Source organism: Aquarana catesbeiana, linkage group LG08 (genome assembly GCF_042186555.1).
Source record: "Aquarana catesbeiana isolate 2022-GZ linkage group LG08, ASM4218655v1, whole genome shotgun sequence".
Classification (NCBI taxonomy): domain Eukaryota; kingdom Metazoa; phylum Chordata; class Amphibia; order Anura; family Ranidae; genus Aquarana; species Aquarana catesbeiana.
Window position 1 is genome coordinate 264712752 of NC_133331.1, and position 72089 is coordinate 264784840.

General features: G+C 45.0%; 1 protein-coding gene across 1 annotated transcript; it reads right to left on the reverse strand.

Annotated features, from left to right (window-relative positions):
* Positions 1 to 14480: 14480 nt before the first annotated feature.
* LOC141106403 (cobalamin binding intrinsic factor-like) lies at positions 14481 to 59293 on the reverse strand. The gene is made up of 9 exons (XM_073597164.1): positions 59016 to 59293; positions 58734 to 58922; positions 50342 to 50491; positions 47422 to 47574; positions 43798 to 43970; positions 34454 to 34637; positions 30251 to 30395; positions 18014 to 18132; positions 14481 to 15100 (listed from the first exon to the last, which is right to left on the reverse strand). The coding sequence occupies exons 1-9, from the start codon at positions 59086 to 59088 to the stop codon at positions 15039 to 15041; spliced, it is 1248 nt and encodes a 415-aa protein (XP_073453265.1). The 5' UTR covers positions 59089 to 59293; the 3' UTR covers positions 14481 to 15038.
* Between the last annotated feature and the right edge of the window lie 12796 nt (positions 59294 to 72089).

The window sequence follows — 72089 nt, forward strand, 5'->3', positions numbered from 1 at the left end:
TGTAACCAGATGTCCTTCCTCATTCTTTATGGGGCCAATATGGTCTGTCCTCCCTTTTTTACTGTTTACATACTTAAAGAATTTCTTGGGATTTTTTTTGCTCTCCTCTGCTATGTGTCTTTCATGTTCTATCTTAGCCATCCTAATTGCACCCTTACATTTCTTATTGCATTCTTTATAAATTCTGAATGCTGTGGATGATCCCTCAACCTTGTATTTTTTGAAGGCCTTCTCCTTTGCTTTTATATGCATTTTTACATTGGAGTTAAGCCATCCAGGATGTTTGTTCGCTCTTTTAAATTTATTACCCAATGGGATACATTGGCTAATGCCCTTATTTAATATGCTCTTAAAGCAAACCCATCTCTCCTCTGTATTCTTTGTTCCTAATATTTTATCCCAATTTATGCCTTTTAGCAAGGTTTGTAGTTTAGGGAAGTTGGCTCTTTTGAAATTCAGTGTCTTTGTGTTCCCTTCATGTCTCCTATTTGTGTGATTTATACTGAAACTAATTGACCTGTGATCGCTGTTACCTAAATTGCCCCGTATTTCCACATCTGTTATCAGGTCTGTATTGTTGGTAATCAGTAGATCTAGTAATGTTTTATTTCTAGTTGGTGCGTCTACCATCTGACCCATAAAATTGTCCTGCAAGACATTAAGGAACTGGCGAGCCTTAAATGAATGCGCGGTTCCCTCCGCCCAGTCTATGTCTGGATAATTAAAATCCCCCATTATGATAACACTTCCCATCCTTGCTGCTAATCCAATTTGTGATAGGAGATCCGTCTCCACTTCCTCCCTCAGGTTAGGGGGCCTATAGCATACTCCCAGTATTATTTTCCCCTTAGCTTCATCCCTTTGGAGCTCTACCCATAAAGATTCCACCTCCTCCCTAGCCCCCTCAGTGATGTCATCTCTCACATTCACTTGTACATTATTCTTGATATATAGGCATACCCCTCCCCCTTTTTTACCCTCTCTATCCTTGCGGTATAGGGTATACCCTTGAATGTTTGCCAGCCAATCATGAGAGCTGTTGAACCAGGTCTCTGAAATTCCCACAAAATCCAAATCCTCCTTTTACAACAGTATCTCTAGTTCACCCATCTTGTCCGCCAGGCTCCTGGCATTGGTGAACATGCCACATAGTTTAGACCGGTCGCATATTGTCCTCGTATTGGGTGTTTCAAGATTGCAACTTGGACTTGCTACTATACTCACCTTGTGTTTTTGTGCTTTGGTTAACCTACCACTAATGCCCCCAATACTACCCTCTGGAATATCTTCCGCGCTGGCTATCACTGTCTCTGGACCCTCCCCCCCATCGCCTAGTTTAAAAACCCCTCTAACTTTTTGGCCATCTTCATTCCCAGCAGATCTGCACCCTCCTCATTTAGGTGCAGTCCGTCCCTTCTATAGTACCGGTTACCGACTGAGAAGTCGGCCCAGTCCTCCAGGAACCCCAAACCCCTCCTTACTACACCAGCTCTTCAGCCACTTGTTTACTTCCCTAATCTCCCTCTGCCTCTCTGGTGTGGCAGTTCATCTAGTGATACAAAATACAGTGCAATAGCGCATTTCCCAAAAGATTCTTCTTTATCAATGGAGATCCATGCAATACTTTTTTAGCAATTTTCCCCCCAATCTGATTGCACTCACCGGAGCTCCCTGCCCCTGCAGGGGTATGAGCGTGTGATGTCTGCCTTTAATCGCTCCAATCCCACCGGTGTCAATATCCTTCCACTTGGCCCAGTTCAGGTGAACCTCTCGTTGAGGAGGGGAGGGGGACTCACTGCCCCTAACTGCAGCACATATCCCAACCAGGAATCCACTGAGCCTCCCTGTGTTCCAGCAGAGCTGATTGATGCTGATGGGGGAGGGGATAAGCACATTGCAGGGGCAGGGAGCTCCGGTGAGTGCAATCAGATTGGGGGGAAAATTGCTAAAAAAGTATTGCATGGATCTCCATTGATAAAGAAGAATCTTTTGGGAAATGCGCTATTGCACTGTATTTTGTATCATTAGATGAACTATTTGGGACTGCATTTTTATATTTTTATATTTTTATATATATATATTTTGGATATATCTCTGATACACATTTTTTTGATACACTCGCCTTTATGGACTGGGTTTAATTTTCAACGTTTTTTCACATAATTGTAGTGTGTGTGGTGCACTACTAAACCTTTTCAACTTTAACACCTGTCACTTTGCAGTTGATTAACACATGCCTTACTATTTAGAAAAATAAGGATGGTGGTTGCTCAATATATATATTGATGTATTTGAACTTCTATAAGGATTTATCACTTTACAATATATATTAGTTTTTGGTCCATTCACATTTCTTTGATATAATTTATTTCCGTCATTTTATAACATTTATTTTTATTTTTATTCATTATTTATTATTTTTATTATTTAATTTTCTATTTATGTAGGATTGTATCACGCACCAAAGCACTTGTCACTTTAAAAACACTCACTTTCACACTCTTTGTTTTACACAGCGCCATCCCCTATATTCTGATTTCACTCTTTGCATTGCCCGATCAGTACAGATATTTCCAATCTCTTGGTCTGACCATGCCCCTATCCTAATTACACTTGACCTAGGAACTCCTAACCGTAGGCCCTACAACTGGCAGTTGAATAAATTACTCACCCAACACCTCCCCTCGCAAACAGAATTGGGAATCACCCTAAAATTTTATTTTGATGAAAACAACACCCCTGACGTTTCCCTCCCCACACTTTGGGAAGCCCATCAGTCAGTCCTCCGAGGTCAGTGCTTTGCATTATCTTCTGCTATGTAGAAAAATTCATGGGCCACAAAACTACAAACTGAAAGAGAACTTAAAGTCCTGGAGCACCGGTTGCAACTTTCCCCTTACTTATCCCTACTCAAGAAAATAACCAGCTTACACGCAACCCTTAGCGACTTAGCACTGGGTCGAGTGGAAAAAGCCTTGATCAGACTGAAAAAGTTATATTACGGTAAGGGTAACAAGGCGACACTCCCTTCTGGCTAGGAATCAGAGTGACAGTTCTCATATGATGACACTGCACCAGATTAGAAATAAATCTGGATTTTTACTGTCCCACCCTCAAGAGATTACTCATTCTTTTGCAGAATTCTACACTGATCTCTATAACAATGCCGGGATCCCTTGTAACCCTCCCTCTCACGACTTAGCTCATCGCATCCAACAATATCTTGAGCAGAGTGGGATCTCTCAACTCCAATCCTCGGACCTCTCATCCCTAAACGCACCTATTACTGAAGAAGAAATTGAGCTGACTGTTAAATCCCTACATCCCATAAAGCCCTGGGCCCAGATGAACTATCCTATGAGTATTACAAATCCTTTCTCCCTCTGTTAATCCCTTACATGTGTAAACTTTTCAATGCCTTTCTCCAAGACACCCCCATTCCACCGGACATGCAATGATCCTTTATCACCTTGATCCCAAAGCCAGATAAAGATCCCTCCCTATGTGCCAGCTACAAACCCATTGCCCTTTTGAATTCAGACCTCAAAATTTTCACCAAACTTCTTTCGATCCTCTTGAATGTTGTCCTTCCCTCCCTCATTCACAAAGACCAGGTGGGCTTTGTCCCACTCCGCCAAGCGGGTGACAATACTAGAAAGGTCATAGATCTGATTGATGTGGCGAATAGGGCCAGCTCAGCATCCTTGGTACTCAGCTTGGATGCAGAAAAGGCTTTAAATCGCCTTGGATGGCCCTTCCTGTTTGCCACGTTACATCACATTGGGTTCAGAGGACCCTTCCTGCGAGCGATCCAACATCTTTATTCCAACCCTTCGTCTCAAGTTAAAACTCCCTTTGCCCTCTCCTTCTCAGTGGCTAATGGCACCCGGCAGGGATGCCCGCTTTCACCCCTACTATTTGCACTGTATGTTGAACCCCTGGCTGCCTCTATTTGCAGAAATCTGGACATTCGGGGCATCCCAGTTAGAGGCAGGGAATTTAAAATCTCACTGTTTGCTGATGATGTTATCCTCACCCTGACACAACCTAGGATTTCCCTCCCGAATTTACATGTGGAACTTGATCGTTATGGTGCCCTCTTGGGATACAAAATAAACGCGTCTAAATCAAAGGCCCTACCGGTTAACATCCCCGAAGCTGAAGTTGATCACCTAAAAGGCCAATTTCCCCTAGAGTAGGAAACTAACTGCCTTAAAATACCTGGGGATATATATCACCCCAAAGTTCGCTATCCTGTATCAGGAAAATCCCCCACCCCACTTTCGTTCAATCAGAGCTATGCTACTGCAGTGGAAGAAACATCATATCTCCCTCTTTGGGTGCATCACCTCAATCAAGATCTCCATCCTCCCAAAACTTTTGTACCTGTTTCAAACATTGCCAATCCCCGTTCCTTTTTTTTTTTTTTCAAAATATTTTATTAGGTTTTCACAAAAGTAAACAAGTGAAACAAATATATGCACACGTTACAGGTTGACAATGGATAAAGTAGATAGGTACAACATATTTGGTTATTGTTCATATCACATAACATTGTAGTAATGGCAGTAAAAGTCGGCAAATAGTGAACCTGTTATGGACCGTAGGTAGGGATGAAAATAGAAAATTAAAGTGAGAGATAATAATAACAACATCTGGTTTGGGGTAACAGTCGAAGATGGGAGTTGCATTATGCCTAAGATATCCCTGTGGTGTAAGATAACACATCTATATGTAATTTTCCCGGTCGAATAATCTCCACTCCTACACCCGAACACCCCTATATGGGCGCTGACTGTGTCCGGGTGAAGGGGTAGATGGAAATGTTAGTCAGTGAAGTCGTAGTTAAGGCCGGGGAACTTGTTCCGATGTAGTGTTATCTTCCCCAGCGTATCGAGTCGTGTTTGTCACACCTGTGGGGGTGTGGAGTTTGCAGGGAGCAGTTGATGTAGTGATGTGGAAAGAGAGGATGGGAGGGGAGGGAGGAAGACGGAGAGTAATGGTTATTGAGTGGTGACTTATGGGCTTAGGTAGTCGGTTATGTGTTAGTAGATCCTCCTGGGTCTGAGGGGTGAGGGGTGGTTGAACTAGACTGTAATTGGGACGATTTAAAGTGAATCCAGCATGCCCAGATGTTCGTGTATTTGGTTGGCGTATCTGCCGTTTGGTGAATAAGGCTTTCCATTTCAGCCACTCTGTCAACCCGTTGAAACCATTCTGTTATGGTGGGGGGGGATGTGGTTCTCCAGTGTACTGGGATACATAGGTTTGCCGCGTTGATGAGGTGTAGCACCAGGGATCTCCTATACGTGTGTTGTGGGAGAGAGGTATGGTGGAGTAAATATTGTGCCGGGGTGAAGTCAGGAGTGTATGTTGTTATCTGAGAAATTAATCGATGGATTTCGGACCAGAAGGTCTGGATGAGAGGGCAGTCCCACCAAATATGGAGTAGTGTGCCTCTCGATGCTTTGCAACGCCAGCATAGGGGAGGGAATTTAGGTTGATACCTATGGATCCTGTCGGGGGTCCTATACCATTTTGTAAAGAGTTTGTATCTGTTTTCTTGAGTAGAAATGTTGCAGGAACCCTTATGCATATGATGGAGAGCTCGTTGCCACTCCTCTTCGGAGAGGTCTATGTTCAAGTCCTGTTCCCACCTTCTAATTAAGACATCAGTTTTGATTTCGTCTGTTGGAAATAGGAGTTTATATAGTGATGAGATAAGGTGTCTCTGGGGTTCGGAATTGTTACATAGTAGTTCAAAAGGTGTAAGATCTCTGTACAGGTTAGCCGTGGGTTTGAGGCTATAGGTGAAGTGGCGTATTTGCAAGAATTTGTAGAAGGGAATGTGGTAGTCTGGGAATGTAGAAGTAAGGTCATGGAGCGTCAAGAAATTTCCATTTCGGAACATTTGATGTAGCTTGAGTTGTGGTCTGTTGGGGTCTGTTGTTGGGTGGAGGGTGTGTACTCCTGGGGTAAACTCTGGATTGTTTTCCAGAGGTGTCATGGGGCCGGGAAAAGGTTTCAATTTTAGTGGATTGCAGGCTGCTTTGAAATTTATTAATGTGGAGTGGATGAATGGGTTTAGTTTGGCTTGTGTTGGTATTGATTTTGGGTTGATCCACGGTAACGCACGTATTGGTATCGGGGTGGAGGCGTTCTCGATATAGACCCAGTCCTTGCTAGTATCATTGGCATGCCAGTCCACAATTCTAGCTAGGTGGCATACCCAATAATATTTTTGCATGTCTGGAATGTTTAATCCCCCTTGCGACTTAGGGTACGTTAGTCTTTTCCAATTTAATCTGGGCTGTTTGGAGGACCATATAAAGTTTCTACAGAGCTTTTTTAATGTGGAGAAGAAGGCAAGGGGAATTTGGATGGGTATGGTCTGAAATAAATATAACAGTCTGGGGAGCACGTTCATTTTTAGGACAGCTGTCCTTCCAAACCAAGAAAACGTCCCCGAGGTCCATTTATGTAAGTCTGTTCGTATAGTATTTAGGATAGGTAGGAAATTCAGCTTATAGATCTCTGTTAGTTTGGAGGGTATTTTAATGCCTAGATATGTGAGAGCCTGAGGTTCCCAGCTGAAAGGAAAATTTTGCGTGCATTGGGCAACTATTTCGGTGGATAAGGAGACGTTAAGGGCTTTGGACTTAGCTAGGTTGATTTGCAGGTTGGATAGAGATTTGAATGTGGCAAAATCTTTGAGAAGGTTAGGCAAGGTAGTGATTGGGTCCGTTAGAAATAGCAGGACATCATCCGCATATGCCGCAAGTTTAAATTGTTTATGGTCCACTTCCACCCCTTTAATATTTGGGTTTTCTTTGAGTTTGCGGAGGAGTGGTTCCATCGTGAGAATGAAGATTAAGGGGGACAGGGGGCAGCCCTGTCGTGTTCCGTTGGAGACGGAGAAGGCGTCCGACAGGTGTCCATTCACTCTTATTTTTGCAGTGGGTGAGGAATACAAAGCCATAATCATATGGATCAGTTGGTGTGGGAGGCCTATAGCGTATAATGTGGCTTCCATATAGTCCCAAGCAACCCTGTCGAACGCCTTCTCCGCGTCCAAGGACAAGAAAAAGCCTTTAACGTTGTTGGTGGTCATCCAGTACTGAATGTCTAGGGCTTTAGTGGTGTTATCCCGGGCTTCCCTTCCCGGGACAAAGCCCACTTGGTCTGTGGATATTAGTTTGGGGATTAGTGGTAATAGACGGTTGGCAATAGCTTTGGCGTATACTTTAATATCCACATTAAGAAGGGAAATTGGGCGGTAGTTGGAGACCCTGGTAGAATCCTTACCTGGTTTGGGAATAAGTGTTATGTGAGCTTCTAATATGTCTTTGGAAGCCGTACTATGGGGCGAGAGGTTGTTCAGTGCCTTAACTAAGGGGGGTATGAGAATATCAGAGAAAGATTTATAATACGCTACAGAAAGCCCATCAGGTCCCGGGCTTTTACCTGGTTTCATCTGCTTTAGTGCTAGAGTGGTTTCTTCTGTTGTCAATGGGGAGTCTAGTGTGGCGGTGTCTTCTGTCGTGAGGGGGGTGGGAGCGTATTGGGAGAGGAATGCTTGAATTGTTGTCCGTCTATCCTCTGGAGTCTCTGCTTGTGAGGCGAGTCGAAGGTTATAGAGGTCTGTGAAGTAGGTCACAAATTGTTTCGCTATGTCTCCAGAAGTGACGGACGGTTTGCCTGAAGGGTCTTTGATTGTGTGTATGGTCTGGGCCGCACGTTTCGCCCGCAGGGCTCTCGCAAAGAGCTTACCCGATTTGTTGCCGTATTCATAAAAGCATTTTTGTTGCAACGTATACTTGCGCTTAAGTCTGGAGTGTAATTCGTTTAATAGTTCAGTTCTGGCTTGTGTCAGCGCTGTGAGTGCGTCAAATGCCAGCGATTTTTTATGTTTTTGTTCAAGTTGAGAGATGCGTGTAGTCAGTTCTTCCAGTTTAGCTTTTCTGAGCTTATTTCGGTGTGCTGCTATTGAAATGAGCGTGCCCCGTACAACGCATTTATGTGCGGCCGAGACCACGTCTGGCGAGGTATCACCCGGTTCGTTGTCTGTGAAGAAATTTGTGAGGTGTTGGGAAACCTTATTTGAGATATCTAGATCTGCAAGTAAGGAGTTGTCTAGTCTCCAGATGTGTGGACGTACCAGTTTGCTGGGAATGTGAAGGGACATTGTTATTGGGTTATGGTCTGACAGAACCATTGGTTCAATAGAGGTGTGTTTCAGCAGAGGGAGATCGTCTTGGGATATAAAAAAATAGTCGATTCGTGAATATTTAGAGTGTGGCGTAGAGAAGAATGTGTAATCTTTTTCGTTAGGGTTCATAGTGCGCCAGGTGTCATGCACTAGCAGTTCACTAAGTTGTTGTTTTATGGCACGGAGGGCTCTGTACGTGATGGAGGAGTGGCCGTTAGAGGTGTCAAAAGCTGGGTTGAGGGGTACGTTGAAATCGCCTCCGATTATTAGTGTGCCCGAGCTGAAAGCCGCGAGTGATTGTAATGTATCCCGAAAAAAGGACACTTGGTGCGCATTCGGGGTGTATAGATTGGCAATCGTGATTCTTTTCCCGAATAGGGTGCCTTTTAGGAAGAGGAAGCGTCCTTGTGGGTCAATAAGTGTGCCTGAGACAATAAATGGGCAATCTTTAGCTATGAGAATGCAGACACCTTTTGATTTCGCGCTGTCGTTGGTGGCATGGTAGATTGTGGGAAATCGTTTGCTGTGTAGTCTAGGGATAGCATCTGTTCTGAAGTGTGTTTCTTGGATTAAGGCTATGTGTGATTTAGACTTATGTAGCGAGGCGAGTAGGAGAGAACGTTTTTCGGGCGTGTTTAGGCCCCGGATATTGATTGAGAGGAGATTTAGGGGAGGGTGTGATTCCGACCCAGTGTTTGTCGTTCGATTTGTGTCCATTATTTCCGTCGGAGTCAAGAGTAAAGGATAGAGATGAACAAGTAAAAATTAAAAAGGAAGGAGTTGGGGAAAGGGGAGGTGTGGTCAGGGAAGAGTTTCTTTTATTTGTAGGGGAGAGTAAGGTTATGTTTGACGTCTAGGAACTCTGTAGAGTAACCGATGAGTCCACTGGGATAATGAGGTATCCCGTGTCCTCACTTTATAGTAAGGGATCGGTAATATACAGCTCGGGGGCTGCGCACGACCCGCTACAAACAGGCCTGTACACAACTCCAAAGCTGTGTGGGGGTTGAAGTAAGCCCGACACGAGAGAGCTGGCAGAGGTATAGAGGGAATGAGTGAGTGTCCCGCCACCGCACTGCCGTCGGGCAGATTAAGGGTAAATGGAGGGGTGTGAAAAGAGCCTGTAGGAGAAGAGTGTACCACTCATGCCAACGAGAATGTGCATACAAGCATCCATATAAATATCCAATGATAAACTATAACATTAATAACCGTTCTTGTAGGAAGGAACAAAATGGGTAGTTTCTTCAGTATCAACCTCTGCAAGGTATCTAGGCAGACCACGGGGGCCACTTCCGTGCCAGAATGAAAATGCCCTGGATAATCACAGGAGCGCGTCACGGCATATCATGCAGGGGTGCTAATACTGAGGAAGTTGAAAGGATTCCACGTCCTGAACAGCTGAAAATACTGGTCAAGCGTGGAACAACCATCAATGGCCCATGAACATAAGTGTATCATCCATGTAAAAAACATCAACACATAATAAGCTAAACTCAGGGCGTACTTGTAAGTTATGTCGTCTAAAGTTGCTCGAGTCCGTGGCTACCTAAGAAATATACCCTGTATATATTAGGATACCCCCTCCCTCTCAATGTCCCTGGGGACTGAAGAACTAGGGACATAATGTTAGCATATAATGAATTTGGATCATAAGACCTTAAATGTGTCCTGGGTGCCGTCTTGGGGCGTGTATGGTATATGGCCAAATACCTTGTATGGTCCGATGCTCACTCCAACTGCAGGTTTTGTGGTAAAAATGGGTAAAAGTGGGAGTGGGTCTTTGTAAACGCACGGAGTGAGGGGAGAGATCCCGCAAGTGCCATGCAGGCTGTTTGACAGAGAGGAGTCGTTGCTGCATTGAGGTTCTAAGCCGTGGGTGTATGTGCCGAGCATCTCTGTAGGTGATATTTCCGGAGTGATCTTCCGTGGAGCGTAAGTCGTCCGGAGATTCAGGATGACGTAGCGCGTTGGCAGGTGACTAGTGCGAGGTTGGTCACGGGTATCCTTATGAAGGTTCCGGTAATCGTCCTTCCGTGCGGTTCCGATGTCAACGGGTGCTAATCTGCGTGTCAAGTAAGCCGTAAGGGTTGTGACAGGGGTCGCAGTGTTGGATTACTTCCGTCGCTGTGGCGGTGAGTATGTCAGAGTTCCTGTTCCGCCGGATGAGGGCAAGGGAGTTTCCGTATCCTATGCGAGGTTCCCCTCGTACGTCCGGTGTGCGTTGCATTCTGGTTGTTGTAGTTTGTCGCTCGCGCTATGTGAAGCCCGTGAAAGAGGCACGTTAGTTAGAGGTCCTTTTGGGTCCAAACAATAAACTGATTTAACTCATACATGGCATGTGTACTCACTGTTTGTCCTGTAATAGGGCGATAGCGTTAGGGGGAGGCACATATATGAGAGGCTTGTCCAAAACTTAGCGTCCAGGAACAGTAGTGGAAAACAAAGAGAGCTTAACGGGGCTCAACAGAAGAAGAGGGTCACTGTGAAAATGCAATGAGGTATTGCCCTGAGGTATTAGCGATCTCTTCTGGCCCTTCTGGAAGAAGGCGAATCGGCTGAGCTGAGGTTGCGGTGCTGGGAGCTGCGAGTGTCATGGTATGTTGAGGCGGAGGGTGATCTTCTCCTCCTGTGCCCTGTATTCGCGGTTTCCATAGGCGTTTCATGGTGCTGCTCTCTCCGCACAGCTGAGCGTCGAAAGTCCGCATACCAGTTAGGTACTTCCACAGCGGGAATATTGAGGGTCTCATAGAAGTGGGGAAGATCCTCCGGTACTTTGAGAAAAGCAGTGCGACCTTGTGATGTGGCAGCCAGGCAGAAGGGGAACTTCCATTTGTAGTTTATGTCTCTGGTGCGGAGGGTGTCCAGCAGGGGTTTCAGATCCCTCCTGTGTTGCAGAGTGATGCCTGAGAGATCCTGGAATATCTGGGTAGGTTTCCCCTCGTGTATTAGCTGTGGAATGCCTCTAGCCTGTCTAAGAATGTCCTCTTTGACTTTATAGTCAATCAAGCAGCAGATTATATCCCTGGGTGGGTCAGTGTCCCTTCCTTTAGGTCTCAGTGCGCGATGGATTCGTTCAAATTCCACAGGCGTCTGGAGGGGCCTGTGTAGAATGCCATTGAATAGGCTGGTTATCGATGGGGTCAGTTGATCTCCTTCAATCGATTCCGGGAGCCCCCGGACCCTCAGATTGTGTCTTCTGCCCCGGTTATCGAGATCCTCGAGGTGTCTCTGCATGTCCCTCATCTGTAGGGTATGTGCATCTACGTGGCGGGTGGTTTTGCGCAGTTGAAGGTTTTGTTGTTCGGCCATTTGTTCCGCTGTGGTAACTCTGTCAGACAGGGTACGGAATTCCAGGCGGAGGTCTGCTATGGCCGCCGACAGAGTGTCTTTTATATCAGTGGCTATCATCCGCAGATCATGTATGGTTAATTGGTGGTGGGGTTGTTCCTCTGGTAAAAGTTCCCCCGGCAGGCTTACCGGCGGGGCGAGAGACGGCGCTCCCTGCTGAGAGGACATTGCGGCCTGTGAGCTCCTGTGGCGGGATGACGCCATGTTGCTTCTGCCCGTCCGGAACATTTCGGGGATATTGTGGTCCGTGTGTTCCGAGTGTCCCCTCGGGGAACGGGAACGGTAGGCTGAGGTGTTCCTGGATGCAGTCCCCATGTTGTGTGACGGTTTTCGTTCGGCTGAGCCTACGGTAAATGAAGGTTAGGTCGTGCGATGGCGGGAGCTGAGGAATTAAGCAGCCATCTCCGTGTCAGGCCAGGCCACGCCCCCATCCCCGTTCCTTATGAACACCTGAGAAAGTGACAAGCTAACCTGATCCAATATGTTTGGAATCATAAAAGACATAAGATACCCCGTTCAGTACTCATGGCAGCACGCTCAGATGGGGATCTAACCTTATAAAATACTACCAAGTGACTCAGTTGCACGCAATAGCCTCATGGTTTACCCAGCAATCTTACAACAAATGGACGGTAATTGAAAAACTATGGCTTGCTCCTGTACACCTGAACAATTTACTTTGGAGTGCGGATTTGGAGGTAGACCCTAGCCGTTTGCTGGGATCCATGTCCCAACTCCGGCAGCTCTGGCGCAAAATATCGCCTCAGCATGAGCTGTCATCCAAAAAAATCATTGATGACCTAATTTATCTGCAGCCCCAAAGTGCCAGATAGCCTCACTCACCAGATGTCCTCGCCATGGACGTCACGGAATTTATTCTATTTTGGGAATTTAGTAGACCCTAGGTCTCGCAAATTATTGCCATTTGCTGAACTTCAGGATAAATTTGATCTGCCTCGCCAGGTGATTTACAGGTATCTGCAAATTTGCCACTATGCCCTAACTATAACCCCAAACCTGCAATTCCCCCCCATCCCCCTTTGAAAACTTAATTCTAGCAGGCTCAGCCCAGAAGGGTTTAATTTCCAATATATTTTGGATACTGAATGCCTACTCCATAACTGTGCAGGGCAAACACGTTTACATGCTTCGTTGGGAGAGGGCACTCGGTGAGGAAATCCCCACAGAGACCTAGCAGGTGATCTGGTCCCAAGCAGCTAAAAGCTCTTTTTGAACACTATACAAGGAAAACGCCTATAAAAATCCTCTATTTTTGGTACATGACCCCAGATGTGCTCCATGCCATCTACCCCACTAGCTCCGACCGCTGCTGGCATTGCCATGGGGACAAAGGTACCCTCCTTCATATCTAATGAAGCTGCCACTGATTACTCTATTCTGGAACTCGGTTCAAGAGCTGCTGAACCACGTTTTTGAGGTACCTGTCCCCATGACACCGAAATTCTTTTTACTAGGCTTCTCACCACTGAAAATTCTCAAACACTATAAAAAGCTATTAAGTCACATCGTCACAGCTGCACGTTGCATTGTTGCTCTTAACTGGAAGCGACGCTCCCCGCCTTTCCCTGATGAGCTGTACGCTAGAGTCAAAGATGTGGAACTGATGGAGAAAATGACTGCCAGGATGCAGGACAGAATGGAGGCCCACAATAAGGTGTGGGAGTTGTGGCACCTCCAGGAGGACCCACCCTGAACATGTAGGTGAGCTAATATGATGACCTCTTACTTTCTTTTTCTCCCTTCTCTCTCTTCTCTTCTTGTTTTATTTATTTTTTTGTGATTTTTATTATATTGCACTAGCTGATATATACTATTATTTAGCGTCATAATGCATGAGCAGCGATATTTCTACACCAGAAGTTTTACTGGTATTATCTTTACGTACATCACACAGCACTATAACTGATTATACAACAGTTATGATGTATAATGCGTTACCTTCTTCTGAATGCATGTATCTTCTGTATTTTCTTTGTATTGAAATACAAACAATAAAATTGTTATTTTGAAAAAAAAAAACTGACAGGTGTTCTAATCCCTCTCCTCTCTATCCAAAACTAAAGGAAAAGTTTTGCATTTAGTTATACTTTAAAGCATCTTTAAGGCCCCCATGTGTCCAGTGTTCCTCTTCCTAACACTCAAGCGTGGGACATTACTTGTTTGTAAGTGTACACTGATTGTTAGCAAAACTCTCTATGTATATTCAGTTAAATGTTGAATTATTTAACCTAAACTGGTTGCAAAGGCTGAAGGTTTTTACACATTCTGTGTGCTGCTCCCCCCACAGCCCCACTAATACTCACCTGAGTCCCCTCTGGATTCATTGATGTGCACGGGAGCCTCGGCTGTCCCGGGTGTCTCTCTCCATATTGGCCGAGACAGCAGCAGGAGCCATTGGCTCCCACTGCTGTTAATCACAGCCAGTCAGCCAATGATGAGAGAGTGGGGCGCAGGGCCGAGCCGCAACTCTATGTGTCTTATGGATACAGAGTGGGGGCTCAGGAGCAAGCACACACCAGTGCCCCCATAGCAAGCGGCTTGCTAGTGGGGGTACTGGTCAAGGGGGAGGAGCCAGGAGCACAGACGGGAGACATGAGAAGAGAAGGATCGGGCTGGTCTGTGCAAAAACCATTACACAGAGCAGGTAAGTAAAAAAAATATATAAAATAAAAAAACATGTTATAAAGAACCTTTCATCTCAATTTAAGATTCTGCAGTGAGCATGTTTTCCCACCCAGATCAGTGTTGGTAATCTATAATTGTTCATTGTATGTAATGCTCCCAGTATGGAGAATTTACACTCAGTTTTTTTTTTTTTTTAACATTTCTCATCAGTTTTGTATGTATTGCAGTTTCACAACATAAAGAACAAATTCAGTAAATGCAACTACAAGAAAAGTAAAGTTTCTTCTCGTTTATTGAAGAGTTAAAGCGGAACACAGCCTTATCTGAGCACCACAAACTAAAAAACACTATTTAATGCATTTTTAATATTCAAAGCAATATCATCCACCCATGTCTCCATGCTTTATTTTGTTGAGAAATCACTTTGAAAAACACTCCCCTAGCATTTCTAGCTGTGGCCATCTTAAGTAAGGGCAGATGATTCATTTAGCATTTACCTCCTGGAATCCATCTGCCCTTAGCTCAGTCATGCAGGCAGGTGGGTGCTTAGCTCAGAAAGTCCCTTCTCCACTTCTCCAAATGAAAGAATAAAATGCCCATGAAGACTCCTGGGATGTATGACATCACTTGCCTAGGCCAGAAACCAGGAAGCAACTGAAGACATGTAAAAACAGTTTAAAACAAGTAAACATAATATACCTTCCTATCTATTTAATGTTAGCAGCATAAGGAATACAAAATAGCTGATTAAAGAAGAACTAAACTCTCCAAAATTTGTTAAGCCAGCTGCCCAGCTGTACATATAGAGATACATACTATAAGGCCAATATAATCAGTATTTGCTGAAGATGGCGGTGATATGGTCGTTATTCTTGGGTATGTAGCTACTGACACCTAGAAAAGCAAAATAGAACGTTGTAAAGTAAGCTTACACATTCATAACTTAAACTTTAAAGGACAACAGGACCCCCCCCCCCCTCCATCCCAAGACTTATATTGATCTGTCCCCACCCCTCTACTGCCCACTTTTAGCCACATGGCCTCATCACTAGAAGCCTCCCAGTTCTGCTCCTTCCTTAAATCTCCATTCAATTCTATAGAGAGGCTGTCCACTTTTGGGACAAATAATAGACAACCTTTCCATAGGAATGAATGGACAGCTCCCACACACTAGGAGAGCCACACAGCTTTACGTATATATTTCCACTGCTTTTTTTAAATAAGCTGTGGGACTACTCAATGAGCCCTATTGCATTACATGCAGCTGTGACTCTTTAATCTCCATGACTGGCATTTGTGGGGAATGATACCAAGACTTCCGCACTGAATATATCCTGTTGAAATTAAGCTTAAGCTAATCCTTGCAAAGTGTAACTCATCGATGTCACACCCCTAAACAGCCTGTGTACTGGATCAGTGGATGGAACGTGGCCTCAGCCTAAACTCCAACCAGTCCACGACCTCTAATGCATTTCACCCCACGCAAAGGGCATAGTCATAGAGGTTGACTAAGCCTTGTGGGCGGGGCAAAATGCATCAGTAAGCATGGTCCAGGAGGAGCCTAGGCTAAGGCCACTTTTCATCCACTGATTCAGTACACAGGCTGATTGACTAAGCCCTATTGCGTTTACAGCATGAGCAATCCATGTTTAGCTCATTATTTATCTTATGTATGCTGCCATTTTGGCATCAGGAAAATGGAAACTTATATCAAATACTTACAGTAATTTTGTTTTTCTGGTGCCAATCCATGGCAGCATACAAACCCTCCCTTTTTTTTTCTTGTTCTTTGTATGGAGAATGGGGGAGGTATCTCTCAGTCAGACTTTTATACTTGTGGAGGCTTTGGAGGGGTCCTGGTGCTCTTGCATGCATGCATTCTGTGCCATATGTAGTAAGTTGCCTTACTTGATATGTTTCCCTATATACATGTTATGTGCATTTATGTGTTTATGACGCTTATTACTGTTTATATTTTTAGACTGTTGTCCAGTCTGTTGCTCTTGAGAATCCCCATATGAAGACCCTTGAGTCAAAACGCATAGGAATACCCACAATTCTTTTTGGGATCTAGAGCCATTTCTTGTTATGAAGAAAGTCCTATTATTCTGTGCAAAATATGTATTCACTGTTGCATTTATTTTATTATTGTCTTAAAGTGATTGTAAGGGATCATTTTTTTGTTTAAAATAACAAACATATCATACTTACCTCCACTGTGCAGCTCGTCTTGCACAGAGTGGCCCTGAACCTGCTCTTCTTGGGTCCCCCGATGGCTCTTGTGGCTCCTCTCCACATCAGGTAACCACCTCAGAGAAGTGCTTCTCCGAATGGGGTTACCCTGTGGGCGCGCTCCCGAGTCCAGCATTCGGCGTCCATAGACACAAATGCCGGACTCGGCCCCGCCCCCCTGACGCCCCCATCATTGGATTTGATTGACAACAGCGGGAGCCAATGATTGCGCTGCTATCAATCAAGCCAATCAGGACACGAGACACCAGCTAGAACTGGAAAAAAAGAGGGTTCAGATAAGTAAAACGGGGAGCACTGGGGGGCTGCTGCACTGCAATAGGTTTTTCTCCTCAATGCATAGAATGCATTGAGGTGAAAAACCATGAAGGTTTACAACCCCTTTAAGATTGTATTTAATAAAAACTATATTTGTATTTTTTATATATTTGTCATAGTGGTACCTTTCCAAAAGTCCCTTCCATAAACCTTCTTTCTGTATCTACTTACCGAGATGTGGCACCATCATGGATACCAAACTGGGCATTTAGCATTTTTGATTTCAGACTTCTATAGATTTAAACAGGTCCTGTGGGTGTTGATAGGGGCAGAGCTATAGCATGTATATTGCCATGGATTGGCATCAGGAAAGGAAAATTACCATAAGTATTAGATACAGTTTCCTGTTTTTTGCCCTCTTTGTCCCAATGGGGTGATTTACCCTCCCTTCCTGTCCAATAGCCAAAACAGGAATCAGGAGGAAATCCCTGCAAATTAAGGGAATTTCTTGGGGACCACCAGGTCACCAAAACTAGTGTCCCCATTGGAAGATTTCACCAATATTACTTTTCTGGGGACTACCCAAAATTTGGGATTTTCTTTTTCTTTCACTTTCAATGATAAACAGAGGGAGGATGAATCACCCTAACAGGGACACAGACAGCAATAAAAACTGACAGGTGTTCTAATTTCTCTCCATTCTATCCAAAACGAAAAATAAAGTTTTGCCTTTAGTTACTGTATATATTCGAGTATAAGCCGACTCGAATATAAGCCGAGGCACTTAATTTTACCACAAAAAACTGGGAAAATGTATTGACCCGAGTATAAGCCTGGGGTGAGAAATGCAGCAGCTACTGTAAGTGGAAAAGAGGGTCAACAATGCCGATCTGCAGTCTCACTCTGCCCATCTGCATGCCTCACTGTGTCCTGTGCCCATCTCCCTGCCTGTGTCCATCTGCAGCCTCGTGTACCTTGATCTCCAGAACACCGGGGCTGTGACATGCAGTCAGTGTAGTCGGCGGCTGTAAGATTTTTGTGGGTGAGACTGCTGTTTGTCTTATTGTGGAACTACTAAACTGCGGATCTTCTGGTCCCTGTTTGTTATTGTGCATAGTCTTTTAGTTCCTGGGATGCCACCTAAAACATTTTTAGGTGAGTCAGTACCCCTTTGAATTTGGACACTGTTGGAGTACTCACATGTCCTGGGCTGGATCCTGATTTTATGTATAGTTTAATCTGCATTTCTACTCAGACCCGTAATAAATGATGGCACTCCTAAGTCTACTGACTACTCACCTACATCCAGTGGTGTGCTACCGTTAAGGAACTGCCAGTATGTCTTATCATTGGTGCTTCCAGCAAGGTGGTTAATGGCCGTGATGAAAACTCCCCAAGAGGAATTTTGTGACTCGAAGCTGAGGCATAACAAGGCAGATAAAAGTTAAGTGTTCAGGGATACAACGCTTTTATATACATAGTTAAGTTAAAGCACAGTAAAGTTGTCTTATAACAGAAGGTATTCAAAAGTCTCATGCCATTATATAAATGCTCTATAAAACATAGCAACCAGTGTAGCCTCAACGCATCTGGTATGAATAAACCCTTAAATTTGTTGCAGAGGAAACCTTAACAGATGGATGCTTAATTCATTTTTTTCCCATGAAGATCCCTCAGGACATCTATACATCTAGCCATCTCCAAAGGTCATAATGACGATGGAGCACCTGTCAAGGACTATACTCACCGAGGCCGAGATGCCGAGAGCGGCTCGCCCTTACGACCACGCGCACCCGACCCCTGGAGGTGATACAGGGAGCTGGGAGCACGCGGAGGCACGGGCTTCCAGTGGAGACTGAATTCCCGAAGGAAGTCCGTGTAGCCGTTGGGCACTAGAGGAGCTGCAAAACAAGTGGTTAACTGGAACTGGGGTATCAGGTCGGGTAAGTCCGTTATTCAGGCAGAGATCAGGACCGGGGTATCCGGCAAGAACAAGTCCGTGTAACAGGCTGAGATCAGGGGTATCAGGCAGGCAGAGGGTAATCCGTTAAACAAGCAGAGGTCAGAGGTATCAGGCAGGCAGAGGGTAATCCGTTAAACAAGCAGAGGTCAGAGGTATCAGGCAGGCAGAGAGTAATCCGTTTCACTAGCAGAGGTCAGGGGTATCAGGCAGGCAGAGAGATTAGTCCGTTACACAAGCAGAGGTCAGGGGTATCAGGCAGACAAGAGTAATCCGTTTCACAGGCAGAGTTAGCACAGGGAACACACTAGGAAGCAGGGAATATCAGGCACAGGGGACAGGGTACAGCTGACGACAAACCAGCAACCCGACTGGGTGCTGGAGCCGTCAGAAGTAGCCCACCGGCGAGCGCGTCAGCGTGACGCACCGCCGGGCACCCGCACGGCCACGGCGCGCACACGGGGACCGCCGTGCACCCGCGCGCGCCGCACCATTGGGCCGCGAACGGGTGTACGGCGCAGCGTGAGTCCCCCGCGCATGCGCCGTGGAGCCCGGCGGATGGAGGCGGCTTGTGCCTCCTGACAGTGCCCCCCTCCTAAGGGCGGACACTGGACACCCAGACTGGACATCACCTCTGGGTGGTCTCGGTGGAAAGCTTGAATTAAGCGTGGTGCATGTAGGTTCTTTGCGGGTTCCCAAGAGTTGTCCTCAGGTGGATAACCCTTCCACTGGATCAGATACTGCAGTTGTCTGCCCTTCTTCCTACAGTTAAGGATGGACTCCACCTCAAACTCATTCTCTCCATCCACCCTAACTGGTGGCGGAGGAAGCTCCCCTCTTTCCGGAAAAGTGCTGTCCATCACGGGCTTCAGTAAGGACACGTGGAAGACAGGGTGGATTCTGTAAGTCTTTGGTAATGCTAGCTCCATAGCCACAGGGTTGATAATCCTTTTGATGGGGAAAGGACCAATGAACTTGGGTCCCAATTTTCGCGAAGGCACGGATAGTTTAAGGTTGGTAGTGGATAACCAGACCTCTTCTCCTAGTTTAAAAGTTGGATTCTCCCTCCTGCCCCGATCATACTGCTCCTTGTAATCCGTTTGAGCCCTCTGCAACATGTCTTGAATCCTCTGGAAATTTGCTTGTAAAGAGGCTATTCTGTCATGAACCGCAGGGACTGCTATCTCAGGGACATCGTTGGACAGAAAGGTGGGATGGAATCCACAATTTGCCCAGAAAGGCGTTTGGTTGGTAGCAGCGTGAACAGAATTGTTATACGCGAACTCTGCATATGGGAGAAGGCTTGCCCAATCATCTTGAGATCCCGAGCAGAAACACCGCAGATATTGCTCTAGAGTCTGGTTCGTCCTCTCCGTTTGGCCGTTACTCTGAGGGTGGTAAGCTGATGAGAGGCAGACTTTGATATTTAAGGCTTTGCAGAGCTCCCTCCAAAATTTGGACGTAAATTGTACACCCCTGTCTGATACGATGTTCTTTGGTACTCCATGGAGCCTGATGATTTCCTTTAGAAAAATATTGGCGGTCTCTAAGGCCGAGGGGGTGCCCTTCATGGGCAAAAAATGGGCCATCTTGGAGAGACGGTCAACCACGACAAAAATAGTGGTAAAACCCCCCGAGGCTGGCAGATCCACTATAAAATCCATGGAGACGTCAGACCATGGTCGTTCGGGGATCGGTAGAGGTCTTAGTAAACCCCAGGACTTGGCGTTTCGACCCTTGTTCCGCTGACACGGAGGGCAGGATGCCACATATTCTTTGCAATCCCGTCTCCACCCAGGCCACCAAAAGGAACGAGAGACCAGCTCGGACGTCTTCCTTACTCCAAAATGCCCTGCGAGTTTATGGTCATGGCACATCTGAAGGGTTAGTGACCGTGTCTCCCGAGGTACAAAAATTTTTCCACGGATCCAAAAGAAATTACCATTTCTTTCCAAGGATTGCACCTCTGGTTCCATGCAAGAGTTGGATGATGATTTGATGGATGACATCAAATCCACTTGTGTCACCCCAAGGAAGTTTTGGGAAGAGAGGATTGTACCAGGTTCTGAAGTTTGGGACTCTGCTGAGAACATCCGTGAGAGTGCGTCTGCCTTTCCATTCTTTGAGCCAGGTCTATAGGATATGTGGAAGTTGAAGCGAGAGAAAAAGAGAGCCCAGCGGGCTTGTCTAGGTTTTAGTCGTTTTGCTGTCCGTAAGTATTCTAGGTTTTTATGATCTGTAAAGATCATTACCGGATGCAATGCGCCTTCGAGCAGATACCTCCACTCTTCTAGAGCGAATTTAATAGCCAGCAGCTCCCTGTCACCCACATCATAGTTTAACTCGGGCGGGCTGAGTTTCCGAGAAGCGAATGCAACGGGATGAAGGATGGCCTTGGGCCCTTGTCTTTGAGAGAGAATTGCTCCCGTGGCAATTTCCGAAGCATCCACCTCCAAGACATATGGCTGAGAAGGATCAGGATGGTGAAGAATTGGAGCCGAACTAAACAGATCCTTTAATTTCAGAAAGGCCTCTTGTGCGGCCTCACTCCACCGGAAAGAGTTGTGCTGACGGGTTAGCTGGGTGATAGGTGCTACAATGGTCGAGAATCCGCTAATGAACTTCCGATAAAAGTTAGCGAATCCGATGAATCGTTGAACCCCTTTCTTATCGGATGGAGCTGGCCAATCTTGGATGGCTTGTATCTTTTGGGGATCCATTGCGATCCCGTCGGCCGATATGATGAACCCCAGGAATTGTACCACTGACCTCTCGAATTCACACTTCTCCACTTTCAGATAAAGCTTGTGCTGTTTTAATATGGTGAGGACTTTTTTGACATGCCCCTTGTGTAGCTCAATCGTGGAAGAGAAAATGAGTATGTCATCTAGATAGACAACAAGGAAGTCATCCAGGTATTCTCGGAATATGTCGTTAACCAGGTGCTGGAAGGTGGCTGGAGCATTGCATAGCCCGAATGGCATCACCAGGTACTCGAAGTGTCCAAACCTGGACCTGAACGCTGTCTTCCATTCATCCCCGGCTCTGATTCTAACAAGGTTATAGGCACCCCGCAGGTCTAATTTGGAAAAGACCTTGGCAGATCGGAATCGTTGGAATAGCTCCGGGATGAGTGGTAGTGGGTACCTGTTCTTAATGGTGATATTATTAAGCTGCCGGTAGTCCACACAAGGTCTAAGGGACCCATCTTTTTTCCCGACAAAGAATATCCCTGCTCCAGCAGGTGAGGATGAAGGACGGATAAAACCCTTTTCCAGGTTCTCGTCGATGTACTGTCTGAGCGCCTCCAGTTCAGTCTCGGAGAGAGGGAATATACAACCGAACGGAATTACTGATCCTGGCAACAGGTCGATCGGACAGTCATAAGGCCGATGAGGTGGTAGGCGATCAGCCATTTGTTTATTAAAGACCTCCTGGAACTCCAGATATTCAGAGGGAATCTGCTGAAGTTTGTCTGATGAGGTAGTAACCGTAGCACACACCTTCGGGGTTAACGGGAGGCAATGCTCAGAGCAGTATGGAGAGGAGAAGGACACCAACTTGGTGCTCCATTGGATCTGCGGATCATGAGCTTGTAACCAGGGCAGACCGAGGATGACTGGGAAGATGGGAGAATGGATGAGGTCGAGCCGTAGGAGTTCCTGATGCCCGGAGTCGGTGGTTACTAGGATAGGCTGGGTCTCTTGGGTGATTGGACCTGAACTAGGAAGAGACCCATCAGCTAGATGCACTTGTAAACCTTGGGCCTTTGTTTTTAAGGGAATACGGAGGCTGCGGGCCAAGGCTGCATCCATGAAGCAGCTACAAGCCCCCGAATCAATGATGGCGGGTAGGCGAGACTCCCCTTCCGGTAGCTGCAAGGAAACAGACAACATCACATAAGACTTTGGAGCATCATTATCCAGGTAATTCATCAATCTAGGCTGAAGGAACTTACTGGGCCTTATTGGACAACTGCGCAGGAAGTGTCCCGCTCCCCCGCAGTACAGACACAAATTGGACTGCCGTCTGCGTTGCCTCTCTTCCGAAGTTAGCGGGGCCCGGACCAGGCCTAACTGCATGGGCTCGGCTTCAGGAGGTGTGGTGGAAGATGGTGACGGCATGGATGGGGCTCTGAATGGCGTCCACGTAGGGCGTGGACCCTGAAACCGCTCTGAGCGGCGTTCTCGCAAGCGCCTGTCCAGTTTCGTGGCTGCCTGAATGAGCTCTTCCAAGGTCTCCGGAGTCTCCATCCTGGCTAGCTCATCCTTGAGAAGTTCAGATAAACCTTGACGGTACTGGTAATGAAGAGCCGGCTCGTTCCAATTCGTGTCGGCCGCCCATTTACGGAACTCTACCGTATAATCTTCAATGGGTCTCCTTCCTTGGGACAAGTGGTGGAGAATGGCTTCAGCGGTAGCCTTCCGTTGCGGGTCATCATAGAGTTTGGCCATACCCTCGAAGAAGGTATCTATGGAATTTAGCACAGGGCTTCCCTGTTCCATTAAGCCGTGGGCCCAGGCCTGAGGTTCCTCTGACAGCAGCGAGATAGCGAAACCCACCTTGACGATCTCTGATGCAAATGTCCGAGGCTGGAGGGCAAAGTAAAGAGAACATGCGTTCTTAAAAGCTCTGAATCTTTTACGGTCCCCGGAGAACCGTTCGGGCGTAGGGACCCTAGGCTCGGGAAGCGCCATGACAACGGTAGGGCTGGCGGTGGCCTGGGGAAGCGGACCTTCATTGCTGGGTGCCGGAACTGCAGCGGCAGGGGGAAGTACTCCAGTAATCTGTTGGAGGCGGTTGTCAATTTGAGTATACCCCTCCTGTAACTTCTGGACTGAGTCGGCCAAAGTGGAGACCTGTTGACACAGGATCTCCAAAGGAGAGCGCGCTCTGTCGGCCTCGGACATGGCTGGTTTGTACTGTCAAGGACTATACTCACCGAGGCCGAGATGCCGAGAGCGGCTCGCCCTTACGACCACGCGCACCCGACCCCTGGAGGTGATACAGGGAGCTGGGAGCACGCGGAGGCACGGGCTTCCAGTGGAGACTGAATTCCCGAAGGAAGTCCGTGTAGCCGTTGGGCACTAGAGGAGCTGCAAAACAAGTGGTTAACTGGAACTGGGGTATCAGGTCGGGTAAGTCCGTTATTCAGGCAGAGATCAGGACCGGGGTATCCGGCAAGAACAAGTCCGTGTAACAGGCTGAGATCAGGGGTATCAGGCAGGCAGAGGGTAATCCGTTAAACAAGCAGAGGTCAGAGGTATCAGGCAGGCAGAGGGTAATCCGTTAAACAAGCAGAGGTCAGAGGTATCAGGCAGGCAGAGAGTAATCCGTTTCACTAGCAGAGGTCAGGGGTATCAGGCAGGCAGAGAGATTAGTCCGTTACACAAGCAGAGGTCAGGGGTATCAGGCAGACAAGAGTAATCCGTTTCACAGGCAGAGTTAGCACAGGGAACACACTAGGAAGCAGGGAATATCAGGCACAGGGGACAGGGTACAGCTGACGACAAACCAGCAACCCGACTGGGTGCTGGAGCCGTCAGAAGTAGCCCACCGGCGAGCGCGTCAGCGTGACGCACCGCCGGGCACCCGCACGGCCACGGCGCGCACACGGGGACCGCCGTGCACCCGCGCGCGCCGCACCATTGGGCCGCGAACGGGTGTACGGCGCAGCGTGAGTCCCCCGCGCATGCGCCGTGGAGCCCGGCGGATGGAGGCGGCTTGTGCCTCCTGACAGTGCCCCCCTCCTAAGGGCGGACACTGGACACCCAGACTGGACATCACCTCCGGGTGGTCTCGGTGGAAAGCTTGAATTAAGCGTGGTGCATGTAGGTTCTTTGCGGGTTCCCAAGAGTTGTCCTCAGGTGGATAACCCTTCCACTGGATCAGATACTGCAGTTGTCTGCCCTTCTTCCTACAGTTAAGGATGGACTCCACCTCAAACTCATTCTCTCCATCCACCCTAACTGGTGGCGGAGGAAGCTCCCCTCTTTCCGGAAAAGTGCTGTCCATCACGGGCTTCAGTAAGGACACGTGGAAGACAGGGTGGATTCTGTAAGTCTTTGGTAATGCTAGCTCCATAGCCACAGGGTTGATAATCCTTTTGATGGGGAAAGGACCAATGAACTTGGGTCCCAATTTTCGCGAAGGCACGGATAGTTTAAGGTTGGTAGTGGATAACCAGACCTCTTCTCCTAGTTTAAAAGTTGGATTCTCCCTCCTGCCCCGATCATACTGCTCCTTGTAATCCGTTTGAGCCCTCTGCAACATGTCTTGAATCCTCTGGAAATTTGCTTGTAAAGAGGCTATTCTGTCATGAACCGCAGGGACTGCTATCTCAGGGACATCGTTGGACAGAAAGGTGGGATGGAATCCACAATTTGCCCAGAAAGGCGTTTGGTTGGTAGCAGCGTGAACAGAATTGTTATACGCGAACTCTGCATATGGGAGAAGGCTTGCCCAATCATCTTGAGATCCCGAGCAGAAACACCGCAGATATTGCTCTAGAGTCTGGTTCGTCCTCTCCGTTTGGCCGTTACTCTGAGGGTGGTAAGCTGATGAGAGGCAGACTTTGATATTTAAGGCTTTGCAGAGCTCCCTCCAAAATTTGGACGTAAATTGTACACCCCTGTCTGATACGATGTTCTTTGGTACTCCATGGAGCCTGATGATTTCCTTTAGAAAAATATTGGCGGTCTCTAAGGCCGAGGGGGTGCCCTTCATGGGCAAAAAATGGGCCATCTTGGAGAGACGGTCAACCACGACAAAAATAGTGGTAAAACCCCCCGAGGCTGGCAGATCCACTATAAAATCCATGGAGACGTCAGACCATGGTCGTTCGGGGATCGGTAGAGGTCTTAGTAAACCCCAGGACTTGGCGTTTCGACCCTTGTTCCGCTGACACGGAGGGCAGGATGCCACATATTCTTTGCAATCCCGTCTCCACCCAGGCCACCAAAAGGAACGAGAGACCAGCTCGGACGTCTTCCTTACTCCAAAATGCCCTGCGAGTTTATGGTCATGGCACATCTGAAGGGTTAGTGACCGTGTCTCCCGAGGTACAAAAATTTTTCCACGGATCCAAAAGAAATTACCATTTCTTTCCAAGGATTGCACCTCTGGTTCCATGCAAGAGTTGGATGATGATTTGATGGATGACATCAAATCCACTTGTGTCACCCCAAGGAAGTTTTGGGAAGAGAGGATTGTACCAGGTTCTGAAGTTTGGGACTCTGCTGAGAACATCCGTGAGAGTGCGTCTGCCTTTCCATTCTTTGAGCCAGGTCTATAGGATATGTGGAAGTTGAAGCGAGAGAAAAAGAGAGCCCAGCGGGCTTGTCTAGGTTTTAGTCGTTTTGCTGTCCGTAAGTATTCTAGGTTTTTATGATCTGTAAAGATCATTACCGGATGCAATGCGCCTTCGAGCAGATACCTCCACTCTTCTAGAGCGAATTTAATAGCCAGCAGCTCCCTGTCACCCACATCATAGTTTAACTCGGGCGGGCTGAGTTTCCGAGAAGCGAATGCAACGGGATGAAGGATGGCCTTGGGCCCTTGTCTTTGAGAGAGAATTGCTCCCGTGGCAATTTCCGAAGCGTCCACCTCCAAGACATATGGCTGAGAAGGATCAGGATGGTGAAGAATTGGAGCCGAACTAAACAGATCCTTTAATTTCAGAAAGGCCTCTTGTGCGGCCTCACTCCACCGGAAAGAGTTGTGCTGACGGGTTAGCTGGGTGATAGGTGCTACAATGGTCGAGAATCCGCTAATGAACTTCCGATAAAAGTTAGCGAATCCGATGAATCGTTGAACCCCTTTCTTATCGGATGGAGCTGGCCAATCTTGGATGGCTTGTATCTTTTGGGGATCCATTGCGATCCCGTCGGCCGATATGATGAACCCCAGGAATTGTACCACTGACCTCTCGAATTCACACTTCTCCACTTTCAGATAAAGCTTGTGCTGTTTTAATATGGTGAGGACTTTTTTGACATGCCCCTTGTGTAGCTCAATCGTGGAAGAGAAAATGAGTATGTCATCTAGATAGACAACAAGGAAGTCATCCAGGTATTCTCGGAATATGTCGTTAACCAGGTGCTGGAAGGTGGCTGGAGCATTGCATAGCCTGAATGGCATCACCAGGTACTCGAAGTGTCCAAACCTGGACCTGAACGCTGTCTTCCATTCATCCCCGGCTCTGATTCTAACAAGGTTATAGGCACCCCGCAGGTCTAATTTGGAAAAGACCTTGGCAGATCGGAATCGTTGGAATAGCTCCGGGATGAGTGGTAGTGGGTACCTGTTCTTAATGGTGATATTATTAAGCTGCCGGTAGTCCACACAAGGTCTAAGGGACCCATCTTTTTTCCCGACAAAGAATATCCCTGCTCCAGCAGGTGAGGATGAAGGACGGATAAAACCCTTTTCCAGGTTCTCGTCGATGTACTGTCTGAGCGCCTCCAGTTCAGTCTCGGAGAGAGGGAATATACAACCGAACGGAATTACTGATCCTGGCAACAGGTCGATCGGACAGTCATAAGGCCGATGAGGTGGTAGGCGATCAGCCATTTGTTTATTAAAGACCTCCTGGAACTCCAGATATTCAGAGGGAATCTGCTGAAGTTTGTCTGATGAGGTAGTAACCGTAGCACACACCTTCGGGGTTAACGGGAGGCAATGCTCAGAGCAGTATGGAGAGGAGAAGGACACCAACTTGGTGCTCCATTGGATCTGCGGATCATGAGCTTGTAACCAGGGCAGACCGAGGATGACTGGGAAGATGGGAGAATGGATGAGGTCGAGCCGTAGGAGTTCCTGATGCCCGGAGTCGGTGGTTACTAGGATAGGCTGGGTCTCTTGGGTGATTGGACCTGAACTAGGAATAGACCCATCAGCTAGATGCACTTGTAAACCTTGGGCCTTTGTTTGTAAGGGAATACGGAGGCTGCGGGCCAAGGCTGCATCCATGAAGCAGCTACAAGCCCCCGAATCAATGATGGCGGGTAGGCGAGACTCCCCTTCCGGTAGCTGCAAGGAAACAGACAACATCACATAAGACTTTGGAGCATCATTATCCAGGTAATTCATCAATCTAGGCTGAAGGAACTTACTGGGCCTTATTGGACAACTGCGCAGGAAGTGTCCCGCTCCCCCGCAGTACAGACACAAATTGGACTGCCGTCTGCGTTGCCTCTCTTCCGAAGTTAGCGGGGCCCGGACCAGGCCTAACTGCATGGGCTCGGCTTCAGGAGGTGTGGTGGAAGATGGTGACGGCATGGATGGGGCTCTGAATGGCGTCCACGTAGGGCGTGGACCCTGAAACCGCTCTGAGCGGCGTTCTCGCAAGCGCCTGTCCAGTTTCGTGGCTGCCTGAATGAGCTCTTCCAAGGTCTCCGGAGTCTCCATCCTGGCTAGCTCATCCTTGAGAAGTTCAGATAAACCTTGACGGTACTGGTAATGAAGAGCCGGCTCGTTCCAATTCGTGTCGGCCGCCCATTTACGGAACTCTACCGTATAATCTTCAATGGGTCTCCTTCCTTGGGACAAGTGGTGGAGAATGGCTTCAGCGGTAGCCTTCCGTTGCGGGTCATCATAGAGTTTGGCCATACCCTCGAAGAAGGTATCTATGGAATTTAGCACAGGGCTTCCCTGTTCCATTAAGCCGTGGGCCCAGGCCTGAGGTTCCTCTGACAGCAGCGAGATAGCGAAACCCACCTTGACGATCTCTGATGCAAATGTCCGAGGCTGGAGGGCAAAGTAAAGAGAACATGCGTTCTTAAAAGCTCTGAATCTTTTACGGTCCCCGGAGAACCGTTCGGGCGTAGGGACCCTAGGCTCGGGAAGCGCCATGACAACGGTAGGGCTGGCGGTGGCCTGGGGAAGCGGACCTTCATTGCTGGGTGCCGGAACTGCAGCGGCAGGGGGAAGTACTCCAGTAATCTGTTGGAGGCGGTTGTCAATTTGAGTATACCCCTCCTGTAACTTCTGGACTGAGTCGGCCAAAGTGGAGACCTGTTGACACAGGATCTCCAAAGGAGAGCGCGCTCTGTCGGCCTCGGACATGGCTGGTTTGTACTGTCAAGGACTATACTCACCGAGGCCGAGATGCCGAGAGCGGCTCGCCCTTATGACCACGCGCACCCGACCCCTGGAGGTGATACAGGGAGCTGGGAGCACGCGGAGGCACGGGCTTCCAGTGGAGACTGAATTCCCGAAGGAAGTCCGTGTAGCCGTTGGGCACTAGAGGAGCTGCAAAACAAGTGGTTAACTGGAACTGGGGTATCAGGTCGGGTAAGTCCGTTATTCAGGCAGAGATCAGGACCGGGGTATCCGGCAAGAACAAGTCCGTGTAACAGGCTGAGATCAGGGGTATCAGGCAGGCAGAGGGTAATCCGTTAAATAAGCAGAGGTCAGAGGTATCAGGCAGGCAGAGGGTAATCCGTTAAACAAGCAGAGGTCAGAGGTATCAGGCAGGCAGAGAGTAATCCGTTTCACTAGCAGAGGTCAGGGGTATCAGGCAGGCAGAGAGATTAGTCCGTTACACAAGCAGAGGTCAGGGGTATCAGGCAGACAAGAGTAATCCGTTTCACAGGCAGAGTTAGCACAGGGAACACACTAGGAAGCAGGGAATATCAGGCACAGGGAACAGGGTACAGCTGACGACAAACCAGCAACCCGACTGGGTGCTGGAGCCGTCAGAAGTAGCCCACCGGCGAGCGCGTCAGCGTGACGCACCGCCGGGCACCCGCACGGCCACGGCGCGCACACGGGGACCGCCGTGCACCCGCGCGCGCCGCACCATAGGGCCGCGAACGGGTGTACGGCGCAGCGTGAGTCCCCCGCGCATGCGCCGTGGAGCCCGGCGGACGGAGGCGGCTTGTGCCTCCTGACAGCACCCCTACTGGAATCTTAGTCTTAGTCTACACTTGATCTTAGCAAAAGGACTGAGAAGGACATTGTTTTGAGTTTAATCACCAGTAGTGGTTTGTGTTCTGAATGGTATTGCTGAAATATTGATTTTCAGCTACATTCCCGGTTATATAGTCTTAAAGACACTATGGTACGCAACCACATGTTACCAAGATTGAACCACAGAGACACTGCTGTGAAGTCCGATTCCATGTTTGTACAACTTTTATATTCTGTTTTAGCTCATTCAGGAGTGTACAAATGTTCTTTGTCATTCTGACCAGTGGCAGCTGGTGCTCAAAATTTTGGGGGGGCAGCAAACAAACCTGCCCCCTCACTTGCGATGACACCCCCCCCTCCCCCCCCGGGTGGAGATGGACAGGAAGGCAAGGGTTTAGATGCCTTACCGTGAGGAGGAAGATGATTTGGATCCAGGGTAGGGGCTGCTGCTCCAGGAGGATCCGGGAAGAGCCGAGGCTTCTCCTCCCGGCCGAACAGGATTAGGGGGGGGGCACCACACTAATGGATGGGCTGCCACTGACTCTGACCATGTTTTGCACTTGGTCTGGTCATTTAGCTGATTAAGCATCCGGTTACAGTATCGCTTAAACTCCAAACAGCAAATAAGAAATAGTTTTTGTCACTGTTAGGCTGGAAGTTCTCACCTGAATTTATTAGGATCTAGTTCAGCAGCCTTTTGCATGACCTGCAGTAGAGTGGATCCTTCTTTCACTGCTACCATAGTAGTATAAAGAAAATGTGGTTCTACTAAGTCATTCACAATCGTGTATTCCACTGAGATATATTGAGCTGCATAAAGGTGGAAGACAAAACAGGTTATGAATACAGATTTACACAACTTTAAAAGGAATGCCAGTGTTTGTGTTGTAGCTCTCCAATACAGCTTATTTAGTTCCTAGATTTAATGGAAATTCAAGGGGCACCGCTGCTGCCCGATCGCTCTCACACACCCCCGGTACCGGCGCCCCCCCCGCTCGCGCGCTCCCGCCATGCTTACCGGGCTCCGCTTGCCCATTGGTGGGCCCAGGACAGAAATGGAGGGTGCCAGCCGGTAGATGGGAAGGAGAAGAGCGGATACACGTCCAATCTCCTCCCCTTCTTGCAGTGACCCGGAAAGCGACGTCTCTGACGTCACTTCCGGGTCACGTTCTCGGTGTCCCTGGCTCACTTTTAGGATGTTTTGCAATGCGATCTACATTGCAAAACATTCAGTGAAATACAGGGGATACATGCAGGGTCTTTAAGACCCTGCATATCTCAATAAACCTGTCACCAAAAAATCATCACATAGGGGACTGTTTGTCCCCTATGTGATGAAAAAAAAGTTAAGTAAAAAAAAAATAAAGTTACACTCAAGCACATAAAATCCCCCCCCCCAAAAAAATTTTTAAGGCCCCCCCCACCCATACACATGCACAAACGTAAACGCATGCATCAGGGAGCCTACACGTGAAAATGTACATATTGCCACGTACGCCTTTGAAGTGTCGCCTATAGAAAATATAGGGTACTGAAGTTTGACGCCATTTCTCGGGCGAAAAAAAAATTAAAGATTTGGCATATTGAGTATCTATCTACTCGGCGCAACCTCGTCTTTTATATTTGACCAAATTTGGGTAATTTATTGCGTTTGTTCGCCCTAAAATTCACGTTAGTGTGTTTTTTACTGAAATATTGCGTTTCCTAGACCTTTGCGGTAATATCATTCGACATAAGAAATTGGAACTACTGCTATTTTATTCTCTAGGATGTCTGCTTTCAGAAAATATATAATGTTTGGGGTTTTGTGTAACCTTCAGGCCTAAAATGATTTTTTAATCATGTGTGCAAAAAAAACCTGCAAAAACGGCTCTGGCAGCGAAAGGGTTAAAGGGCCAATCCACCTAGAAGTGGTGGTAGAGTCGTGGGCTGAGTCAGCTGCTGGCTTAGGTCTTGGGTACTCCAAAAGTAACATCTCCCTGTCATAATTCTCAGCTCAGTTCCTGTCCACCTGGGAGTTTTGCTTGACCACTTTTAGCTTCTTCTGTTACATTCTAAATATTATAAAATCAATATAAAATCCAGCAGGGTTAGTGCATTCTAATGGGCACAGCAGGTCTGTGTACCCAGAAACTTGGACACCCCAGGAGATAGGAGAGACTGTCAGGTAGTAGTGTAAATCTCTAGCATCTACGAAATGAAATGAGCTTTGGGTGGACTGATCCTTTAAATCAACAATTGGGAAATGTCACTAAACCTACTATCATAATTTGTGGTGGGTAAAAACCTACTGAATTTGATTGGATGTTTGAAATGTGAAATAGTTATGCCTCTTATTATTACATTTATTAATGGTGAAAAATACACTTCTATTCTTATCAAGGTTTAAAGTAGGTATCAACATTATAAACCAATGTCCATAAATCAGCATTAAAAGATGTTTTGTCCATTTAAAAGTTTCTAACCATTGTCTAATTGAATATTAATGTGATGTATATAAATGTCCATCCCCTTGTCTGTCCCATCTCTAAGTCCAGATGGGTGAAACGTATTAGAGAAGCGGACCCAGGATGTAGGATGTAGGATGCTGTCTTTCAATAAAGCTGCTGAGCTTTGGCAATGTCATTGGAGCGTAGCCCTTTTCTTCATAAGAGAGGAAAGTTGTCTAAATTAACTGCTTGCTGACCAGCTGCCACAGTTGTACTGCGGCAGTATGGCTCGGCTGCGTGAATCGCTGTCATGTTACGTCGCTTCTTCTGGTAGCCACTAGGGGCGCACGCACGTGCCCGCTGCTCGCCCCCAGAGCCGATGCGAGTGCCCGGCGGTATCGATGACTGCTGGGCTCCCGCGATCGCTCGTGACATGGCGAGAACCGGGATCTCTGTGTGTAAACACAGAGATCCCGGTTCTCTGAGGGGAGAAGAGACAGATCGTGTGTTCAAACAATGTATGAACACCGATCTATCTCTTCCTCTAGCAAGTCCCATCCCACCTTCAGTTAGAACACACTGGGGAACACAATTAACCTCTTGATCGCCCCCTAGTGTTAACCCCTTCACTGCCAGTGACATTTATACAGTAATCAATGCATTTTTATAGCACTGATCGCTGCATGAATGCCAATGGTCCCAAAAATGTGTCAAAATTGTCCAATGTGTCCGCCATAATGTCGCAGTCACGATAAAAAAAAAAAAAAATCGCAGATCGCCACCATTACTAGTAAAAAAAAAAAATAATAATAAAAATGCTATAAATCTTTCCCCTATTTTGTAGACGCTATAACTTTTGCGCAAACCAATCAATATACGCCTATTGCTATTTTTATTACCAAAAATATGTAGAAGAATACATATGGGCCTAAACTGAGAAAAAATTTGCTTTTTTAAAAAAAATGGGGATATTTATTATAGCAAAAAAGTACAAAATATTGCGTTTTTTTCAAAATTGTGGCTCTTTTCTTGTTTATAGCGCAAAGAATTAAAACCGCAGTGGTGATCAAATACCACCAAAAGAAAGCTCTATTTGTGGGGAAAAAAAGGACGTAAATTTTGTTTGGGCGCAACGTCGTACGACCGCGCAATTGTCAGTTAAAGCGTGCATGCATTTTAAGGCTTACCTATAGGCACTGTGAAAATATCCTAAACGTGCGCCGTTTAGGAGATATTTACTGTACATGCAGCCAGTGACATCACCTGGTGCATCGGCTCTGAAGGAACGGCCACCTGGGCTGTTCCATCAGAGTCCTGTGCTGTACACAGCAACTCCCGCGTGCATGTGTGGGAGCAACGTCATTGCAGGTCCAGCCACTCATGCAGCGGGAGTCTGCGAGCCCGGAAGGAAAACTGGTCGAAGCAATGCAAGCCCAGTCAGTGGTGACAGATCGCCGCTGGAAGGGCTTCTTTCTAAGGTAAGTTTGACATAATCTGCTAGTATGTGATGCAAAAATTAAATAAAAAAATCACTGGTGGTTTACTACTGCCTTAACCAGTTTAAATTGGAGCAAGTGTATCCATTGGAATATTTCCTCTTACCTCTTGATCTGGCTTCAGCTGTAGAAGCAGCTGCTGCCACCCCACTGAAGGTCTCTATCTGGCCTTTTGCATCATGTTGCTAAAAACTCATGCTTTGTGCCCATACCATTCAAACTAAGCATGCCCTGACATTGCACCAACAAAACAAAAGATGCCATTCAAGGACCAAGCACCAAGAACTATGTGCCAACCCACTAAAGTAAATTAAGAGTCTCATTAACTTCTCAATGTACATTTTTGTAGCAATGTTTTTGTTTTTTGTTTTTTTATACTATAGTAGACATTGGTTAAAAAAAAACTAATGGCATCACCTAATGGTAAAAAGTGATGCAATGAAAATGTGTAGCATTCCATGGAGAATTCAACAAAATGGTGGCTCTTTGCACACAGACACCAACTCCCTTTTGCATAAATGTGAATAAGATGGGTAAAAGATGGCTTCAGCTCCTGTTCTCAATCTGTAGTGAACTCCTCAGATCTGTTTCACCCTTTTCTTTTATGATTAAGCCCCAAAAGGATGAAACGTGTCGTTCTCTACAGGTAGAGAACAGGAGCTGAAGCCATCTTTTTACCCATCTCATTTACATTTATACAACAGGGAGTCAGAGTCTGTGTGCAGACGGCCACCATTCTGTTAAAGTCTGCTAGAGCCTGACAAGCCGATCTGGTCTGCCTCGCACCCGTCTATGCATATGCTGATCTGACTAATTTGGGGGGGGGGGGGGGGGGCATTCAAGAGGTACTTTTTTATTGTTTTGGTTTTTATAAGAATATTACTTTAGGATTTGATGTATGTGATTCAGTGCTTTGTATTACTAAATGAAATAAATTAATTACCATTAATTTCTGGACATGGCAGACACTTCACAGAGACATAGCTTGTACCCCACAGGAAAGGCAGCACTTGGGCAGCAGCGATGGGCAAGGAGAATGTCTTCTTGGGTATTAGGTCAAGCACTGTTTGTATTGTTCCAGAACAATTCCAGTTTACTGAAAAATACTTCTTTGCAGCCAACAAAGCCTAAAAAAACAGGAGACACATGATTTAAAACTAAGAGCAAGCACTGCTATATCTACAGCCTTGGTCAAAAGTTTTGCGAATGACACAAATATTAATTTTCACAAAGTCTGCTGCCTCAGTTTTTATGATGGAATTGCAATTCATCTGATCACTCTTCATAACATGCTGGAGTATATGCAAAGTCCCTCTTTGCCATGAAAATGAACTTAATCCCATAAAAACATTTACACTACATTTGTGAAGAAGGCTTCAGGGGGCCCAAGAAAGTCCAGCAAGCGCCAAGATCGTCTCCTACAGTTGATTCAGCTGAAGGATTGAGGCACCACCAGTGCAGTGCTTACTAAGGAATGGCAGCAGGCAGGTGTGAGTACATCTGCACGCACAGTGAGGAGAAGACTTTTAGAAGGATGGCCTGGTGTCCAGAAGGGCAGCAAAGAAGCCACTTCTCTCCAGGAAAAACATCAGGGACAGACTGATATTTTGCATAAGGTACAGGGATTGGAGTGCTGAGGACTGGGGTAAAGTCATTTTCTCTAATGAATCCCCTTTCCGATTGTTTGGGGCATCCGGAAAAAACCTTGTCTGGAGAAGAAAAGGTGAGAGCTACCATCAGTCTTGTGTCATGCCAAAAGTTAAGCATCCTGAGACCATTCATGTGTGGGGTTGCTTCTCAGCCAAAGAAGTGGGCTCACTCACAGTTCTGCCTAAGAACACACATGAGTAAAGAATCGTACAAAAACATCCTCTGAGAGCAACTGTTTCCAATAATCCAAGAACAGTTTGGTAACAAACAATGCCGTTTTCAGCATGATGGAGCACCTTGCCATAAGGTAAAAGTGCTAACTAGGTGGCTTGGGGAACAAAACATCTAAATTTTGGGTCCATGGCCAGGAAACTCCCCAGACCTTAATCTCATTGAGAACTTGTGGCCAATCCTCAAGAGGCAGGTGAACAAAAAAACTCCCACTAATTTTAATTGACAGTACGCCAGTGCGAATTGCAGAGATCTTGATATAGAACTGCAAATATTGACTCTTTGCATAAACTTAATGTAATTGTCAATAAAAGCTTTTGACACTTATGAAATGCTTGTAAATATACTTCAGTATACCTTAGTAACATCTGACAAAAAGATCTAAAAACACTGAAGAACCAGACTTTGTGAAAATTAATATTTGTGCTATTCTCAAAATGTTTGGCCAGGGCTGTATACTGTGTGAAAACTTTATAAAATACGTTCACTCTACTCCTCGAGTCCACTTCACTCTATTAGAGCAAAGCCTAAAAGGTCCAAATATCATTTGATTCTGACAGAAATTCAGAGCTGTCCTGTGTCTTGTTTACACTTGCTGTGTTATAAATAAAACTGGGGATGTGGTGCAAACCCATCAATCCTAATGTCATATGCAAAAATGAAGGGAATTAAACAATCTTGGTACATTTGAAGGTGTCACAATGTCATAAAAAAATAAATAATTAAATGGATTGTTTTTATTCATACAATTTTTGTAAAAATATAAATATGACATTCAAGCACATATATATAATAACTGTTACACCATATAGTTATTATTTTATCAAGCATCCTTCCCATTTGGGTTACCACCAATCTACTCCAAGAGAAGACTAACAATATGCAGACCTCAATGGTTTGTTAGGTATTACAATACAGACAATTTCAATTGCACACATGGGATGATGGTGGTGTCCTATTCTTCTACGTGTTTCGCATTATACTTCATCAGGAGGACATGTTGGGAAGACTAGTAATAATAAAGCAGTAGTAAAGTCTCTTAAAGGTGAAGTTTACTTTTTGAAAAAAAATTAAATAAATAAATGCACTTTTTGCAGGTAAACAAATGTGCATTTATCATTTTTTTTCTAAGGAGCCTGCAGAGCATTGCACCTGGGATCTGCTGATTACGGGTACAATGCCAGGCTTCTGCAGACTCTCAGGATAGCTGTCAGGCAGGCAGTTTCGAGCAGGAAGATCAATAAACTACAACAGCACTCACCAGTGCCCTCGAAGTTTGTTGAGAACTACAAGCTATCAGCCACAATGGCTGACTGTACTTGTCTATTTGTCACAGGAAACTGTGAATGAATGGCATGGCTGTGTGGGCACAGCCCTGCATGGCCTCGTTATTTTCAAATTGTGACAGCGGGTGGGGGAAGAAGATCCCCCACCCGCTGTCACAGAGAGTGGGGTATCAGGGAGAGATGGTGTGCATGCTAAATATGTTACACCCTATATACGGGTGTAACATGCAGGGCCGGGCCTACCATGGGACCCAGTGGGCCATGGTCCCAGGCGGCATTTTAAGAGGGATGGCCTGTGGGACTGCTGTGAAAGGCTGCATCCAATGAGTGTGCAGCTCCTGCTGCCTGTTTCACTCTGAGCAGATCATTCTGCTTGTAAGAGCCGATGAGTGTGTGACACTGTCATGTAATGTAACTGAATGCAGAGAGAGACCAGCTGTCAAAATTGAGCGTTGATGTCGGGGTGGGCGGGACCCAGCAGCTATCAAACATCAGCCAATGGGATGGGATCTGGGCGAGCTGCTACTAGTATGTTTCCCACCCACATTCTTAAGTAACCCAATCATTGGCTGATAGCTGCTGGGTCCCGCCTACCCCGGGTCCTGCCCACCCCGAGTCCTGCCCACCCCTGACATCAGACAGAGACCAGCTGTCAAAATTCAGCGGTGATGTTGGGGGTGGGCGAAACCCAGCAGCTATCAAACACCAGCCAATGATTGGGCTGCTTAAGAAAGGGGGTAGGGCCACATACACGTAGCGGCCCGCCTAGATATCATTCCATTGACATCAAAGCTCAATTTTGACAGGTGTTCTCTCTCTGCATTCAGTTACATTACATGACAGTGTCACACACAGTTTCACTAAGCATGAATATCGGCCTTAGTGTGAAACTCCCTCTCCTCTGTCAGTGCCAATCAGTGCCACCTGTCAGTGCTAATCAGTGCCACCTGCCAGTGCCAATCAGTGCCACCTGTCAGTGCCAATTTAGTGCCACCTGTCAGTGTTTCCAATCAGTGCCACCTGTCAGTGCCAATCAATGCCACCTGCCAGTGTCAATCAATGCCACCTGTCAGTGCCAATTTCGTGCCACCTGCCAGTGTCAGTGTTTCCAATCAGTGCCACCTGTAAGTGCCAATCAATGCCACCTGCCAGTGCCAATCAGTGCCACCTGTCAGTGTCAATCAGTGCCACCTGTCAGTGCCAGTGTTTCCAATCAGTGCCACCTGTCAGTGCCAATCAGTGCTGCCTAATATCAGTGCCAACCAATGCCACCTACCAGTGCCAATCAGTGCCAGTGCTTCCAATCAGTGCCCATCAGTGCCACCCGCCTATCACTGCCCATCAGTGCTGCCAATCAATGCCCATGAATGCCACCTATCAGTGCCCATCAGTGCTAACTATTAGTGCTGCCAATCAATGCCCATCAGTGCTGCCAATCAGTGCCACTAAATGCTGCCTATCAGAGCCAATCAGTGCTGCCAATCAGTGCCAGTGCTTCCAATCAGTGCCCATCAGTGCCACCTATCAGTGCCGCCTATGTTTGCCCGTTCAGCAAACACCCGAATTTGTGGGGCACTCTGCGGGATGTTCACCCGCCGAGTGCCCCACGATGCACTGCATGCTGCAGAGTGCATTCTAGGGCCCTGATTGGATGAAGCCTTTGAAGCCTTGCACCTGACCGCTAGTCAGGTGCAAGGCTTTGCCAGTTAGAGCACTGTCAGAGCCCTGATTGGACAAAATGATAATGACTTTGTCCAATCATGGCTCAGTGCTCATAATCCCACCCCACACTATAAAAGGTTCCTTTCCACAGGAAGCTTTTCCACAGGAAGCCAATCAGTGCCGCCAATCAGTGCCAGTGCTTCCAATCAGTGCCCATCAGTGCCACCTATCAGTGCCGCCTATGTTTGCCCGTTCAGCAAACACCCGAATTTGTGGGGCACTCTGCGGGATGTTCACCCGCCGAGTGCCCCACGATGAACTGCATGCTGCAGAGTGCATTCTAGGGCCCTGATTGGATGAAGCCTTTGAAGCCTTGCACCTGACCGCTGGTCAGGTGCAAGGCTTTGCCAGTTAGAGCACTGTCAGAGCCCTGATTGGACAAAATGATAATGACTTTGTCCAATCATGGCTCAGTGCTCATAATCCCACCCCACACTTTTGCAGTGTGTTAGAGTGGAGATCGATAGAGCAAAGCTGAACTGGCTTACTAAACCATCCTCATCCTCTATGACCCAAGCTGACACTAGTATGCCATCGACCGCAACTGCCAGAGCGGCTTATTCTGTCTCCTTGTTCACAGCTATTCCTGCCATAGCCCCAGCATAATGCATGAAGGAGTCAGCTGAATTATTTGAACACAGCGTCAGCCACTTGCTTCTTGAGGATGCACAGATATTATATGATTCTGATTCAAATTGGCAGTCAGAGTGGTAAGTGGGGTACCCCAAGGCTCTGTCCTGTGACCAATTCTGTTTAATTTATTTATAAATCATATAGAGGATGGGATAATTAGCTCAATCTCAGTGTTTGCTGATGACACAAAAATAAGTAGGGCAAAACCATCACAGCAGGATATAGAAACCTTACAAGAGGACCTAAATAAATTGAGGGAGTGGGCAATTAGATGGCAAATGAGGTTTAACATTGAATATTGGCATGCATTAAAAAGGGGATTTACTCCAGAGATAAAACGATAATCCTGCCACTTTATAAAACTCTGGATTGGCCAGATCTGAAGTATTCCGTCCAGTTCTGGTCACCAGTCCTCAAGAAGGATGTGCTGGTGCCGGAGAGAGTCCAGAGAAAGGCAACAAAATGAATATGGGGACTGGAGGACCTCAATTACGAGGAATGACTACTAGCACTACATTTCTTCTTCCTGGAGAAGAGACGCTCGAGAGACGAGTATTGCCAAGTTGGCTCCAGTGATGATGAGGATGGAGGGGATGATGAGGTCACTGACACGACTTGGGTTCCAGATAGAGCAGAGGAAGAAAAGTGAGGGGGAGGCACAACCCCAACGAGGCAGGATGTCCTCTAGAGGCAATCATATTAGAAGAGTAGAGAGCAGCCACCCTATTCCACCAGATTCTCCTTGCCCACTTCCCACAGCTCAGCCATGCGGGCCTTTTTTAGCACATATGCAGCTAATCATACTATTGCAATTTGCATTCTCTGCCACAAGCAGATCAAGCATGGCAAAAACACCAGCCATTTGGGTACCACATACTTGACAAGGCATTTAACCTCCCACCTCTCAGCCCGTTGGCAAGAGCACCTGTAAGCCACTCACAAGGGGCACAATTCTTCTTCTCCTCACTCATCACCTTTCATGTCTACCCCCGCTATATCTCATGACCTTTCAGCAGCCTCCACCGATAGGGATTATGGTATAGCAAAGGGTGTCACAGGTCCTGGCAACACGTCTGCCAGCAGTATACCACCGGCTGTAGAGTATTGCAGGCAATTTTTTCTGCCCCAGCTTCTGCATTTAAATAAAAAAACACTCCCTATCACCCACATGCCTAGCATCTAAATTCCAGCTTGTCCAAATTGCTAGCTTTAGAACTCTTGCCTGTCCATCTGGTGGATTCTACCCCCTTCTGTGAATTTGCAGAATGTGCTGTACCACAATGGCAGGTTCCCAGTCGCTATTTCTTTGCACGTAAGGCCATTCCAGCTCTGTACCATCACGTGGAAGGCAATGTTGTGGCATCGTTGGGCAAGGCAGTCAGTAGCAAGGTCCACTTTGCTACTGAAACGTGGTCCAGCAAGCATGGTCAGAGATGATATATTTCGTTCACAGCACACTGGGTAACACTGCTTGCAACTAGGAAGGATGTAGGACAGGGCTTAGTGCTGGAGCTTGTTTTGCCACCATGTCTCCATACAGCTGGTGGTGATGATGCAAGATCTGTCAGCTCCATCCCCTCCTCCTTCTCCTCCTTCTCCATGCATTCCTCTGCCGAATTGTCCTATGAATCACTAAACCCCCTAAATACCGCCTAAGTGTTTAAGGGGCTATTCAACAAGTCAGGCTAAACGTTGCAATGCAGTTCTTCAGCTGGTCTGTCTAGGGGACAGGAGCCACGCCGGAGCAGAGATTCTTTCAGCTCTGCAGGAGCAGGCCAAGAGGTGGTTCACGCCACGGCAGTTTGAGCCAGGAATGATGGTGTGCAATAATAGCACTAACCTTCTGTCTGCCCTTTGATAGGGAAATTTGACACATGTAACATGCCTGGCACATGTCCTCAATTTGGTGGTGCAGTGTTTCTTAAACAGGTACCCAGGGTTGCAAGATCTTCTAAGGCAGGCCAGAAGAGTCTGTAGCCATTTCAGACATTCATACACAACCAGTGTTCGGTTGGTTAAAATTCAGTGGGAATTCCACCTGCCCGTAAACTGCCTGATTTGTGACATGCCCACCAGGCGGAACTCAACTTTGGCAATCCTGCAGCAGCTGCACATGCAGAAGAGGGCTGTCAACGAATACCTGCGTGAGTAAGGCACAAGGACAAGCTCAGGGGAGCTCTGCTTTTCATCCCCATGCCAATGGCTGCTGATAAAGGATGCATGCACTTTACTGTCACCTTCTGAGGAGGCGACAAGGATGGTGAGCCTTAACAATGCAGGCATCAGTGACATAATCCCTTTTGTGTTCCTGCTGGAGCATACTCTGTGTGGCATTATAGACAGGGCAGTTGAGGCAGAGGAGCAGGAGGAAGAGGAGGGCTTCCTTTCTTCTCAAGGGCCAATTTATGCAGACACCATTCTTGCGACGCTACAGAACACACAAAAGGAGAGAGAGGAGAAGGACTCTGTCAGTTTTGGAAGCACTGAAGCAGAGGAAGACACATCAAACATTAAGAGATGATTTTCATTCCCCAGAAACCTTGGGAGTAGTATGTGGCTGGGAGGAGGCAGTTCCAGATACTGTAATCCTCAGTGACCCAGATGACAAAATTGTGGTGCATGGGCTCCCTTATTCTTCAAAGCCTGAGGAAGGACTCGAGAATTTGTGGCATCAAGGAGAAGGCTTATTATTGGTTGGCAACCCTCCTTGACCACGTTACAAGGGGAAAGTCTCGGAACTCATCCTGCCCTCACAGTTTTGAGACTTCTGTTGGTCAAAGGAGAAGCGGTGGAGAAGGGAGCCGTCTAAGTGATGCATTTCAAAAATTTTTTGTCCTCGTTGCCCGGGGCTGTTAGCTTCAAGATCGCCTCAGCAGCATCTGCATCATATGGTGTAAGATTATCTAGGGGCGAAAACAGCCATGGCGAGCTCTCCAGTAAATGATCCACTCGGTTACTAGGTCGTGAGAATAGACCACTGGCTAGAACTTGCCCGGTATTTAATTGAGCTGCTGGGCTGCCCTGCATCCAACGTGCTTTCCAAGCAGCATTCAGTGCTGCTAGAGGTTTTATGACAGATAAAAGAGCGCGTTTGTCCACAGACTCCGTTGACCGGCTGACATTTGTCAAAATGAATCAGTCCTATATTAGAAGCAGCTATCAAGACTCTGATGCCGATGCCGCTGATAACGTGTTATTGGGATCTCGAATCTCTACAAGACTGTCTAGGCTGCCTAGATTTGTGGGTGTTGATTTTATCTTGAAGTCATTTTTTGATATAGGTTTTATGGGCACAATTAACACCCAAAAAACAATTTTTCTGAACCTGTTTGACAGGTGCATCAAATTTCAATTTTTTACAGCAAGGCCAATTCTTGCTATCATCAAGAGTACCTCTATAGGGTTATGGTGTGAAGGCAACCAAAGCCCAATTTTTCCACACCTGTTATACTTCTATCCAAAATCTGCAAAAGAGACACCAGAATTTATCTCAAACAAATTGTTAATCTTGTTTAACTGAGTGTAATATATATTGGCTCCTGCACAGAAGTCTTGCTCACTGTGGTGCAAAACTTTGTTATTTCCATCCAAAGTCTGCCAAAGAGACACCAGAATTTATCCAAAAAATCTGTAATCTTGTTCTGAGTGCACTAAAGGTGGCCTCATCATACAGACTGGCTCCCCAAGCCATTGTTTACTAAGTAAAGAAAGCTTGCAGGGAAAATCAATTTAAATGTATTTTTTTTCTTTATAAATGTCAGTTTTGCTGCAGCAGGTTCTATACACGGTACAGATGCGTCACTTTACAGGCAGACTACGGGGACCCCCAGGCACTATATTTAAAGGAATTTTTTCATTTTTATTGTTTCACTTTAAGCATAATTTAAATCACTGCTCCTTTAAAAACAATCTTTTTAAAAAAGACATTTTTCTGCATTGGTACATATCCCCCAGGGCAGTACCTGGCCATAAATGTATCCCCTATTTTGTAGACGCGATAACTTTTGCGCAAACCAATCAATATACGCTTATTGGGATTTTTTTTTACTAAAAATATGTAGCAGAATACATATCAGCCTAAACTGATGAATACATTTGTTTTTTTACATTTTTTTCTTGGAAATGTTTTATAGCAGAAAGGAAAAAATGATTTTTGGTTTTTTTTCAAAATTGTCACTTTTTCTTGTTTATAGCGCAAAAAATAAAAACTGCAGAGGCGATCAAATACTACCAAAACTAAGCTCTATTTGTGGGAAAAAAAAAGGACATCAATTTTGTTTGGGTACAATGTCGCACGACCACGCAATTGTCAGTTAAATATCTTTTTGAGATGTGCAAAGAAAATACCTGTTGATCCTTCCAGAAGTTTAGTGAGAAATTAACTTCCGGTGCTGTCTGTAGTGTTATCTCAAGCAGTGTTATTAGCCCTGCCCAGTTTGGTGTGGACTACCAAAATACATCTCCTCTATGTTATGGAGATGAGGGCAAGGGGACGTGTTCTGTCGTCCTGTCTACAGCTCCTACATGAATACAGTACAATGCGTAAGTTTTGTCACCCTGAGACAAGCAGTATGTTAGTGGCAGGATCACCAGATAAACTAATAAAAAAACCTGGAAAAGGGAAAACCAAAGCAGCCAGCACATCTGAGAACTGGTGAGCCGCAATACATTAGAACATATTAGAACATTTTGTTCTAGTTTTTTTTTTTTTTTTTTATACACTTATATACACCTCATCCTAAACATACAAGTGTACTGTTCATACCTGTCCAGCTAGGCCTGTGCTGTAAGCATTGCCGATGAGTCCATCTTTTTGATGCTCCAAAATATAATTCAGGAGACCAGACAGAGTTGTCCTCACTTTTGTAATTGTTTTTTCAGGGATATTTTCCATGCCAAGCACACAAACCAACCCCATCGCTACTACGGCTGCTGTGTCTGTGAAGGCAAAGCTTTGGTTATGCTAATAATGAAAACCTTTGACGTTAGATAAATAACACATTTTCACCTCTTTCCATCAGTGCTGACTACAGCCTCTTATTGCTGATGTAGTGTTGTCATCTTTCAGTACACTTCCCAGTTGGGACTGCAGAATATTTCTTTAACAATGGAATTAGGCATATTTTCAATAAAAAAACTATGCTGTCTTACCCTCTGAACATTACCTTAGAAATGAGTTCACATATCATTTAACCGCTTGCCGAAAAGCTGCCGCAGATCTACTGTGGCAGAATGGCACGGCTGGGTGAAACGACGTTACCTTGCGTCGCTTCGACTTTTGCCCACTAGTGGTGCCCAGAGCCGATGCAAATGCCCAGCGGGCGTGATGTCCGCCAGGCACCCGCGATCACTCGTGACAGAGCGAGGATCAGGATCTGTGTGTGTAAACACACAGATCCCAGTTCTTTCAGGAGAGTAGAGACAGATCGTGTGTTCATACTATGTATGAAAACCGATCTCTCTCTCCTCCTAGATAGTCCCATCCCCCCTACAGTTAGAACACACCTAGGGAACACAGTTAACCCCTTGATCGTCCCCTAGTGTTAACCCCTTCCCTGCCAGTGACATTTATACAGTAATCAGTGCATTTTTAAAGCACTGATCGCTGTGTAATTGTCAATTGTCCTCAAAAGAGTCCAATTTGTTCGCCAAAATATCGCAGTCCCAATAAAAATCGCAGATCACCACCATTACTAGTAAGAAAAATAATAATAATAAGAATGCCTTATATCTATTCCCTATTTTGTAGATGCTATAACTTTTGCGCAAACCAATCAGTATACACTTTTTGTGATTTTTTTTTACCAAAAATATGTAGAAGAATACATATCGACCTAAACTGAGCAAAAAATGTGTTTTTTGATAAAAAATGTGGGATATTTATTATAGCAAAAAGTAAAAGATATTGGGGGTTGTTTACGAAAGGCAAATTCACTTTGCACTACAAGTGCACTGCAAGTGCACTTGCAGTGCACTTGGAAGTGCAGTCGCTGTAGATCCGAGGGGGACATGCATGGAAAATAAAAAACAGCATTTTAGCTTGCACATGATTGGATGATAAAATCAGCAGAGCTTCCCCTCATTTCAGATCTACCCCTCAGATTTACAGTGACTGCACTTCCAAGTGCGCTTGCGGTGCAAAGTGGATTTGCCTTTCGTAAATAAACCCCATTGTGTTTTTTTCAAAATTGTTGCTCTTCTTTTGTTTATAGCGCAAAAAATAAAAAACGCAGAGGCGATCAAATACCACCAAAAGAAAGCTCTATTTGTGGGGAAAAAAAAGGACGTCAATTTTGTTTGGGTACAGCGTCTCGCGACTGCGCAAATGTCAGTTAAAGCGACGCAGTGCTGTATCGCCAAAAATGGCCTGGTCATTGAGCAGCCAAATGTTCCGGGGCTGAAGTGGTTAAAACAGCGGCATAACTATAGTCATAGCAACCCATGATGCCACTATGGAGAAGGAGGCTCCTCTAGGGAGGTTTTCTGATGTCTCCAATCCAGAAGAGCACAGGATCATTTGCTTGGTAGTCACAGATCTCCTTCACATGCTCTCTATATGAGTAACTGTGAGTAAATGTTTTACCTTCAGAGTCTTTGGTCATTCTTGTAACCATTTTGATGTTAACTCTGTATGCCTAATGGACAAAATGTCTTGGGCATTAAGATGCAAAGCAGGCATAGCTCTGCAGAAAATTGTGGGTGTGGCCAAATTACAGTAACAGTGGGAGGGATCTAAACGGCTATGGTTAAATAAAACCTCAGCGGTTGCTGATATGGGTCAAAAGTGTGTAAAGGGGCCAGGTGTAAATAACATACAGAGCACAAAGGTCAGGAGCAGGTAACACGCAGAAAACAGAGAACAGGAGTAAGTAATGCACAGAGTACAGAGGTCAGGAGTAAGTAACACACAGAAATCAGAAGTAAGTAACATACAAAGAACAGAGGTCACCAATAAGTAATGCACAGAGTGCAGGGGTCAGGGGATAGCAATGTAAATATTGTAGGGTTTAGGAGTATGTAACACACAGATTACAGAGGTCAGGAGTAAGTAACACATGGATTGCAGTGGTCAGTCATAAGTGACACACAGAGAGAGCAGAAGTCAAGCCAGAAGTGTGGAGCGCATGGAGAGCAGAGGTCAGGCATATTTAACATACGCACAGCAGAGATCATCAGTAAGTAACACAAGGAGAGCAGAGATCAGTGGTAAATAATGTATGGAGGTCAGAGGTCAGGAGTAAGTAACATGTGGGTAGTATAGGTCATCAGTAAGTAATGCATGAAAAGTAGAGATCAGAAGTAACAAATGGAAAGCAGAGGTCAGACATTAGCAAGACACGAAGAGCAGAGATTAGGAGCAAATTACAAAGAGAGAACAGAGGTCGGAGTTACAAGTGGACAGCAGAGGCCATCAGTAGGTAATACATGGAGTCCAGAGGTCAGGAGTAAGTAGTGTACAAAAAGTAGGAGGTTACACATTAGCAACACACCAAGAGCAGAGATCAGGAGCAAGTAACAAAAAAAGAACAGACTAGGTCAGGAGTAAGTAACGAGTGGACAGCAGAGGTCATCAGTAAGTAATACATTGAGTTCAGAGGTCAGGAGTAAGTAATGCAAAGAAAACAGAAGTCAGACATTAGTAACGCACAGAGAAAAGAGATCAGAAGCAACTAATGCAGAGAGAGCAGAGGTCAGCAGTAAGTTACATACAGAGAGCCAAGGACAGGAGCAAATAGTGCAGAGTGCAGAGCACAGGGGGTCATGAGTAAGAGATACTCAGAGTGCAGAGGTCATGAGTACATATTTCTCTCCAATCTGTGCAATAAGTGCATTTGCAGTGTATTTAAAATACATTGCACTTCGTACTTTAACTTGGCTCTCTGGTTTCCCACATAGGGGTAGATTTACTAAAACTGGAGCACTCAGAATCTGGTGCAGCTGTGCATGGTAGCCAATCAGTTTCTAACCTCAACTTGTTCAATTAAGCTTTCGCAATAAAAACTGGAAGCTGATTGGTTTCTATTTAGAGTTGCACCAGATTTTGCACTCTCCAGCTTTAGTAAATAACCCCCGTAGGTCTTTTTGTTACCTTCCCTATGGTAGGCAACCCTTGCATCTTCCCCAGGAAGCTGGCAGCATAGCCTAAGTCCTGCAGTGCACAGGCACCAACCCAGCTGCACTATTCAAGCATCAATTGAAAATAACGTTGCTGGAGCCACCCGTGCATGCACAAAAAAATAGGTTGTCATTCATACACAGGCTGTTCCAGCAGCATGTATTTCAAATGACACTTGTGCAATGCAACTGGAGGTGGGGCCTGTGCACTGCAAGATTTAGAGTGTGTTTGATATTGCAAAAATCTGACCATAGGTCCAGTTCATATACTCACCTACAGAACCACACACCTCTGGTGTAGTGTGATTGGCCACAATGCATGCTGCTGATCTAGCATAAGGGCTGGACATGGTGCAGAGACCGAGAAGGTCAAGACCCACCTGGTACCAGGTGGTTATTACGGATGCGTTTGGAGATGGCCCATTTTCTGTAAGAAGAATCAGTGATTATTCATACACTCTAACAAACTCATAATCAATCTCACAAGGTCTAATTAGTTACAAATCACATCTTTAAAGAGGGGGCAAAATATGAAAATCTTCTAGATAATTTCTTGGGTTTTTCTCAACAGCGTGAAAAGAAAAGAAAAAGGGAATCTTTCCAATTGGGACAGCAAAAAGAATCCTGCAGAGGCTCTAAAACTTTTCCCCACTAGAGTCATACTTTACACGTGATATTTTTAATTTGCACTAAAGCCATCACTGTTTATGGAACCAAGTAGAGCAACGCAAGCCTCAGTTTTGGGTGTCTATATTAGACGTTAATACCCTTCCACTGTTCCCCCCATCTCTAGCTCTCAGTTATAGGCAAGACAACTCACTAAAAGAGTGTGGAGTTGTTTTTTTAACGAAATGCAAACTATAATGATTTTCATGAATTTTATATCTTTTCAAAATACTGTTGTAAAAAAAATGTAGTAAAACAAAAAAGTATACATTTGCTATATGTGAACAAATAAACATTAAATACATGACAAAGGACATGTTGAGCACTGTTGGATAGCTACTCAGACATCATAGCAGATGCTCCCTGTCACCAAGTTGGCTATGGCTGATTGACATTGTAAAGTGAATGTAAACCCTTGCATATAACCCAGTGAAGTGACTGGCCACAGAGATGAAACAAATGAAACAAATCCTCCTACGTAAGTTGTACCCATCTATCTGCAACCTTCTCTTCTCTACAGCTGTTCAAAATGCTGAATTATAAAGTTTGTCTGAGAGTTCAGAAAAAAGGGAGTGGAGAGCAGAAGTCAACCTCTGCAGAGGTCAGTGAGAACTCTGACAGCTGATTTGAGAGAAGGGACACCCCCCCCCCCCCTCGACACAGGAACAGAACTGAGGCTGTCAGTCCCTCCCCATCAGGAAAACATGTCAGACGTGATTCAGGTTGATAGCAGAGGAACGAAGAAGCAGATAAAAGTGATACTTAGTGCTCCTAAAACAAAGTCTAGCCTAAGCTTGTTTGGCTGGGCTTCTCCTAAGGGTCACAGGAGTGCAATCAGTTTTGCACTCCCGTGACCCGTTTTCAGCAGAGAGTGGTCTAAAGTCCGCTCTCTGATGACGTCACACAGATCAGTCCAGGCACCGCGTCATCCTGACTCTGGGAGTCTGGATGCTCCAGGTGCCTGGACTGATGGCTGTCTCAGCCTCTCAGCGAACCGCTCCCCACCACCTCCACAGCTCAGCGCTCCAGTGAGTGTGAAGGAGCAGAGAGGAGAGCTGCTGATTGACAGTCAGCAGCTCTCCGCTCGGGGATCTGTGAGAACCGAGCCATCGGCGGTGTTTGATGGCTCGGTTCTCAGTGAAGAGGTGGCGGGGGACCGATGCTGCATCCACCTAGGTAAGTATGATGGGGGGAAAAAAACCCAAACCTATACTTCTCTTTTAATTGAGACAAGTACACTCTATAGAGGGATATGCTTTGTTCATGTTTCATGTGTGAGGTTTACATCCACATTAAGCTGTTAAACCCTGTAGACAATTACCTTTTAGCCACTTGATGCACGTCCACAATACATTTACTGTGGGCAGGCGGTAGCTACAGTCTAGGCAATGTACCCGTATGTCACTGCGTGTTTGCAGGTTTTTGGGTGTGCGTGAGCGTGTCCCCTTCTGACCCGTACGATTTGTCAGCAGGTTTCAGCAAGTGATTTTGGCTCTATACCTGCTTATCGGTTGTGGTCAATCACACACAGAATTCTGTGTTTACAAACATATAGAACTCTCTACACAGACTGCGATCCTGCTGTTTCTTCTCCCCGAAATCAATTGTGAGTTCAGGGAGAAAAAGCAATCAAGGCTGTGAGCAAAAGCAGCACACATTACACTTGTTAGGAACATTGTTAACCCCTTGATTTCCCCTTGATGTTAACCCCTTTCCAGCCAGTGTCATTGGTACAATGTACAGTATTATCACCGATCACCGTATTAGTGTCACTAGTGATGTCAGTGACAGTTAGTGTCCCTGCTAGCCAGTGTCTATTAGTGCCAGATTTCCAGCCACATTATCACAGTCACACCACCATTACTAGTATAGCGTCTATAGCTGCATAAATTCCTGTATATATACCATAGTTTGTAGACCCTATAACTTTCACACAAACCAATTAATTACACACTTATTGGGATTTTCTTTAACCAAAGACATGTAGCAGAATACATTTTGGCCTAAATTTATGAAGAAATTTGATTTTATCGGATGTGTTTTATAACAGAAAGTGCAAAATATTGGTGTTTTTTCAAAAATTTTGATCTTGTTTTATTTCTAGAACAAAAAAATGAATAAATAAACCCAGGGGTGATCAAATATCACCAAAAGAAAGCTCTATTTCTTTGAAAAAAATATATCAATTTAATTTGGGTACAGCGTTGCATGACTGAGTAATTGCCAGTTAAAGTAGTACAGTGCTGAATAGCAAAAAATGCCCTGGTTATGAAGAGGATAAAACCTTTTGGAGGTCAAGTGGTAAATAAAGGAAAATATGAAAAGGACTCTAAAGCTCCAGCTACTGGCTTGACAGAAGACTAATAATATTCCTATGCAGTATTTTATATTTAGCTGACAAACTAGTATACCAATTCTATTTTTTCTGACCATGACTAATAAAGTATATACAAAAACAGCTACAGTATACATTCTTTTTTAACACCGTTAAGGTTTCTTTTTGACCAGAGCTCGTTTTTATAACTTACCAAAAGCACGCAGCTCTTCACGAGTCTTGTTCTCCAGAAGCTTGACAAGGTTAATGCTTCCTTGCTGGACAGAGATGTTGCTGGGATCAACACACGAAGAGCGAAGAGCGAGAACATAAAGGGCCACTTTCCCTGACGTAAAGGACACATCTACAGAGAAAGAGAGAAGACCAAAATGAATCACCCAGAAGACAACCAACCAAAGACTGGACAGCTGGCCATGTGACCAGAAGAATACGAAGGATGAGATCCACTCTCCAGTCACCATTTTCCCCATATGGGTAAAGAGGACAAAAAAACTAATTCTGTTAGATTTAGAAAGCTGCCAATTTGGAAGATTCATCCCATTCATCCTAGTGACCATTGTCACTTGGGCTAAAAGAGATGGTTGCATTTTGCAGTTATAACCAGAACAGGAAGTGAAGGAAATCTTTCAATTGGAACATTTGTTGCAGTGAGGGGACTTACTGTGCACCAAAAGAAGAGGTAAGGGGAAATATTCCATTTGGAAATATTCCAAATGGAATAATCTAATCTAATCTAACATCTTTTGTCCTCAAAGATGTCTACAAAACAAAAAGTGAAAAGAGATCAGGTGTTCTAGCCATTCCCTACTCTAAAACTTAAAAAAATGTTTTGGCCTTACGTATACAGTGCATCCAGAAAGTATTCACAGCACTTCACTTTTTCCACGTTTTGTTATGTTACAGCCTTATTCCAAAATGGATTAAATTCATTATGTTCCTCAAAATTCAATACCTCAAACAATATCCCATAATGAGAATGGGAAAGAAGTTTGTTTAAAATATTTGCAAATTTATTAAAAATTAAAAATAAGAAACAAAAAAAATCACATGTACATAAGTATTCACACAAGAAAGATGGAAGGGGGAAGCGCCACCTAAGTGCTGTATCACAAGGGGTTTATTAAACACAATGGTTAAAAACACAACAAGTAAGATAAAGGAAGGCTTATCGTAAACTGGTGAGTCCTTACTCCTTCATGGTCCGCCGAGTTCAGGTTCCCTGAGAAGCAGTGGAGGTGGAAGAAAGTTCCTGTGGTGTGTAGGAAGTCCATGCCTGGAACGCCTTGAACATGTGACATGACCAGTCAGCGGACAAGCCAGTTTACGATAAGCCTTCCTTTATCTTAGCTGTAAGTGTTTTTAACCGTTGTTTTAATAAACCTCCTGTGATACTGCACTTAGGTGGCACTTCCCCTTTCCTTGTTTGAAAAGTTGGCTCAACTCTGAGGATAGCAGCCCCACAGTGCATCACAAATTTGTGCCCAGGCATCAGAGACTATGATTACCACCCCAGCAGCTACTGCTGCATATTTTGCCAGAACTACTGTCCAGCATAAACTCAATGCGTCTGATCTTATGACTTTTTGTACATAAGTATTCACCTTTGCTCAATACTTTGTTGAAGCACCTTTGGCACCAATTACAGCCTCAAGTCTTTTTGGGTATGATGTTACAAGCTTTGCACACCTATTTTTGGGCAGTTACTCCAATTCTTCTTTGCAGGACCTCTCAATCTCCATCAGGTTGGATGTGGAGCGTCGGTGCACAGCCATTTTCAGATCTCTCCAGGGTTGTTCAATCAGGTCAAGTCTGGGCCACTCAAAGACATTCACAGAGTTGTCCTGTAGCCACTCCTTTGTTACCTTGGCTGTGTGCTTAGGGTCATTGTCCTGTTGGAAGATGAACCTCCGCCCCAGTCTGAGCGCTCTGGAGAAGGTTTTCATCAAGGATGTTTCTGTACATTGCTGTATTCATCTTTCCTGCCATCATGACTAGTCTCCCAGTTCCTGCCACTGAAAAAACATCCTCACAGCATAATGCTGCCACTACCATGCTTCACTGTAGGGATGGTATTGGCCATGTGATGAACGGTGCCTGGTTTCTTCCAGACATGACACCTGTCATTTAGGACAAAGAGTTCAATCCTTGTTTCATCAGGCCAGCGAATTTTGTTTCTCATGCTCTAAGAGTTCTTCAGGTGCCTTTTGGCAAACTCCAGGTGGGCTGTCATGCGTCTTTTACTGAGGAGTGGCTTCCATCCGGCCACTGTACCATACAGGCCTGATTGGTGGAGTGCTGCCGAGATGGTTGTTCTTCTGGAAGATTCTCCTCTCTCTACAGAGAAATGCTGGAGCTCTGTCAGAGTGACCATTGGGTTCTTGGTCACCTCCCTGGCCAAGGCTCTTCTCCCCTGACTGCTCAGTTTGGTCGGGCAGCCCACTCTAGAAAGAGTCCTGGTGGTTCTAAATTTCTTCCATTTACGGATGATGGAGGCCGCAGAAATTTTTCTGTAACCTTCCCCAGATCTGTGCCTCAATACAATCCTGTCTCTGCAGTCTACAGGCAATTCTTTGGACTTCATGGCTTGGTTTGTGCGCTGACATGCACTATTAACTGTGGGACCTTATCTATTAACTGTGGGACCTTATATAGGCAGGTGTGCGCCTTTCCAAATCACATCCAATCAACTGAATTTACCACAGATGGACTCAATTCAAGTTGTAGAAACATCTCAAGTTGATCAGTGAAAACAGGATTCACCTGAGCTCAATTTTGAGCATCATGGTAAAGGCTGTGAATACTTATATACATTTGATTTTTTTGTTCTTTATTTTCAATAAATTTGCTAAGATTTCAAACAAACTTTTTTCACGTTGTCATTATGGGGTATTGTTTGTAGGATTTTGAGGAAAATTATGAATTAAATCAATTTTGGAATAAGGTTGTAACATAACAAATTGTTGAAAAAGTGAAGCGCTATGAATACTTTCCAGGGTGCACTGTACTTTAAGTAAGAAGGGTCCAAGCTTTGATAGGAAAATTATGTGATGCAGCAAGCTTTGATTATAGAAACTAGGAAACAGACAGTCATTTACAATTAAGAGGTATGGCAGGTCTTAGAGGCAGGCCATGGCCCACCCTGGGCTGCAATGACAAATGTTAGGTGAAGGATAGGTGAAAAGCTCAATAGAGGCATATGGTTGTTTTGGACAACGGTAACACCTTTATACTTTAAATCATTTTAAAACAGGAAGGCCAGATTAGAGTTTGCCAAACAACATCTAAAAAAGCCTTTGCAGTTCTGGAACAACATCCTATGGACAGATGAGACCAAGATCAACTTGTACCAGAGTGATGGGAAGAGAAGAGTATGGAGAAGGAAAGGAACTGCTCATGATCCAAAGCATACCACCTCATCAGTGAAGCATGGTGGTGGTAGTGTCATGGCGTGGGCATGTATGGCTGCCAATGGAACTGGTTCTTTTGTATTTATTGTTGATGTGACTGCTGACAAAAGCAGCAGAATTAATTCTGAAGTGTTTCAGGCAATATTATTTGCTCATATTCAGCAAAATGCTTCAGAACTCATTGGACGGTGCTTCACAGTGCAGATGGACAATGACCCGAAGCATACTGCGAAAGCAGCCAAAGAGTTTTTTAAGGGAAAGAAGTGGAATGTTATGCAATAGCCAAGTCAATCACCTGACCTGAATCCGATTGAGCATGCATTTCACTTGCTGAAGACAAAACTGAAGGGAAAATGCCCCAAGAACAAGCAGGAACTGAAGACAGTTGCAGTAGAGGCCTGGCAGAGCATCACCAGGGATGAAACCCAGCGTCTGGTGATGTCTATGCATTCCAGACTTCAGGCTGTAATTGACTGCAAAGAATATGCAACCAAGTATTAAAAAGTGAAAGTTTGATGGATGATTGTTAATCTGTCCCATTACTTTTGGTCCCTTAAAAAGTGGGAGGCACATATACAAACTCTTGTAATTCCTACTTCATTCACCTGATTTGGATGTAAATACCCTCAAATTAAAGCTGAAAGTCTGCAGTTAAAGCACATCTTGTTCATTTCATTTCAAATCCATTGTGGTGCTGTATAGAGCCAAAAAGATTAGAATTGTGTTGATGTCCCAATATTTTTGGACCTGACTGTAAATCTACTCTATGAGCAGCAGATGCTTAAACTTTGTTAAAGTAGATGCTTTGTTAAAGTAGTAGTGACATCATCACTGCACTGCACATGTCTGTGCAGAGCAGAACTGTGGGAGGAGCCCAGCAGGTTCCGCCCACTACAGGCTACCTGTGGAAAACTACAGGAGGGGCGGAGACAAGACCAGTCATCCTGCACAAGAACAGTGCAAGAGTTACTGGTCTTCATTACAGGAAGCTCCTGCGCAGAGGAAAAGTTTCACAGTGCATTACCGAATAGACATGGAGGAACGATCAGGGTTCAAGTAAGAATACACATTATATTTGTAACTAAACCAAATCTATTCAAAGACTAAGAAGGAACAGTGATATGTCTCCTCCCCCAGTCAGTCCCATCCCCTCACAGTCAGAAACACTCATGAAGGAACACGTTTTACCCCTTGATCGCCCCCTACTATTAACCCCTTCCCTACCAGTGACATTTACACAGTAATCAGTGCATTTTTATAACACTGATCGCTGTATAGATGTCAATGGTCCCAAAAATGTGTCAAAAGTGTCCGATCTGTCCGCAGCAATGTCGCAGTCCTGCTAAAAATCGCAGATCGCTGCCATTACTAGTGAAAAAAAATCATAATAAAAATGCCATTAATCTATTCCCTATTTTGTAGACACTAAAACGTTTGCACAAACCAATCAATATACGCTTATTCCAATTTTTTTTCTAAAAAAAATATAGAAGAATATATATCGGCCTAAACTGATGAAGAAATTTCCTTTTTTTTTTGCATTTTTTTGGGGGAATATTTATTAAAGCAAAAAGTAAAAAAATACTGTTTTTATTTTCAAAATTGTTGCTCTTTTTTTTGTTTATAGCACAAAAAATAAAAACCGCAGAGGTGATCAAATACCACCAAAAGAAAGCTCTATTTATGGGAAAAAAAGGACGTCAATTTTGTTTGGGTACAACGTCGTCTGACCGTGCAATTGTCAGTTAAAACGACCCAGTGCCGTTTCGCAAAAAAAATGGCCTGGTCATTAGGGGGCAAATCCTTCCGGCGCTGAAGTGATTAAATTGGTTGTAAACCCTTACAGACCACTTTTACCTACAGGTAAGCTTATATTAAGGCTTACCTGTAGGTGCAAGAAATATCTCCTAAACCTACATGGTTTAAGAGATATTTCCAAAAGACAAGCGCCGATGTCTACGGCGCATGCATCATAGACGACGCACAGGCACACTGAGCATGCCGTTTCTAAAGGCGATTATGCCGTTATTGGCGGCACCAGCACGCATGCGCGCGATACCTGGAAAGAAGATGGACGCTTCGTGGAAGAGGGGACAGTGGTGACATCGCAGGCTCCTGTGTCAGGTAAGTGACACGTAATGGGCTACTATGCGATGCATAGTAGCCCATTATGCTTAACCAGGGAAACAAAGAGAAAGTAAACCTATCAGGGTTTACTTCCTCTTTAAAGTGCATTGAGCGCTGGTGAAGAGGGTGTTTCATTAACCCCGAAAATTAATTGTAACAAAAATGGAAATTGAAGCGCCACACCACTGCCAAGAGGTCCAGATACAACTTTATAACAATAATGCCACGTACACACGATCGGACATTCCGACAATGAAATCCTGGGATTTATTTCTGACGGATGTTGGCTCAAACTTGCCTTGCATACACACGGTCACACAAATGTTGTCGGAAATTCTGAACGTCAAGAACGCGGTGACGTACAACACATATGACGAGCTGAGAAAAATGAAGTTCTATAGCCAGTGCGGCTCTTCTGCTTGATTCCGAGCATGCGTGGACTTTTGTGCATCGGAATTGTGTACACACGATCGGAATTTTTTGTTGTTGGAAAATTTGAGAACCAGCTCTCAAATTTTTGTTGTCGGAAATTCCGACAAAAAACATCCGATGAAGCCTACACACGGTCGAAATTTCCGAGAACAAGCTCCCATCGAACATTTGTTGTCGGAAATTCCGATCGTGTGTGGGCTGCATCGGACGTTTTTTGTCGGAATTTCCGACAACAAAAATTTGAGAGCTGGTTCTCAAATTTTCCGACAACAAAATTCCGATCATGTGTACACAGTTCCGATGCACAAAAGTCCACGCATGCTCGGAATCAAGCAGAAGAGCCGCACTGGCTATAGAACTTCATTTTTAAAAGTCAGGACAATCCAAAAAGTATTTAACAGCGATCCAAGAATGCCCCTTCTTTAGGGCTAGAAAAGACATAAGGACATCTCCATATCAATCCGATATCAATACAATATCCCCTCCTCGGGGTCGTATTTAAAACCAAATACCCAATGGCCAATAATATTGGAAGTATAAAAATATATGTGAGGATAACATTTAATAGATAATCACTATACAAGAACCTCAGACAAATGTGTGAATGTGGATGATAAAGCATACCATTTCAGTTAATCAAAAATCTAATGGGGATTTGGCAGAAGAGGCAGCTCTTTGGATACCTTTATTCTCATTAGGTCCATATTTTATTCAGAATGTATTATTTTAATTAATATTATTATTCCCATTTCAGAAACAAAAACTTAAAATTATCTCATGGTGGGAGTGCCTGCATTTAGGAAGAAGATTTTCTCCATAAAACAACAGTGGCATAAACAGCTATGATCATTTCAGGCAAGTGTTCATGGTTAAGCACTGCACTCTAAACTTTGGCTTTACTTTGAGGAAACAATAGCAATAATCAAAGAAAATCTATTGTAGATGAATGATTTTTCCTAAAAATAGTTGGGTCAGGGGGCGCTTACTGAGAGCGCATCCTCTCTCAATCCAAGTAAAACTGGATCTTCATCTAATGTCTGTTTATAGTAACATTTACGGTATGGCTGGAAAACCCTAAAAGGGTTAATGCAGAGTACATTTCTACATAATTGCAAGGTTGTGTCTGATTCATACACACACCTCTTACACAACCCAGGACAGACCTGCTATTGTTTTTTTACAAAAGATTCTTACAATAAAAATTTCAATAAAATGTAAGGGGTGGAAAGGTGTACCCCTCACCTTCTACTAGCTGTCATTTGAGAAGGTGTTACCACTCATGTTCTGTTCCAGCAACAAAAAGTAGGACTTGCCCTTGTCTTTTCTTCTATTAGGATGGTAAGTGAAAGGAGATTTAACCAAAAAGAACAGAGATAGCAATTAAAACCGCAAAGCTTGCATTTACCATAATATCACATGTGGGCCAATGCCTAAGGCAGCAGGATGAACATTGGCAGCGCCAAACCTCAACATTTACAAAGTTGGTGTACTGTAACTTTTTGATCCCTTCTTCTAGCCCCCCTGTGGACAATTTTGGTTAAATTCAGCAGGAGAACTGGAGGGAAAGGGAAGAAAACAAACCAGAACAATATTGCCCAAAAGAGGCATTGGTACTACAAAAATATACACATAGTTACATAGTTAGGCAGGTTGAAAAAAGTCCATCTAGTTTAACCAAAAAAAAAAAAAATAATCCCATTACACAATCCTTCACCCACAGCTGATCCAGAGGAAGGCGAAAAACCCCAGCAAAGCATGATCCAATTTGCTACAGCAGGGGAAAAAAATTCCTTATATTATGTAAATTTAGGAAAGAATCCAAGCTTTTTTTAAAGCAATCTACTGAGTTGGCCAGAACCACCTCTGGAGGGAGTCTATTCCATATTTTCACAGCTCTTACTGTGAAGAAACCTTTCCGTATTTGAAGGTGAAATCTTTTTTTCTCTAGACGTAAAGAGTGCCCCCTTGTCCTCTGTGATGACCTTAAAGTGAATAACTCAACACCAAGTTCACTATATGGACCACTTATGTATTTGTACATGATGATCATATCCCCCCTTAATCTCATCTTCCCAAGAGAGAATACATTCAGTCCCTCTAATCTTTCCTCATAGCTGAGCTCCTTCATGCCTCTTATCAGTTTGGTTCCCCTTTTCTGTACTTTCTCCAGTTCCCCGATATCCTTTTTGAGAACTGGTGCCCAAAACTGAACTGCATATTCCAGATGAGGTCTTACTAATGATTTGTACAGGGGGGCAAAATAATATTTCTCTCTCTGGAGTCCATACCTCTATTAATACAAGAAAAGACTTTGCTCGCTTTGGAAACCACAGCCTGGCATTGCTTGTTATTATTAAGCTTATGATCTACTAAAACCCCCAGATCTTTCTCCACTATGGATTCCCCCAGTTGTACTCCCCCTAGTATGTATGATACATGCATATTCTTACCCCCCAAGTGCATAAACTTTACATTTATCAACATTAAACCTCATTTGTCACTTAGTTGCCCAATTAGACAGTGCATTGAGGTCGGCTTGTAAATTAGAGACATCTTGTAAGGACGTTAATCCACTGCATAGCTTGATGGACAGCTAAAGGAAGGAAAGACGTTACTTACTTTTTGACACTCTATCCACAGCATCATTTTTCAACTGTTCGATTAGGATGTCTTGGGCTGTAGGATCCTTGACCTGTCCCAGGTTAAGTGCCAGAAGAACACTGGGATCAGGAGGGACACACGGCCCCACGCTACGAGCCATGTTGATGGCCAGGCTGGTGACATAAGACTTTTTGGTGTCTGGAACATCTGCAAAAAAGATGGAGATCCATTTGTTTTTTTTTTATCAGAATGGAAGCCACATCATGTCACTTTTCATCTTCTGATACTTATCATACTCACTACAGGTGTTATTAGCGTCGCAGAAACAAGTAACGCTGAGTAGCACAAGGAATAATCCAAGCCTGTTCTCCATGTTGACAATGTCTTACAAAAGGACAAGTTGTGTCTTATATACCGGTTACTGTATTGTCTTTGGCTTCGAACCAGGGATTAAAAAAAGCAATCTACCTCCCAGTTTACATATTCCACCTTCCCTTAGCAAGATGTAGCTAGCTAGCTGTGACGGACAACAGAGCACTGAAGGATTACAGTGCAAGGCACATTAAGCTCCGTCAGCTTTTAGAGAAGTTATTGTATTGATTGCAAAATATCTATATGAAAATTTCTGAGAAGTTAGCCACCTTTAAAGCCGAACTCCATGAATCATTTTAACACTCAGTTTAAGTACATATCTTTTACATAGGAAGATGTTAATAAAAGGGTTAAATTGTATCGAAAGTCAAAAATTTGGTTTGTAGTTTTGGGTGACAACCTGTGTTAATTTTGAGTTGTCATTAAAAGAGTAAAAGAGGGGACATATTACAATTGGGGCAATAACAAGGAAATGCCTTCATTTTAAGGGAATTTTCTCTTATATCCTGTTGTGCATACAGGACAGGAAATGAAAGACAGATAATCGCCCTAATGGGACAGAGATGGCAAACAAAAATGCTGAGGGTTTTAATATTCCAAACTTTATACAAAATATTCCAAATTATATATAAAAAATAAATAAATAAAAAAGTTTGGGCTGAACTAAAGCTCCAACCAGGAAGCAGCAAATGCATCCTTTTGGTGATTTAGCATTCTGTGGTGTTTGTCAAACATGGTGACTCTGATCCATCCCTAGACACACCATATTCGCATTACACACCACAATGGACGTCTCTGCTATTTAAGACCACCAATGGGTTTTTCTGACCCCCCCCCCTTCTAACAAGTGACCACAGATTTTCAATAGGGTTCAGGTCTTACTAAGTCATGCAAGGACATTCACCTTTTTATCGTCCAACCACTGTGGGGTGTGTGCTATGGGTCATTGTCATGTTGGAGGGTAAACCTTCTTCCCATTGACAACTTTTTGGCAGAGGGCAGCAGATTTTCCTCAAAAATTTGATGGCATTTTGCCCAATCCATTGTTCCTTCTATCCTGACAAGTGCTCCAGTCTCTGCTGCAGAGAAACACCCCCATAACAGGATATTACCACCTCCATAACAGGATATTACCACCCCCCATAACAGGATATTACCACCCTCATAACAGGATATTACCACCCTCATAACAGGATATTACCACCCCCATACCACCTCCATAACAGGATATTACCACCCTCATAACAGGATATTACCACCTCCATGCTTTTCTGTAGGAATGGTGTTATTTAGATGGTGAGCTGTATTGGATTTCTGCCAGACATATCGTTTGGTGTTGAGGACAAATAGTTCAATTTTAGCCTTATCTGACCAGAACACCTTTTTCCATGTGGCCTTAGAATCTTCAAGGTGTGTTTTGGCAAAGCTCAGTCATGACTGCACGTGGCCTTTCTTGAGGAGCGCCTTTTTTCTTGCAACCCTCCCATACAAGCCACAGTGCACTACCAAGCATCTTAACAACCAATGACCCATCCCTGCTGTCAGCAGAGGATTCTCCGATGACAGGCCCCCTATGGGGCCTGGTATAAATTATACCTGCAAGCTGTTTTTTTTTTTTCTTTTTTAATTGCGGCTCTTTTGCTTACATTCTGCTGTCAGTGGGGAATCCTTCACTGACAACAGGGATGACTCAAACCACTCACCGACCAGCCACAATACATATACTGCAGCAGGTTGGCATGTGCAGGCAAAATCATGTACATGTACGTGAATTTGCCTGCTCGGGCTAAACCCCTCCCCCGACCGCTGTGTCACAACGAATTGGGGACCAGTGATCACGTGATCGCTATGCGATCACATGACACAATGTCAACAAAGCTGTTAGGAATTAATTTGTTCCAAACAGCTGCATTGCTTATGCTGTGATTAGCTATCACATGGTATCTGGGCCAATCACAGCAGCCTGTGATTAGCTGTAGCCAATCACAGAACAATAGTGATCACAGCTGTCATGAATGGTTAACCCATTAATGACAGTTGAAAATGTTGCTGTTACATGTACACAACATGTAATTACACAAAATGTAATAGAAAAAAAAATCCCTGATCAACCCCCCCACCCCAGAGTAGTACAATGTTACTATAGTGACACTGAACTACTCTGATGAAAGTATATAAAAAATTTTTAAAAATAAAAAAAAGCTAAGAAAAATTGAATAAAAAAATTATTTATTTTTAACATACTGTCAGTGTCCCTGACTGGTGGCAGTATGCAAAAATAGTGAAAAAAACCCAAAAAATGACAACTTCAAAAAGCTCTATGCTTTCTCTAAGGCTCTAGAGGCTCTAAATGCCTCAGACTGTTTACTTACTGAGATAGGCCGTCACTTCATCAGGATTGATCAATTTATATATATATATATATATATATATCATTTTTCAATATATATACCATAGTTTGTAGATGCTATAACTTTCACAAAAAACAATTTATATACACTTATTGGGATTGTATATATATGAATGGGTACCCCTACCCATTCACTAAAAAAAGTGTCAAAAATTAAGACAGGTGGCAGTTTTTGACAATTCCTTTATTAAAAAATAAAAAAAACAATGCCCCCCGATGTAGATCCATCGTCATTCACGATGCCCGCCGCATCGCTGGAACAAAAAAAAAACGCTCCTCCCGCAGTGAAGGCTACACCGAATGCCTGCTCTGCCGTTTGACAGTTCTTAAATAGGTAAATAAGGGGCGGGGCCATCTGGTGGCCCCGCACCCTTGTGATGTCACTGACACAGCATGCGCTGGTCAGTGACGTCACAAGGGGGCGATGTCACCAGGTGGCCCTGCGCCTTATTTAGGAACTGTCAAACTGCAGATTAGGCATTCAGCAGTTAGCCTTTCTTGCGTGCAAAGCTTTTTTTTTCTTTTTGGGTTCAGCGGTGCTGCAACAGGTTCTATACACAGTACAGATGCACCAATTTACAGGCAGACTAGGGGGACCCCCCAGACACTATATTTAACCACTTAAGCCCCGGACCATTTCGCTGGCCAAAGACAAGAGCACTTTTTGCGATTCAGCACTGCGCCGTTTTAACTGACAATTGCGCAGTCGTGCGACGTGGCTCCCAAACAAAATTGCCAACCTCTTATTCCCACAAATGGAGCTTTCTTTTGGGGGTATTTGATCACCTCTGTGGTTTTTATTTTTTGCGCCATAAACAATAAAATAGCGACAATTGTGAAAAAAACCGCATTATTATTTATTACTTTTTGCTATAATAAACATCGACCAAAAATATATAAAAAAACATTTTTTTTCCTCAATTTAGGCCGTATACGTATTCTTCTACATATTTTTGGTAAAAAATCGCAATAAGCGTTTATTGATTGGTTTGCACAAAAGTTATCATGTCTACAAAATAGTGGGATAGTTTTATGGCATTTTTATTAATATGTTTTTTTTACTAGTAATGGCAGTGATCTGCGATTTTTATCGTGACTGCAACATTATGGCGGACACATCGGACAATTTTGACACATTTTTGGGACCATTGTCATTTTTACAGTGATCAGTGCTATAAAATTGCACTGATTACTGTAAAAATGACACTGGCAGTGAAGGGGTTAACCACTAGGGGGCTAGGAAAGGGTTTAGTGTGTTCTAGGGAGTGATTCTAACTGTTAGGGGGTGTGGCTACGAGTGACACGTCACTGATCATCGCTCTTGATCACAGGGAGCTGTGATCAGTGACAGTGTCACTAGGCAGAATGGGGAGATGCTTGTTTACATTAGCATCTCCCCGTTCTTCCTTACCATGAGACGATCGCGGGTATCCCCACTCACGGAGCTCCCGGCGAATGCGCGCGCAAGTCGGCTCTTAAAGGGCAATGTACAGGTACGTGATTCTGCCTGTACGTGCCCTTCTGCCGCAGTATATCTGCGTGAGGAGGTCGGCAAGAGGTTAAAGGAATTTTTCATTTTTATTGTTTCACTTTAAGCATCATTAAAATCACTGCTCCTGTAAAAACTATCTTTAAAAAAAATTGCATTAATATATGTCCCCCAGGGCAGTAGCCGGTTCCCCATACCCCTTTTTTACGGCCAATAACTTACATATAAGCCTTTGTGTTCGAGAGTTCTGGTGCGAACTGAACCGGGGGGTGTTCGGCCCATCTCTACACTGGACTTTCGGTGGTTATTACCCCAGTATAGTTATTTTTTAGCGCCATTTTTTAAAAATTGAAAGCATTCAAAAACACAGATCTTGTTTTTTTTAATGCTTTTAAGATCCCTCCATAAAAAAGACCTGTTATGTGCCTTTTGCTGTCACAAAAATGTTTACAGCAATAAAAGTGATATTTTTGTCAAAAGCATATTTACAGCAATAAAAGTGATAAAAAAAAATTAAAGCAACAGTGTAAAAATAGGAGTGTCCTCCTGTGCTTGCATGTTCTGGTACTGCACGTACACAAACAGCGATCATCCCACACATGTGAGGTATCACCACGGATGTCAGATCCTGGGCAGTAATTCTAGCACCAGACCTCCTCTGTAAATATATAGTGGTAACCTGTAAAGACTCTTAAAGCATCCCCTATGGATAGTAAATATACGTTGTTTGCCACTGTTGCCCGGGCATGCGCAATTTTAAGGTGTGACATCTATTTGGTATCTATGTACTCGGTGTAACTTCATCTTTTATATTTTATGAAAAAATATATATTTATATAGTTATATATTGTGTTTTTTGCATTACAACTCCAAAAATGTATTTTATCCCAAAACATTATGTTTGAAAAATCGTTGTGCAAATACCAAACGACATAAAAAATTGCGAAATTCACCAATTTATTCTATAGGGCTTCTGCTTTAAATAATATATAATGTTTGGGGGTTTTAAGTAAGTTTCTAGCAAAAATACTGATTGTTACATTTAAACAAAAAGTGCCATAAAAGGCCCGGATTGGAAGTAGTAAAGAAGGAGGACTGACAACTCCAGGTTAAAGCCTCGTACACACAATGCAATTGTTGGCCAACCGAGCGTCTGATTTTTGTCAAAAAGGCGTATGCCAGGATCTTGTCTTGCATTCGAATGGTACACAATTGTCGTGCAAAAAACACAAATGTAGTGACGTACTACAAGGAATTTCAGCTCTTTAGCGCCACCCTTGGGCCCCTTCTGCTAATTTTGTGTTTGGTGAGCATTAAATCTGACCATGCGTGTTTGTACTTTCGACTTTTGTGTGACGGGCTTGTGTACTGACCATTCGAAAATCTGACAGCAGACCACTGTCCGCCGAAAATTTACTAGCCTGCCATCCAACATTTGTTGGCCGAAAGTTGGACAACAATTTTCAAAAGGAGAGTACTATAGGTCAGATTTTAGGACAACAGTCTGTCAACAGACAATCCCCTGCCAACTATTGCATGTGTACAAGGCTTAAGTCTGAAGCAGGGGCGGATCCAGAGGGGGCAACGGGGCAATTGCCCCCTTCGAGAATGCACGTGAGTGAGTGGGCAGGCGGCTCCGCGTGTGAGAGAGTGGGCGGGCCGGGCAGCTTGGTCGGTGAGCGGGCAGGTGAGAGAGTGGGTGAGCAGCTGGGCGGCTCGGAGTGTGAGCGGGCTGCTGGCCAATCAGGGAGCCGACGGGTGGGGGAGCAGAGAGATGACATCATCTCTCACCGCCCACCCTGCATCCCTGCAGTTCCACCCTCACTGTGCAGGCAGCTGTGGGCAGCAGAGAGATTACATCATCTCTCTGGTGCCTGACTGGTAATCTGATGCCTGACTCTGGGACACAGCAAGCGACCACCTTAGCAGGAAAGTGACACAGCAAGTGACAATTGTAGCAGGCAAGTGACAATCCGCAACGTGTGTCAGATGACAATCCACAACGTGTGGCAGGTGATGTGGCAAGTGACAATCCGCAACATGTGGCAGGTGACGTGGCAAGTGACAATCCGCATCTGGGGGCAGGCGATGTGGCAAGTGACAATCTGCAATGTGTGGCGGGTGACGTGGCACGTGACAATCTGCATCTGGTGACAGGTGACGTGGCAAGTGACAATTCGCAACGTGTGGCAGGTGAAGTGATAGGTGACAATCCGCAACGTGTGGCAGGTGACGTGGCAAGTGACATTCCGCATCTGGTGACAGGCGATGTGGCAAGTAACAATTCACAATGTGTGGCAGGTGACGTGGCAAGTGACAATCTGCAATGTGTGGCAGGTGACGTGGCAAGTGACAATCCGCATCTGGTGACAGGCGATGTGGCAAGTAACAATTCACAATGTGTGGCAGGTGACGTGGCAAGTGACAATCCGCATCTAGTGACAGGTGACGTGGCAAGTGGCAATCTGCAACGTGTGGCAGGTGACGTGGCAAGTAACAATCTGCAATGTGTGGCAGGTGACGTGGCAAGTGACATTCCGCATCTGGGGGCAGGCGACGTGGCAAGTGGCAATCTGCAATGTGTGGCAGGTGACGTGGCAAGTGACAATCCGCATCTGGTGACAGGCGATGTGGCAAGTAACAATTCACAATGTGTGGCAGGTGACGTGGCAAGTGACAATCTGTAACGTGTGACAGGTGATGTGGCAAGTGACAATCTGCATCTGGTGACAGGCGACGTGGCAAGTGACAATCCGCATCTGGTGGCAGACAAGTGACAATCCGCATCTGGTGGCAGACAAGTGACAATCCGCATCTGGTGGTAGACGAGGTGGCAAGTAACATGCTCAGGGCTCCCACTGATTCTGCATTATGGTGAGTTGAATTATTTAATTTCATATAACAATGTGATAATAGAAATAATGTGCTTCAATCATCCTGACACCATAATAACCATGGAGCCGGGATGATTGAAATGCCAACACCAGCCATTTCCCCGATAAATTGCACCCAAAAAAACGTATTTTCTGGCAGTGCCCCTCCCGAGACTAGACTCTGGATCTGCCCCTGGTCTGAAGAGAGATGGCAGATAATAAGTAATCTATGAGACTTGCATGCTGTTAATTCAGCTGTTTTGCTAAGTACACAATAAAGAGTATACAGAAAAAACTTTGATATTTATTGAGAAAAACACAGAGCATGGAAAAAGTGAAACTACACAAGCCAGATGAAAGGAATAAACCACTTCATGTTCAAAGAAGCCCTCCAATTTAAAGAAAAAGAAAAAAGATTTACATTAACGGTTTTACCCCCCCTCCCCCCGCCAATTCTGACTTCTGACATATTGCAATTTTATTCTGACGTTGCAATTTTTTTATGTTGCACATTATTTGTGCAGTCATTTTAAAACACACATTTTTAGGAAAGAATATATTTTAATGACTTTTAGTGCACACAAACACAATATAAAACCCAATTTGTTGGTAACATATAAAAGATGATGTCACACTGAGTTAATAGCTAACATGTTATGCTTCAAAATTGCGGATGCCCCTGTGGAACGGCGCCAAAATACGGTACTTAAAAATCTCCATAGGCGATGCTTTAAAAGTCTTTACGGGTTACCGGTATAGAGTCAAACAGGAGGTCTGGTGCTAGAATTTTTGCTCTTACACTGACATTCGCGCTGATCTCTCACATTTATGGTGTGATCACTGTAAACATATGCATGCGGGACTTATGTAAACATTCAAATTTGCGCGTGAGCACAGGGAGAAAGGGATGATTTACATTTTTTTTTCATTTTTATATTTGTTTTATTTAAAACTTGTGATAGCAATAAGCGTGGCAGGTCCTCTTTATGGAGAGATCTGGAGATCTCTCCTCTGCCTTCAAAAGCATTTGGTCAAACTGAGATTGGTTTGATCAGATGCTTTACAAGCCGGTAAGACAGGATGTTTCTTCCTTTCCTATCAGAGTACATGGACAGTGGCAGTAATACTAGGCTCCCCGATTGCTTGAATGCTCAGGAGAGCCCAGTAAAGGTTTGGATCTTATTTTACTTTAATAAAGGTGTATGCATCAGAGTACAGCCATCCAGCTTCTTTTGCTTTCACAGCCCGGTAAAGGTGGCGGGGGGAAGGGGGGCCTCTGTGCCTTATAGAGGTGATCGAGCCGCTGTATAGAAAGTGAGATTCAGGGGGATGAGATTTTCAGCCCATTTAATTGAATGGGCTGAAATCACACAATTACATCAAAAGTAGTGCATGCACCCCCACTTTTAAAGTTGGTGGAGGTGTCCATAAAGACATGGATGAGAGAGTTTGGGGTAGAGGAACTTGACTGGCCAGGACGCTGACAACGGGACCCGGAAGCGACATCATACAAGTCACTTCCTGGTAAAGAACAAGACAGGGAGGACAACAGATGCTCTCCTCCCTCCTCTCTACCTGGCGGCACCCAGTATGCCAGTCCTGGGCCTGCAGATGGGCAAGCGGAGCCCAGGAAACATAGCAGGGGCACGTGTGGTGGGGGGGCACTTTTCCAGGGTGAGTGGAACCATTCGGGCAGCAGCGCAGTCGCCCGAATGCTTCCACCTGACATGCAATACCTTGTTGCTTACCCACAGCAGAGCTAAATGTTAAGAAAAAAACTACCTCCTGGACCTGCATGTCCAGGGCATCAGGCAATATAAATTGTGCATCCCTGGGAAGGTGGATGGGATATATTGGACAACATATATTGGACAATGGCTAGATGACTGGGTCAGAGCAACTCCAAAATTGCAGCTCTTGTGGGATATTCCAGGTCTACAGTGGTCAGGACCTTCCAAAAGTGGTCTAAAGAAGGAAAACTGGTGAACCCGGGACAGGGTCATAGGTGATCAAGGCTCATTGATGAAATGCTGGTTCCGATAGAAAGGTGTCAGAACACACAGTGCATCATAGTTTGTTGTGTATGGGGCTGCGTAGCCACAGACCGGCCAGGGTGCCCATAATGACCTCTGCTTGAAGTCTATTCTGAGCACCAACTACTCTTTTGGTAAGAACTCCCCTGTGTTCTTGATCTTGGCATCATATTGAAAATATTTATTCACGTATGATACACGCTAGAACTCTATTCCGGATTATGAATATGCGCATATTATAGAACTCTGAGTTGACAAACTTCTCCCGATCAATACACTCCTTGCACAGAGGAAGCTCTTGATGCCCTGAAATGTAGCAAATGGTCCATGGTAACGGAACTTGAGATCTGGGTACTATCAAGTACCTATGATTGAAGAAGATCATAAGTACTTGAGGTTTGCCCACTGGGTTTTATTCCAGTTACTGGTGCATCTGTAGCTTTCCAGCATTTGATCTGACACCGAGAGACCTTGATTATTTTCGTTCAATACGTTTTTATTGAATTTTCAAGATTTCAAAAGAAAAATAGGTTTGACAAACATATCAACACAAAAGAAAGGAGAACTACACTCCCTAGCCACTTTATTAGGTCCACCTTGCTAATACCATGTTGGACCCCCTTTTGCCTTCAGAACTGCCTTAAAAGGGTTGTAAACCCTCGTGTTTTTTTCACCTTAATGCATCCTATGCATTAAGGTGAAAAAACATCTGGCAGTCACCGGCTCCCCAGCCAACCTGTTTTACACACCTGAGCCCCTTCATTTCCTCGGCGGGGACGCGCTGTCCCTCTCTCCACGGGGTCCTGACTCTTGATTAGATAGATTGATAGCAGCGCAGCCTTTGACTCCCGCTCCTGTCAATCAAATCCAACGACGTGGGTGCATAGCCGAGTCCGGCATTCGTATCTGTGCACGCAAATGATGGACTCGGGAGCACTCCCGCAAGGTAACCCCCTCAGGAGAGCTCTTCTCCTACCTGATGCGGAGAGGAGCCACGAGAGTCACCGGGGGACCCCAGAAGAGGATGTTCGGGGCCACTCTGTGCAAAACGAGCTGCACAGTGGAGGTAAGTATGATATGTTTGTTATTTTTAAAAAATAAAAAATGATCCTTTACAATCACTTTAATTCTTCGTGGCATAGATTCAACAAGGTGTTGGAAACATTCCTCAGAGATTTTGGTATATTATTGACATGATAGCATCACACAGTTGCTGCAGATTTGTTGGCTGCACATCCATGATGAAAATCTCTGTTCCACCTCATCCCAAAGGTGCTCTATTGGATTGAGATCTGGTGGCTGTGGAGGCCATTGGAGTACAATGAACTCATCATCATGCTCAAGAACCCAGTTTGAGATGATTTGAGCTTTGTGACATGGTGCATTATCCTGCTGCAAGTAGCCATCAGAAGATATGTATGCTGTAGTCATAAAGGGATAGATATGGTCAGCAACTATACTCAAGTAGGCCATGGCATTTAAACAATGCTTAGTTGGTACTAAGGAACCCAAAGTGTGCCAAGAAAATATCCCTCACAACATTACAACACCAGCCTTAACGATTTCTACAAGGCAGGATGGATCCATGCTTTCATGTTGTTTACACCAAATTCTGCCCCTACCATCTGAATGTCACAGCTGAAATCGAGACTCATCAGACCAGGCAACGTTTTTCCGATCTTCTATTGTTCACTTTTGGTGAGCCTGTGCGAATTGAAGCCTCGGTTTCCTGTTCTTAGCTGACAGGAGTGGCACCCGGTGTGGTCTTCTGCTGCTGTAGCCATGCTTCAAGGTTCAAGCCGCAGTGGCTGCCATCTCACAGCTGTTCGGACGCGAACAGTCTGTTCTTAGCCTTGTATTGAAATTTATTCACTAGCGCTGTATCAGCGCGTGTTTTAAAGTTGTTTCCTTATACTTTTACAATAAATTGCCTATACGGCTTTACCAAACGGACCGCTCTTAGGTTTTTTTCCTCTTTTTGGGGGGATTACTGCATTCCTAATTGTACTGAAGGCTCATCTGCTTCATTGCCGCATTGAAGAGCTATCTGTCGGTAACTATAGAGGACAACCAGAGGGGCCGTGCTATGTCTATCCAGTTTGTATGTGTGACCTCCTGTAATTTAAGAGGTCCATCCTATCTGGTAAGCATACTACATGTGTGTGAGTGGAGAGGATCGCTGTTTCATATAGAAGGATTGATTTTACCACAAGGGATCTTTCTTTTAACATATGGACTTTATTCATTTATCATCATTTGCACTGCACTGAATTTGTTTTTAAGTGGGAAAAACGATTTTCAGAGGATGCAGAAGGAAATCCAACATTATACCTCCTGCATGGCAACAAAGAATGAGTTTGCAGTTGGCTAGGTGGGAGAAGATTTTCTCAAAAGATGATTTTGATGTGGGATATGCCAAGAATGCTCAGCATAAAATCCGGTTGCAGGAAGACAAGCCCTTTCGAGACCGTGCCCAGGAGAATACCTCTCAGCGACCTAGAAGACCTTCAGGAACAGTTGGCCGAATTGAAGAGGTCTGGGGTCATTCAACAGTCCAGAAGACCATATGTCCCTCCTATTGTGGTGGTGCGGAAAAACAGTGGCATAGCGTGGGGGGTGCAGGGGATGCCGTGTCCCCGAGCGCGACATTTAGAGGGGCGCCAGTATGTGTCACTGGCTGCCTCATCCTAATTTTAAATTCCTGTGTCCCCCGCGCTCCGGCCGCCATGTTCAGTGTCCGGCGCCCTGTGATTGGGCGTATGGGGGTCACGTGAGGCGTAGAGCTGGCCTGTCTGCAATCGCTCCTGAAGTCCCGCCTCCGCACATGACCCCCATACACCCAATCACAGTGCGCTGCATATGGCAGCTAGAGCGTGGGGGAGAGAAGCAATGTGAGCCGCCGCTGTCTTCTCCTCCTCCGGACTGATGCAGGCCAGCCAGACACAAAGGTGAGTGAGACTCTCTCTCCCCCCTCCCCCCGGGGCCAGTAACACGACTCTCACGAGAAAGTCAGTTAGTGTAGTATGGTGGTCAGTTAGTGGACAGTGTAGTATAGTGGACAGTATGGTGGTCAGTGTAGTGCAGTATGGTGGTCATTGTAGTGGACAGTGTAGTGTAGTATGGTGGTCAGTATAGTGTAGTGGACAGTATAGTATAGTGGGCAGTGTAGTGGACAGTATAGTGGTCAGTATAGTTCTCAGTGTAGTGGACAGTATAGTATAGTGGTCAGTGTAGTATAGTGGTCAGTGTAGTGGACAGTGTAGTACAGTGGACTGTATAGAGGTCAGTGTAGTATGGTGTTCAGTGTAGTGTAGTATAGTGGTCAGTGTAGTGGTCAGTATAGTGTATTGGACAGTATAGTATGGTGGTCAGTGTAGTGGACAGTATAGTGGTCAGTGTAGTTCTCAGTGTAGTGGACAGTATAGTGGTCTGTCCTTCTCAGTGTAGTATAGTGGTCAGTGTAGTGGTCAGTATAGTGTAGTGGACAGTATAGTATGGTGGTCAGTGTAGTGGACAGTATAGTGGTCAGTGCAGTGGTCAATGTAGTGTAGTGGACAGTATAGTGGTCTGTCGTGGTCAGTATAGTGTAGTGGACAGTATAGTATGGTGGTCAGTGTAGTGGACAGTATAGTGCACAGTGTAGTGGTCAGTGTAGTTCTCAGTGTAGTTCTCAGTGTAGTGGACAGTATAGTATAGTGGTCAGTGTAGTGTGTAATGGTCAGTAAAGGAATCAGGTTGGTCAGTGTTGAAATCAGGTAGGTTAGTGTAGTGGTCAATATAGGAATCAGGTAGGTCAGTACTATTGTATTTGAAGGGACTCGGGGAGTGCTAAAAGTCCGCAGGTTAGGGGGCGCAAATGATTTGCCTTGCCCCGGGTGCTGGAAACCCATGCTACACCACTGCGGACGAAGAATGGGTCCCTACGCATGTGTATTGAATACTGGACTCTGAATCGACGTACTGTTCTTGACCAGTTAACAACCCCTCGCATTCAAGATGCCCTACAGTGTCTTACCAGAGCTAAATGGTTCAGTGTACTCAACTTAAAGAGCAGGTATTACCAAATTTCTGAACCCGAAGACAGAGAGAAGACCGCATTCATTTACCCCTTGGGATTCTATGAGTTCAGTCGGATGCCCCAAGGATTGTTAGGGGCCCCAGCAACCTTTCAGCATTTGATGGATAGAACAGTAGGAG

What these genes read in the sequence shown, in the direction of transcription:
- LOC141106403 (XM_073597164.1), bottom strand. Translation starts at nt 59,088, where the DNA reads ATGGAGAACAGGCTTGGATTATTCCTTGTGCTACTCAGCGTTACTTGT. An exon ending in AGAGGTGTGTGGTTCTGTAG is followed by an intron (nt 43,971 to 47,421) that starts GTGAGTATATGA and finishes TTGCCTTCACAG; the next exon opens with ACACAGCAGCCGTAGTAGCG. An exon ending in GCACAGGCCTAGCTGGACAG is followed by an intron (nt 34,638 to 43,797) that starts GTATGAACAGTA and finishes CTGTTTTTTTAG; the next exon opens with GCTTTGTTGGCTGCAAAGAA.